Genomic DNA, 72,089 nt, shown 5'->3' with positions numbered 1-72,089 from the left:
AATGAAATATGTGAGCGCATACTCCTAGATTTGAGTTATTTCTTCTCAATATATACTTGTTATTAGTTGGATAGTATGCTTCCTACTCTTGTTATACTTAATTGTGACCAAGTTTATTGTAAGCTCAAGTCTTGTATAAGAAGGGACTAAACAATGTTATATTTAAGCAACATTCTCTAAAAGTAAGAAGAATATTATTAGGTCATTGAAAAATTAGTCATAACTCTTATTAACTTGACAAGACACGTGATAACATATTCTAAGAGTTTTTCCATGGTACTAAATAACCTCTATCCAATTAAGTAAACATTATAAAAATTGGAGCTCCAAAAGGACTATATCTTAGTCATTGGAGTTTGAGCAACAATTTGAGATTTATGATACAATGAAAACATAACTTTTAACCAACTTCCTTATCGAGTCAACCCTATTCAAGGACAAACAAGCACTTTAAATTGGATGATTTATCAAACAAGAAAAAAAAAATGAGCTATTTAGAAGAGTTGATGAAAGACTAAATTCCTAGCTTTGAACTACCACTAAAAAAATTCTTATAAAAACCAATTTTTAAAAAACAAAAAATAATGACTAATCATTTTTTTGTCTCTAAATTAGATTTCTTTTAAAAAATTTCTTGTAATATATAAACTCCAAGAAAATAAACTTTAAATGACATTGTCTCACCATCAAACAAAAATGTACTTGTAAAATACTTTTTAACAATCAATTAGTAAACAAAAACAAATAATAATGACCACCGATAAAAAAATTTTAAAGGTACAATAAGAAAATTCATCACTAATTATGAAATAGCATCACATCCTCTACAATTCAAAATATTAATGATTTATTACTTTTTTTCTTATATATAACACCACTTTCTTATTTATATTTAATATAAACCTTTTAACCCATAATTCAATTGGTAATGTTATCTATTTTTTTTTTATTCTTTACTAAAAGTATAATTTTTTATTTTCCACCGGAAGAACGGGTAAATTATATTCATAAGAGGAGTTTGTTTACAACTTCTATTATACCTTCAATTCTTTTATTTTAATTAAATTATAATTTAAGAAATATTGAAAATACGTAAAATCAATAAAATGTATATTTTTAGATAACGATCACAAGAATACAAAATCAAAATTTTAAAGCAATATAAGAATGCATGTTGTTGGCGCTTCCCATGTACAATGTTGGGCTGCATGGGATCGAGCCATTAGATGCCAGAAAATAGGGCCGGAATTATAAAGATGGATCCATTTAACGTTTTATATGATTGTTATTTGGGTGTTTCACTTGCACCAAACTTTTCTGAAATATATGTAATATCCTCTATTAAAATATGATTAACTTTTAATAAAAACAAAAAGAATCTTTTGACTAGATTCTTTGCCCCAAATTCTCAGTTAAAATATCTTGTTTTGTTTTTATAATTTTAAGATATATAATTATTTTTTAATGAAATATTAGGATTTTATAAATATATAAATATTTGAATTAATTAAATTAATTATAAATTAGATAATTTTGTTTGTAAATATTTAATATTTATTTTAAATTATTTTAATGAATTAATAATACTTAACACACTACCTAAAAAATATTTTAAAATTTTCACATATTTTTAAATATTTTTTTTCATAAATTAAATTAATTTATAAAATCACTTAATCAAACATTTAGAAATAATATAATAAAACATTTTAAAACAATCTAATAAATATTTATAAATAATATAATTAAAAAACTATAAAAAACACGATATATAAATATCTAAAAGGAAAAACATCGGATCTCCAAATCCGATTGACATCCGATGTTTCTTCTTTGAGATTTTCATATCATATATAGTGAACATTAAACATACCTTTATTAGTTTTATTTGTTATTAAAATTTTTAATTTTCCATTACAGATCAAAATAATAAACACAATATAAATGCTAACTTTAATATATGATAATAAGATGATAAATGAGTAATAATAATAATTAATAATATAATTATTGTGATAATATTTACCAAACTTTATTAATTAAAGGATAAATTTGAAATTTGAAAGTACAATATGAAATTCTTGGAGGTGAAGCATGCTTGTTAATTTAATTAGAAATTTTAGTGATGTTATAATAGAAATTTGTGATTAGATGAATTCAAAGTATTTTATATTGTTGAAGTATAGTCTATTTTATATTGATTACCATCTATCCATTAAAAATAAACATATTGAACTTAAGTAAACTTATATTTTATGAGATGTAATTTCAAATAAGTTGTATTGCACTCAATGTAAATTTATAAAAACATTTAAAACAAATAATTTTAGATTTATAAATATTAATTTATAAAATTAAAATTTTAAATGATATTTTATTTATTTTTTGAATTGAAGTTGTGTTATCAAGATGTATTATATAAATGAAAAAAAAAATGAAATTAAGAAATTAATTTCATTCTTGTTCCTCAAAGAAAGCTGGGTCTAAGTTGTTGTTCAATTAACTTCCATAAACAATCTAAACTCTAAACTAGTGTGATGATAATAATGTTTCGATTTCCATAATTATTTTTATCACTTTAATCCTAAAATACAGAATCATATTGGTTATCTACATATTAAAACATGTACTACAATGATTTTCTTAATTATCAATGAAAATTTTCATCAATAAAAAAATCCAGACATAACAATCATCCGTGATAATAAATCAAGAAGAATTTAATTTGAAGAATGATATTTACGTCACATCTAAGAATCAAGAAAAATAAGAAAGTGACTGATAAATCATGAAAAAATAATTACAAATTACTTTGATAAAATTAAAATTAGGATTTTTAAAATTCATAACTCCACATAACTTACAAAGAAAAAACTCAAATGCTTACAAATAAAAACTCAATCTTCTAATAGAATTTATATGTATAATTATATTATAAAAGTGCATCCTTTTCATGATGAATTAGATAAAGCCCTCCAAATTTCACATCATTTTTTAATAAATAATCTTTAATATCTATAAATATTGTATATAATTCCTATAATATGAATAATTTATTTCCTATATTTAATTAAAAAATAAAAATTATAAAGAAAATTCAAAAACTCTGAAGATAATATCATTTTATCCTTTTTCATATATATTTGTTCTTAAATGTCATGAATACACTTCTTTTAAGAGAAAGATAATATCGAGATCAAAAGTTTCTTTTATTGATTTTTCATTTCAGAATTAGAAATCTTGCAAAAATAATGTGTCGTTGTTGAGATATCTTATATAAAAAAACTCTTTTTCCACGTTGTTCAATGGACAAAATAACAATATTTACACAATTATAAAAAACATTATCTTTATCATCATTTTTTTCTCTCCTTTTTGTGGGTCACTTTTTTCTTCTTTTATCTTTTCTTTTATATTTTTCCTTGCAATATTTTTTTCACACACATTAAATTTTTTAATACCAGGGATATTTTCGTTGATAAGTAAGTGGTAATGTTTATCCATAATTTATCATTAACTATTTAAACAATATTCTTAAAAATAACTAAAATGAATAAAATTAAAAAATAACCAAATTGAATAAAAATCTGATTCACTTAATTGGTCCTCGTAATTTTAGCGCCATGATAAAAAGAAGTTAGTAACTAATTTGGAAGATATTTAGTGAACAAATTTATTGTGAAAGTGGTCGCTATTTCAATTAATATTGAAATAACGACTGAATTTAATTTAGTAACGGAAACATTCAGTTTTTAAATAAATATTATTTATTTAGTAACACTCAATAAAAAAGTTTGGTGATTTGGTTAAAGAACGTAATTAAACCAGCTATTTATAAGAATTTCATTATGTTTGTGTGATAATGAATTCTTACAATTCTTAAATATTCCTCTCCACAATCCAATGTTATATATTTTATTCCCTATTTGATATTTTATAGTTTATACGGCTAATTAAAAATTGTAATATGTACATACCGAACATTTTGAGTGTGACACCCGGACACTGACGAGGGCGGAAAGTAATTGTCAGTGCAAGAGGCATGGTGCAAGGAGCACTGATAAGGAACACTGACAAGGAGCGGCTTCTCACAGACTTTTCGTGGAAGGGACACAGGGACGAATCGAACATATACCGGAATGAGAGAAATCTAGAGACTGTGTAGGTATGTGATTATACAGTTGAAGAATAGTTTAAAAAAGATTAATTTGGTTAGTCATATTAGCAAATGCATTTGCTTTTATTAGAACTCCGAAGTCACTGAGAAATTACATGTCAAAACATTTTGAAGGTCTAACTGCAACCGCTTCCAGTTTTCCTTGACCAAAACTACAATGTGTTTGTTTTCAACGGCTCAGCACATTCTTTTATAGGAAAAAACATGTACACGGTCGTGTTCTCTAAATCATCACGTTCTTCAAATCCTCTAACTCGATGACAACTCAACCGTCTGTCTAAGCTGGCATCACAATAACCACGTGTGGTTTCAACTATTGAGTTCTTTAATTTTGTCTTAATAAGTATAGTAAATGTTTTCATTCCTTATTAATCTTTTTTTTTTTATGGAAATCACGACTTTTGTAAAGTGTTATTTACAATTCTTAAGTGTTTTAGTAAACATCTGACATTTTGCGATCTAATTAACATTCAACGTAATAGTTTTAGGATAGTTTCCATTAAGATTCATCTTAAAAAATCATTTTAATAACTAAATTTTACATTGTATTTGCCATAATAACAATTTATCACAAATTTTGTTGAGAATACACTACAAGGAAACTAATTTATTTTAGAAAAAAAAAATTGCAAATTGTGAAAATTGCAAATATTTTAATACCATTTTTTTTATCAAAAATTACAAACATTTAAATACAATTATTCTTTTACGAAAATTGCAAATTTCTGGTACAATTTTTTTAACAAAATTGTAAACATTTCAATAACACATAATTATGTTTCCCATACATCCAAGAGATCTATTGATTTTGGTGAGCACCTCAAACTACTCCCCTTTCTCTCTAAATAAGAACCTAAGTTATGATATTAGAAATCATGACATAAGAAAATGATTTCTTTAAAATAAAAATAGACACAAAAATAACAACTGATCTGACACCTTAATGCCTACATATCAATTTGCAATTTTTTTTGCAAAAATGGTAATTTTTCATACAATTTTTCTAACATAATTATAAACTTTCTTGTAAAAATTTTCTGATGAAAATTACAAACCTTCTAACATAATTTTCTAAGAAAAAATTGCAAATTTTTAATATAATTTTTCTTAACAAAATTAAAAATATTTGAATTACGCATAACTATCCAAATCTTTATATACGTAAAAGACGTACTGAATTGTGATGACCATTTTAAAATCAATTATTCATTTTCATAACAACTCTTTTTTCTCTCTTTTCCTATTAATTAGAATTGTCAACTTGATCATGGTCTACGGGTTATTCTTAACTACTCTTGAAAAATTATTTCTTTAGGAAATGAATCAAACAACATAAAGAATAATTGAAATACATGTGATTAAAAAATTACAAAAGTAAAAAAATGAGAAACTAAAAAATCATATGCATTTTCAATAATTGAATTAATAAGTATTCATCGTAATAGTAATAAATTTAGTGAATAGTAAAAAATCACTAGTAAAAAAAACGTATTTTAACTCGCACATGATTCTTCGGTTTCAGAAAAATTGAAGTGTATCAAAACGCGGTGGCAATATTGTAATTTTAACCATCTTATATGTCTCGGTTATTGATGAACCAATGCCTACAGACAATAATGTTTGGATTGTTTGAGTGACCGAGACATATAACCCTTTTTGGGAGGACCGAACAACCTCACTTATTTGCAGAACCGAGGCAGTAGTTGAGTAAATGGTTTTAGCTGAGCACCTAACCGAGGCATTTAGTCCTGTACAGACTGTACATACCGGACGACCTCGCTTGTTTGCAGAACCGAGGCAGTAGTTGACCGAACGGCCTCGGTTGAGCGCCTAACCGAGGCCTTTAATCCTGTCATCCCTGCAAATCCCTTTGTTTCCACTATAATGTACAGACTGAAGAGACCGAACGACCTCTCTACTACTAACATATAGACTGAACAAACCGAACGACCTCGCTTGTTTGCAGAACCGAGACAGCAGTTGATCGAACGACCTCGGTTGGGCGCCTAACCGAGGCATTTAGTCCTGTCATCCCTGCAAATCCCTCTGCTGCCACTATAATGTACAGACTGAAGAGACCGAACGACCTCTCTACCACTAACGTACAGACTGAACAGACCGAACGACCTCGCTTGTTTGCAGAACCGAGACAGTAGTTTACCGAACGACTTCGATTGAGTGCCTAACTGAGGCGTATATGTTTAAATTATTTTTAAAAATGCCATTCACTGAAACTATTACGCATCGGTTGACCGAACGACCGAGGTAGTAGAGTATTTTTGCACTACACCTCCACTTTCGGGAACAGTTATCTTCATGCAATCTTTCTTTTTCCTCTAAGCAAAACACTATTCTCCAGCACTGCCCATTGCTCACGCCTCCCCCTCCGCGTTCGTCGCGCCTCCCTCGTTGTTCTCGTCCCGCCTCCGTGGCCGTTGTCGAACCGCCTCCTTCGCTCCTCCCTCGCGAGGACTCGCTTATATCTCACGGTTCTTGTAACCTTGTACCTTTGTCGCTCCGTTGTCGTGGGTCGTCGCCACCGGCGTTCATTGCTGCAACCTCCGTTGTTGTCGTGTCATTGGTGTCGTCGTTGCTGCCTTCGCCGGTGCTTCCATCTCGCTACTGAATTTCGTGAACGAAGCATCCACCTTCATTTCTTTTTAGGTTGCCTGCATTGCTCTCTAGGCTGCACCACTACTGCCTTCGCCAGTGCCAAGTGTACCACTGCCGTGGTTGGGATCGTTCTTCATTCGCCATTGGTGCTACTATTCTTGTTGGCCCGGTATTGTTGCGATATTGGGGTTAAAGTTCAGATTGAGAAGCTTAGGGTTTTGAGTTTGGGGAATTTCTTTTTGAGGATCCGTTCACGTTGTTCTGGTCCATGAGGGTTGTTGATGGTTGCGCCAGTTGGAGAAGAAGACTTTGAGTGGTGGCCTGTGGTGGTCCGGTAAAGGTGGCAAGGTTGTTGGGTGGTGGTCCGATGTGAGAATGGAGTGTTGAAGATTGGTGGGCACTTGTTATCAAGCTTCTCGATAGTGCAAGCGAAAAAGCAACCTAGACTATGGACGCAAGTCACTACCGATCGGTCTCGCGAGAGGCGGAAAAGGTGGACGCAGGTCACAACCAATCGGTCTCATGAGAAGCGAAAAAGCTGGCGAAACCGAATGTTAAAAAAATACTCTACTGCCTCAATTAAGGTCCCAACCGAGGCAGTAGAGTCTAAGATACTGCCTCGGTTCAGAAGGAACCAAGGCGAAAACCTACCCCTTTTTTACTCGATTCAGAACCGAGGCAAAAAGCTTATCCCTTTTTACCTCGCATGTATATACCTCGATTGCAGAACCGGTGCCTATAAGCGAAAATAACCGGTGTCATTTCCCTTAACTGCACTAGTGAATGATACATCATAAATCACTTAATGTTGTAAATAATTTATTATTAATTTTGGTAAAAATTCATTAGAAGGTAAGAAATTACTTAATAAATATGCTTATAGGAGAAGTAATATATATATATATATATATATATATATATATATATATATAATATATATATATATATATATATATATATGAGAAATATACATAAAGTTTTTTACAATAAAATCAAGTCAGTCAAAAAATTAAATATGTTTGGTTATAGTCAAGAATTTCAACATATTATCTTGTTGAATAATTTTCGTATATAAGCAAGCAATCAAGCTTATTAATATTTTTACAAAGTTTATTTAATCTAATTAAAATGTTTGTATATAGTCATTTGATGAATTAAAAACATCTAGATTTGCAACAAATTAAGAATTAATTATATTTTTTGTTGAATTTAAAATAATTTTTTTTTCTAAAAAAAACGACTCATGGATTGGCCCTAGTCCATAGGCTTTTGTAGATATTTTGAGGTTGTTTCACCCTCAACCTCTAATCATTTCATCCTACACCTCCAATTGTTTTTAACTGCAAAATTGTCCTTGCAATTCAAAAACCCCTACACTCCAATTTTTGTGCTTCATCGGATATCAAAATATGATGAAGGATTTTTCTTCATCATATTTTAAAATCCGATGAAATATTTTTTATTTTCTTAATTGGTTTTTGGAATCTGATGAATGATTTTTCATTTTCTTCATCAGATTTCGAAATCCGATAAAAAAATGTAAGGTTATATTTTAGAAATTGGAGGTGCAAGATGAAATCACTCGAGGTGTAGGGTGAAATAACCATATTTTGGTTATGTGAACTTTTTCTACGAGAAGGACATTTCATCACTTTTAAAGGGTTTAGTCAGCACCTTCAATTTTTTTTTTAATTTCTATTATATCCTACAATTAAAATGTTAATAAATTTTTAAAAATTGAAAAGAATCTGGTAAAAGATTCTTTCTTAATATTAAAACAACTTTCTTGTTTTCCCTACATGCTCATTTCTCATTTCTCTCTCCCCTTTCATTTTTCTTTTGTTTTCTCCATGTATAGTTCTTTCATTTCTTCTCACACAAATCTTATTCTAATTAATTAATTATATTTTGATTAAATTTTTTTGTTTTGAATTTATTAATGTTTTATTTGTTTTATAGTTTTTTAATTTTTTATAATTTAAAAATATTTAGTTATTCTTTTGGGTTAAATATGTTTTTCGTCCCTCAACTATCAAGCGTTTTTGGGTTTCGTCCCTCTTTCAAACTTTGCTTTACTTTGATCCTTCTCCTCAAGAAAACTATAATTTTTAGTCCTTCATTATCAACGACGTTAATTTTTGTCTTAAGTGGCTAACGGTGTGCCAGATCATTTTTGCTTTTTTCTATAACGAGTCAATCCTTCCATGCATCTTCATGCCCAACTTCTCTCCCTTCCTCTCCCTCCCTATCCTCTGTCTCTGGAGGTGACCGCCTCGTACGCCGGTGAGAACCCCACCACACCCATCAAGATCAGTCATTTCTGCGGGACAAACCCTTACCACCTGAGTAAAATGCTGACCTTGAAACCAAACTCGAACAGAATCACCCCTTTCTATTAATTAAAAGATATTTATGAAAATTAGGGGTGAATGATGAAATGGTTGGAAGTGCAGGATGAAACACTTCTAGAGAGACTTTTTGGTTCTGTAAATTTTTTTGACTTCAATTTACATGAGTTAGGACTAAACCATACAAGGAGATATAAAATTGATGGATCTAGTATTAATCTATGTGACTTTGGTAAACACATAAAAAAGAACCCAACAAACTTCTAATAACAATTTTAAAGGTACGTGATGAGAAGGGAGAAGAAAATATTACATATTCTGAATATTCTTAATATATGTGAAAAAAAAGAAACCCGAAAAAGATTTCATCCAGTATAATTAATGACTAAATAAAATATGAAAAATAAGAATTTTTGTAAAAATTAAATTATATTTGAAAAGATTTATGGTTAAGTATGTTTAAACTACAAAGTAACACCTAAATGTTATGTAAATGTCATGTCACACGACATGTTGGAATCTATGTAAACTTACTAAATCCTAAATCAGGTGTTATTATATGTGTGTGTGTGTGTATATATATATATATATATATATATATATATATATATATATATATATATATATATATATATATATATATATATATATATATATATATATATATATAGAGAGAGAGAGAGAGAGAGAGAGAGAGAGAGAGAGAGATTTAATATTAGAATAGTGAATGAATACCTGCATACAGCCGAATGAGAATTTGGGAAAAGGAAATGAAGATGTGACGTTAAGGTCTTGATGAAATTAAAAACTAGCTGAGGCTATCCAGTGTTTGGTGCGCATCAGCTACACCATTTCTCTTCTATAAACACCACAAAAAATCACATTTCCTGTTAGTGAGTTGTCAAGTGAAGTTGTCTCCGCTTGTCGTAATCAATCTCAGTTTACTCAATAATATTTAATTTCCACTATCTTTTCTCCAAAACCTTAACCAATGGAGCCCAGCTATGAGACACCCTTTTAACGTACCAACAAAACTAAATCAGCACTACTCACTCAGTTAGTCCGCGAAATTCCCACGGTTTCACTTTTGCTTACTACAATGTCTCGACCTTACTCCACAATCCCATCTTCCTTTCTCCATGTATTTAAACAAAGCTAGAGGAGAAACAAGGTAGCCATGCATGCATCTTAAAACACATAATACCACCAACCTGTCTTATTATATGGATATCATTCTATATATAAATACCACACTCATAGTTGACCCTATAAATTTCTCTAACAAATATACCTACCCCCGCTTCTTTTGCCTAGTCCTCTCATTACCCCACGTGCCAAAACCCTTCCTTTCTTTCCAAATAACACCTCCCGATATGGCTTCATCCTCATCTTCATCAAAGAGACATCCCTTGTACCACGGAATCCGTTGCCGCGGAGGAAAGTGGGTCACTGAAATCCGTGAGCCACGTAAGACCAACCGCATATGGTTGGGTACGTTCCTCACTCCGGAGATGGCCGCCGCCGCCTACGACGTGGCGGCGTTAGCCCTCAAAGGCGGCGAAGCGGTTCTCAACTTCCCGGACTCAGTTGGCAGGTATCCAGTTCCCGCGTCCAAATCCCCTGAGGACATCCGTTCCGCAGCCATTGCTGCAGCAGAACTCATGAAGCCCGAAGCCAGCCACAACAACGTTAATGCAGTAGCCCAGTCTGATAACACAGAGGGTTATGGTTACGGTTACCATAATGTTGTTGGTCCTTCGTATGAAACTGAGTTTCTTGACGAGGAAGCCATATTCTCTATGCCGAGTTGTTGGTCGACATGGCCGAGGGAATGTTGCTAACCCCTCCCAGAATGAGCTCGCCCTCTGATTACAGGACCGAAAATTATGCTGGAGAAAATCTGTGGAACTTTTGATCCATCTATATATATTAAGTAATTAATTAAAATAATATACAATGGAATATAACTCGGAAAGTTGATGTAAATTAATTAAGTAGGGCTACTTTGTTGTGAGACCATGTGTCTCCGTGTGTTTTAGCAGGTCTACCATAATATGTGTGTGTTTGCTTCCATGGTTGTGACGTGTGAGAATTCGTCCTCATTGGCCATGAAGCATTTGGTTTTGATGTGAGGCATTTCTGTGAAACTTTTTCTGTTCTCTTTTTGCCTCTTCTTTCAATAGTACAGGCATGGTTTTTGCTTCCGTTGTTGAAGAGTACTAAAACTGGAAAAAGGAGTGGGACATAAAGTAGTAGTAGGTTGAGACATGAATGAGAAGATCCTAAAGTTTGAAAGCGCGTTGTTGATGCGCTGTCGCGAGGACAATGTGCAGCGGGAAACGCCGACTCCGTACTCAGCCAAAATTTTATTTTATTTTATTCTCACTGTATCATTTTCAGCGCTCTTCTTTTTTATAATAAAGACAGACAGTATTATTATTTATCTACTTTAAAATTAGAATAAGATGTACGGTGTTGAAAGAAGAAAGGTACAGGAAGATAAAGAAATAGATAACAAAAAAAACGAGTATTAAACATGATGTGTAATGTGATCAAAAAAGATATTAAACGAAAAAAAAAAGTATCAAACATATTTTTGTGTTCTCTGCTTTAAGTTGGTCAAAGTTCTGGATCACCAATAGTAGAATCCATGAAAATGCTCTCTTTCTTTACGTATGATCTTTTTTGTTACTAATTTTGAAAAATCTGTCCAATTTGTTTCTATTTTTTGTGAAATGTCCCTTTTCTTAAATACATTCGAAAAGAAATTGTTTAGTGATATATTGGCGTTAGTTTTTTTTTATTATTCAAAAAGATGTTATTATAAGGTTTTGTTTATGTGAATGAAAAAATTAAAAGATGTTTTTGAGTTGAACTCTGAAAAGGTCAAAATAAAAAAGATGTCCAAACGAAGAAGTGTTTGTAAAAGTAATAAAGAAAGAAATATAATACAAGATGGAAGAAATTATATTTTATTAAGAAAAGTGTGAATGAACTTTGAGATTATAGTAAGAGTAAAAGACAGGTGGTCCCGTTAAGAGATATTGTGATGATATTGGTTATTGATTAAACATTTGCACTGCTTAGTTATCTGAAATCATGGTGACTTCCTCTTCATTTTGTTTTCAAATAACTGTACTACATAAGCGGTACCTGAAATTTATAAAATATCCATCACATCAAAACCATGTACGTGTGTGACGTTTTTCACATTTTCAAAAGAAAAAAAGAATGTTTACTTTTATCTTCTTCTTTTTTTATTTCTTTTTTATTTAACATGTATAAAAACGTGAGAATACATCCGTGTTCGTACTATATAATAATAAAAAAATAATGATATTTTTATAAAATTTAATTTATATATCTGTTTGTTCTATTTGTAAACTGTGCAGGTTATTGGAGGGATTGAAGAAAAGTAATTACATTTGTTTTTGCATAGTTAAACTGTCATGCAAATATACACCCATGAGATGTGGGATGAAGTGATGGATGTTAGGGATCCTGAGGTGAATTATGCGAACTTTGCAGTTTTATAAGAAAAAGTATAGATTGAGTTTTTTATTTTATTGATCCGTTTTAATCTCTTCAGCATAACTCGTAGTTCATATAGGTTAACAACATGATGAGACGAGTTTACCCGTATAATACACATACATTTAAATTTATATATATATATATATATATATATATATATATATATATATATATATATATATATATATATATATATATATATACACGCCTGTTTTTCAGTTGGTACATTTTTAGCAATGTGTACCGGGTTTTAGCAGACAAAAATATCCCTATATATATCATGGATTCTAAGTTTTAAGGTTAAGGGTATTTTAATAATTTTCATTCTCAAAACTAAAAAAAAAAAAGAAACTCCCAAACCCTTACTCACCTCCCTCATTCCTTTCAACCCTTTCTTTTTCCTCTTTCTCACTTCAATCTTTTCTCTGCCATCGCTACTGTAGTCCCAATTGAAAAAATCAGAAACACACTTGCCGTTAAACAATCTTACGTTTTCATCTTATAATTTTTGTTTTATCTAATTTTATCCAATTTTCATAAACATAAAGGAATTGATAATTGACCTATAAAAAAATCAGAAATACTCGCGGTTAAACAATTTCTTACAAAAAATGATTTTATAATGAGTTTTTATTTTATAATTTTTGTCTTATCTAATTTTATGTAATTTTCACAAGCATAATGACATCAAAGGAATTGGTAATTGGCCTGAAAAAAAAATCAGAAACACTCGTTGTTAAACAATTTCTTAAAAAAATGACTTTATAATGAGTTTTCATTTTATAATTTTTGTCCTATATAATTTTATCTAATTTTCACAAGCATAGTGACATCCGAAAGAATTGGTAATTGGCCTGAAAGGTTTTTTTAGAGATGATGATTCAACCTATGCAGATAAAATTAGAGAGATTAGTGAAGATGGTAAAATTGAAGAGATCTTGAATGAACCTTTGCCTGAAGGTGAATATGTCAATGACTCAACTCTTTACACTAGGGATGACAGAGAAAAGGTTGGAGTGAGAGAGATGAAAGAGAAAGGATTGAGAGGAATGAGAGAGGTGAGTAAGGGTTTGGGGGGTTCTTTATTTTTTTTTTTTAGTTATTTTTTAAGTTTTGAGAATGAAAATTATTAAAATACCCTTAACCTTAGAACTTAGAATCGATGATATATAAGGGTATTTTTGTCTACTAAAATCCGGTACACATTGCTAAAATGTACCAACTGAAAAACAGGCGTACACACGTTAACAAACCCAAATATATATATATATATATATATATATATATATATATATATTATATATATATATATATATATATATATTTATAATATTAAATGAAAAAATAAATCCTCAATATGATGCAACAAGAATGATTAATAATCTCCATAATTTCAATAAAAAAACCTTAATAGTAATAAATGAAAAAATAAAAATTCAAAAAGTATAATTATTATTTTGTTTTGGACAAACTTTTATTTATTACATTTAAATTATGTTTCTTTTTATTTGGACACAATGCATCAAATGTTTGTTAGTTTAAAATAACTAAATTAAAAAATAAACAATCCTTGTGGGCTAGCCCGCAGGTTATGTGGCAGGTGTTATATTGGCATTCCTTATGGAGGTCAAGTGCAAGGTCAAAATAGGATGAGTACTTTAGCGTTGCTACTCGTATTAAATCTTATATCAAAATTTACAAGTAGTTGTAAACTTTATCTTGAAAATTGATCATGTAAGGTTGAATTAAATTTAAAATTTATTTATGCCATAATCATTCAAAATTTGTTTTATCATTTACTATCCATTATTATTAAATCACCTATTAATATTTAGTTTTATAATCAATTATAGATAAGAAAAAATTATATTATATAAGTTAGTGTAAATCTCATAAATCTCATAAATCTCACCTTCCAAATCAATTTTATATGATTAAGTTAGATTGAAAATTCACTTTTGAATCATCTCAAACCTATATTAATGAAACCTATATTAATGGAATTTGTTATTTATTGAACCTATTGTATTATTTATTATCATGCGGCTATCCAACTATCTATTGTTATCTAATTTTAAATTCAATATAATATATATATATATATATATATATATATATATATATATATATATATATATATATATATATATATATATATTCCTTAGTTGCACGTATAAAAATAAGACAAATTTACAACAATGAGATTACATATCTACGTACTCTTCCTTTTTTCAATTGTATTTTCCAAAGCACATGATAGAAATGTCATTTAAAATAATAACAATAACTAACTTATTTCTATTTATTTAAAAATCGTAGCAACTTACAAGTACCTTTTTTTTTAAAAAAAAAAAACTCCTTTTTATTGAATTTAAATAATCTTACTTTTATTTTTTGTATTTTATTTTATATTTATTCATGCAAAGAAAATGTAAGATTTTGTTTAAATTAAAAAATAAAAAGTAGTGGAACCGTAAAAAAGTAAAATAAAAATAAAGATGTTTAGATTATAAGAAAGAAAATAAAAAGAATTGATTGAAATATTTTGATTGATTGATTTGTTAAAATAAAAATATTTGTTATTAAGAATATGATTGGAGACATATTGTACAAATCTGTCATCGATAGTCAAACTATCAATGTTTTTAACATTGCATTCCTCCTACAACTCTGGTCCGATCATAACAAAGTTATATATTAGCATAGTTAATCTCTTCAAGGATCTCTGAACAAAAAGGCTTTTGACCATGATATTTAAGATTAGTCATGATTTATCAATCTTCCGGTTGACTTTAATATTGGTTTTGTAAACTTTAGTATCATGTAATCAAAATCAACGACTTTGATGTTGGAGTTAAAACACAAGTACATTGGTACGGGGAATTTTCCTAAATAAAATGTCGTTTGCATGTTTAGCCATCTAATTTTGCTTGCTATGCTGAGCATAATTTATAATATGTTTCATTAAAAGGATGTTCCATTAATGATTCAAGGTCATTCTTATAAAGAACATTAAGATACAAAAATTAGTTATATATACATACATAATTATGTACAATTTTCAAGCATAAATGATTATGCTCCATAACATTATAGATTATAGATTTTGCCTTTTTTTTTTATCTCTGGTCATGCATGTTTAACCAAGTGATGAGTTTTGGTTTCAAGAAAATACAGGACTACCACCATACACTTCACACTGGCAACTACAGTCCATTTAAAAAAAGAAAATCACCATTAACGTGTTTCAGAAACTTACCTCTATAGTGGTCAGAGACAGTGGATTCAAAAGCATGTGTGAAACTCTAGCAACCTCAAAGTCAAACGACAACCTATACGACAGAAAGAGGAAGCAAGGTTCAACAGTGAAACAAACACAAAATACCAGTTTGACCTTCTTTAACCTTATGCAATAGTCAAGTCTTAACACTATTGGAGCAAACCAACCCATTAATTCTTTTCCAAAAGGTAGCTACACTCATGAAGTTTTACATTAACCATGAAAAATGTTTTCACCTACATGGTTAAATATAAGCTCAGGCAAAATTGTCAACTGTCCAATGCAAAATTGTATGTTTTAGCTTTTTCACGAATTTGACATGGCTTTCTTCACAAAACAGTTAAAACAAACTTCTTCCTCCCAAATAATAAACACGAGGAAACATAAAAGCTAAGTAAAAAACTTTTGTCCATAAAATAGAAACATTTAAACCTTTCTTTTTTTTTCTCACCTTAAAAATAATAACATTTAAATCTTTTAAGTACATCTCTTATTCTTTAAACTCTATCCATGAAATAAGTTAGACTATAATTTGAATTCAGTTAAAGCCTCTTTTAATGTTATTATAATTATGTCTACTTTACTCTTAGATGCATTGTGCTCATAAGACGGTTATTGTCCAAATCTTTTTCTTTTTTATGAAAATTTTTCTTATTGATTAGTTACATATATAATATGTAATACACAATTTAAATTGGGTATGAGAAGCCGATGTCTATATACATATCCCTTTTATTCTTGTTGCTATATTTATTCCAATACTCATCTTGATCTGTTTCTCTATTCTTATTTAAATTACTTAAGTATGGTAGTTTATTATCTTAATATTTAATTTTATAACTCTTCTTTATTTTGTTTGTTACACATTTTTTTATTCTCTCTTCTAATTTTTGTTTGACACTTCTATATTTACAAAAATTAATCAGATCTTCAAGTTACTTTTTCTTTTATGATAACCTTAATTATATATTTTTATCTTTTGTGCAGTTATTTTGAAATGATACTTTATTAATTGTATTGATTTAAATAATTATCAAGTTTTGTATTAATTATTTTTACTCCTTTTTAATATTTCTTTTACATAAGAATATTTAACTATCAATTTCAAGTATATAAGAATATTTAACTATCAAATTCAAGTATACAATGGCACTGATCTTTCATTCAATCACTTTTTATCTTTAATTTTTGTTTCAATTGAATCACTTTTGTTTCATTAAAATAACTTTCATCCTCATTCAACATATCAATCAGTTTGATATTTTCAGAGTTTTTTTCAAGGTACTCTTAGTCTTATCATATCAAAATTAATTATTCATTTTTCTTGTATAATTTCATTTAATAATGTATCAAATCGTTTTTAAAACTTACATTTGTTATTTTTATAAAAAATAACTAATACAATAAGAAAGACTATAGGTATACTGTTTTCTGGTGGATATGGAAATTAGAATGTGAAAAAAAAACCTTATACGTATTGAATATAGAAATAAATATCAGATAATTTTTACTCCAAAAATAAAATGTGATAATGAGAATGGTTCGCACTTATTAGCATTAGTTCCTAAAAGTCAGAATATTATAAAGTTTTCAAATATCTTGGACTTATAATATTCATTATGGGTATGAAACAATTAACCAGATATAATTAAAAAAAAAGGTAATAAGCCAGAACTAAATAGAGAAATATGCCTGATAATGTATTAATTAAGTAACAATACTGAAATTTTCTAACTGATAAGAAGTATAGCTCCCTAGAAAAATCTCCTTAGACAAGTATTAGTTTAACTAAATCTTTTAATTATAATTAAAATAATTCCAAAATATCAACATTCTTAAAATTTGGGCTAGAAAGTTTTACATATCATTATTATATATAGTAAGAAAAAATAATTAGGTAAAATAATATGAATATACAAAAAATTATCTCACCAACTTTCGCTCTCCCATTAAATGATTATCAAGGATCAGAACAAAAATTGACTAGTATGCTACTTATAATCGCTGTCGTTTTATTTTGTAATACAATTTATTTATATATAGTAACCTTGGAAATAAGAAAAAAAAATCTTTCTTTCAGTTTCTGAACCGGTGTTCTTTTAGTTAGGTATCATTTCCTATCATTCATATATATAGCTGATAAAAAAAAGTTCTTTCAGTTTCTGTTCTTAGACACAAAGGGGATGGGGACAGGGCTAATCATTCTCCAACAAAAAATCTCAAAAAATTCATAAAGCATTTATATAACATACATATTGGTCCTACAATTTCTTACATAGGGGAATAAAAAGAGGAAAAAGGACTTTAAACAGTATGTTGTTTTTATTTATTACTATCCGAGATAAATGTAATTGTTGATAACAGTATGGAAAATGGAAATATTCTTTTAACATATTTTTTTATAACAATGTAATAATTTGTGATTAATTCATTTCAAATATATAAACTAATAAAATAATGACAAATAATTTATTATCAAAATATTATTAAAAAAATTTGTTAATTAACATATCATAATCCTAACTGTATCCCTCTTTCTTACATAATAACAATATCTCCTTTCATATTCTTCTACCAATTAAGTTGGCCAAGGATATAATATTACTGTATAATTAAGAATGCCCTGAATTTAGGCACACTGAGTTAATAAAGTACATTCTATTATGTTGAAACCAGCTAAATGTTTGCATTCTATTATAAAACACACTATTAATTGTTAGTTATAACATTTAGCACTCTTAAAATAATTAGTGTGCTGTTATTTATTAATTAACTTCGGGACTGAGTTTTGCTTATTAAGTTTATAAAAGAAACTTAGCATCTATCAGCTAGGAACTTGAGGTAATACATTCGAGTCTCATTCAAGAGTGACTCATATTTAAGTTGGAAAATAATGGAATGTTTATGTATTTGTGTTATATCTAAATTTAGCACGTAATAAAAAGGAACGAAGTAAAAAACTTGACGAAGATTGAAATAGAACCATCTTGTGAATAAGACATTATAATAAAAGTTCTAAATATAATTATCTTCCTATTTAGTTACAATTATATATAGTTATATATAGAATCGTCATACATATTAGACATCATTCTCTCCACTCTCTCTTTATATGTGGTTTAATTTTCTTCTATTGTCTTTCATGTACAGTACTGTAGTGTTGTTCTTTCTAGTCTTTGGCGAATTAATAATCTATTAACACATGAGTTTGGTTTTTTTTATCATCAGAAAAAAAAATTATAAATGTGAATATGTTCTTGGAGTACATCAATCTATATACAAGAAAGTTTAGTGCACAATTGCACTATAAAGAAACTGCACATTAAAAAAAAAGACAAAGATGGTATTCCATTCAAAATATTCCTACAAATGTCTATCCAAAGTAATTTAAGAGAAGATTATTAAAAAGACATAATCTGGGGAAATTTTGAGACAAGAAATTGAACATCGTCTTTGTCTCTTTTGTTGTTCTTTATTGGTCCTGTGTAACTTCCTATTTTCTTGTATGTTGTCCCAAATATGAGTGTGAGCCCGATTTCTATACTGAACATCAAAATTAAAACACAAATTAAAACACCAACAACAATCAATACTCTTTTTCTATACATTATGTATATTAAAAGCAAATCAAAAGAATTCAAAATTTGTTCCTGATACATCTACTCTATTATTTCATACGTAGCCATGTAACTAATTTTATAATTTGAGAAATGGACAATAGCATAGGAATGTATATGGAATGTCATACAAAAATAGTAGGATCATCTCCCACCCATATAGTTTTATATTGCTTCTGCCTAAGCATTTGGCAAGAAACACATTAACCCTTCACTTTTGTATGCTTATAATGCATGTCACCAGTAAGAAAATGAGAATTCGCATATTTATATTTGTTTCTAATCCATGCTCAAGCTTTCAATTGAGCGATTCCGAATGTTTTCTCCTCATCAACTCTGACACTCCTAAACAACACATTATTTCTATGATGTCATATATATGCATTTCATTATTGTCATCGATATAATTTTCTAGAGAATGTTTCCATTATTATTTATCTGGCACATGTAAAACTAATGGAATGTTATATTATATAATTATATTGAATTGTGTTAAGACCTATCAACCTATTACATAGGTTCCAAACTGTGTTAGACACCTTATAATTTTAAAACAAATGTCTCCATATGAAGGTTTAACCCTAGTTGCAATTCTATTGTGACCCATTCTCCATATGTTTTACATTAAGGATTACATTTGTTCTCTATAATTGAAAAAATTCATGTTTTCTCCCTTTGTTATTTTGTAATATTTTGTATTTAGATTTGATTGTATATCAATTTGTCTTCTCTCTTCCATATCCAATTGCCTAGATTCTGTGTTTTTGCACTATAAAAAACAAGTATTATTGACAGTTAAATCTGTCGAAAATGTCAAGAATCCGTTGATAATGACTTTTTTTAACAAGCCAAAATTTGTTGCTGATAGTGCAGTCGTTAACATTTATCGACGAAATTTTATATTTGTCAGTAATTACCAAAAGAAGAATTATTGGTAATTTATAGGAAAAATTCGTTGATAATAATTGGAAAAAAATCCTTCGGTAAATACCGAGATTTGCTTCATCTTCTTCCTCTCTCTCCTACTTCTTCTTTTAGCTTTCCCAATCCAAAAAAACCAACACATTTCATCCAACAGAGAAGAGAAAACCCACGAGAAACATGAAAACCAGATTGAAGATTTTAATTAGAATACATCGGCACGACAACAGTGGAGGCTTCTTATTTCCAGGAAGCGGAACTCTTGCAATAATGGTGACCTCGTCGCAGTGGCTAGCCAATCCAGAGCTCGTGTTGTTGGTCTCTTAATCATACGATCTGGTTCATCATCTGTGGTGGAGCGAGTGACTCTTCATCGCAGTAAGATGTCTCTTCTGGAGTCGCGGTAGGTCTGGCTCGTGGTGTGTCTCTTTAACAATAATGATTTTGAAAGTGACAATAACTTCAACTGTGTCTCGTTGAAGGTTCATAATTCTACAACGCACTTGTGGTTTGGTGATTCATGATGGGAGCACATGTAGTTCGCGAACTAAAGTTTTCCATAGGAAAGTGAGATAATTAATGGGGTGGCTCACATAGGAAAAGATAGTGACACTAGTACACAAACAGGAAATGGCACCGGTTGCTTTGGTTTATAGGCACCGGTTCTATAACCGAGGCATATTCAGACGAGGTAAAAAGGGGTACGTTTTATGCCTCGGTTTTAAACCGGTTCAATAAAAATGGGATTATGCCTCGGTTTTTTACTTAACCGAGGTAGTAACGTATTTTTTTTTTCAACAATTCTGATTCACATGGAACGATCCCCAAACTGGTAAACATCCATCCTCATCTCCTTAACATTCTTTGTTGACCACTGCTACCTTCAAGCTTTCCTTCCTAATTACCACGCTGTTCAGTTCTAATCACCACGCTGTTCAGTTCTCCGGTCAGAAATACCTTCAAGCTTTCCTTCCTAATCACCACGCTGTTCAGTTCTCCGGTCAGAAAGAAAAGTAGCACTTTTCCCTTCTTCCTTGGACGGTCGTGCCCGTGCACTTCACCCTCAAACCCAAACCCTCAAACACCCAAATCCCAACCTCAAAGAACCGCTGGATCCCCCTCCCTGCCCTCGACGGGAACCGTAAGAAGGCACGCCCTCAAGAACCGCAAGAGCCTCTCAAGAACCGAACCGCCTCTCATGAACCAGTAGCAAAACTCTGAAAAGGCCAATTAAAATTCTAATCCAGCAAAACAATCATTCATACACAGATTCATACACAGTCCAAGTAAAAAAAAAATTAACAGGGAGAGACGAGAATGAGGAAGCGGAGCGAGATCGCGTCCGGTGGCGGAGTGAGATCGCGTCCGGAGGCGGAGTGAGATCGCGTCCGGTGGCGGTTCCGACTGCTCTTGGGTTTGATGGATCGAGGCAGAAAGAGAGAAAAAAGAAGATGGAGTTTGAACCCTTTCAGAAACGTCACTGCTGCAGAAACGCCATCGCAGCAGGACGCCTTCGCCGCCACAACGTCGCCACCCCGCACTCGACTGTGGGCTTCGTCGCTCCCCAATGGATGAAGCTGGTGACGAGAGGCTCGCCCGGATGAACCACGCCGCCAATAACCAGAGGGAGCTCGACAGATCTGGATGCAGCGAGGAGGAAGCAGCAGCTTGGATGCAGCGAGAGAGAAGAAAAGTCGAGAACTTTTTTGGATCTGGATGCAGCGAGAGAGAAGATGCAACGGAGAGAAGAAAGTGGAGACTTTAACCGTGCAGCAGAGGGAAGAAAGTGGAGACCTTTAACCGTGCAACAGAGAGAAGAAAGTCGAGACCTTTAATCTTTTTTGGAGCTTGGATGCAGTAGAGAGAAGAAAATTAGTACGCAGGTAACTGAAATTGACTATAAGGCACCGGTTGCTGGCCACCCGAGGCAGTAAAGCCTTCTAATTGACTATATGGCACCGGTTGCTGGCCACCCGAGGCAGTAAAGCCTTCTAATTGACTATATGACACCGGTTGCTGGTCACCCGAGGCAGTAAAGCCTTCTAAAAAAGCTGTCACTCTGAATTGCAATGTTCGAAGCAAGAGTATACGCTTCGGTTTTTGTGTGACCCGAGGCAGTATCACCCTTCCACCACGGGTTACAATTTAACAGACGCGTATAATTTTTTAAGCTTCGGTTCTAACATAACCGAAGCATATACGGCGCTTTCGTAACTGCTTTTTTTACTAGTGTGAGTGAAAAATTTGTTGCTCGTTTTTTCGACAGAAAATCCATCATAAATAAAATATGTTTTGCTGACATATTTTATTGATGAAATAGATTTGTTGATAGAGTTCGTCGATAATTAAAATTTCAAAAATTTGTATTTTTATAGTGTTGGTGAATACCTTATCAAGTCATTTCTCAATTATTCAACCTGAGGCAACTACTAATCAAACCATTCCTTCTTCCACTTTTATTATAACCGAAACCAAAATTCCACTCTTTTTTATTTTAGCATTATAGTACAATCAAAATCTAATGTTTGAAACAACAGCTATTAATTCAATCTTAATAAAAACAATCCAATTTATGTAATGCAAAAACAATCCAATTTATGTAATACAAAAACAATCCACTTATTAACTATTTCATTTACGGACAGTTCATAAAAGTAATATTTTTGAAATAGTTATTATTATTTTCAAAATATTTTAAAATTAATAATTCACAAATTATATAAATAATTAGAGTTTGAGTGTCTCATTTAAGGTTGAGACAAAGATGTCGTGATGATATAGGTAGAGCCAACAATGTCTTGATCGAAAATTAAGACAATAATGTTTTACAGACAAAGGCAACGATATTGTAATGGAGAAAAAGTAATCACGGACTTAAGTTCATGATGTCGTGACCAAAATTTAATTGTTAGTTTTAATCCATTAAATTAGTATTGTCAAAATAGATTGGAACTTGTGACCTAATTCAACTCATCACAGATTTGGGTCAAGTTAAGTTAAAAAATGAAATTTTAATATGGGTTAAATTTGAGTTCGATCCACTAAGAACTTGACTCATTTTGTTAAATTCATGATAAATTAGGTTTGCTCGTCAATCCACCTGATTTTGTTTTTGTGCTTACTTTTAAATTATATTTAGAGTTTAAGGTGATTTTGGATTATATTATATATTTTTTTATTTTTGAATTGCTTTAGAATTTAACATAATTTTGGATTAAAATTTATTTAAATTTGAATTAGAAAAAAATTGTTTTTGGAATTGAAAGAAAAAAACTTATAATTAAGTAAGATAGTAAGCCAATTCATTTAACTCACTAATTCATGGTGTGTTGAGTTTGATTTTTTTTCACTAGTTAATAAATGGGTTTGGTTGAATTGATTCATTAAGTAGTTAAATGTGATTATGAGATCGAATGTAGTTGGGTGGTCTATTTTGACAACACTACAATAAATATTTTTAAAAGGACCGGTGAATTTTTAAAATTAGGGAACGAGTCATTAAATACTAGTAAACTGCATAAATGAATTTCATCCGTAAATCTTTTTGTTTTTCTATAATAGATAGTTTGCTGAATTCAGTTTCGAATGATTAGATAAATGAATGGATTTTGTATATCTGAATATAAGATTATGTACATGCTACACGGAAATACCAGATGATTATGGACCGTGTAATACTAAGTGTCAAATACTCCGGTGAAAGCTTCTGATAGGTTTAGCATAGCAGAGATATAAAGAGTGTTTCATCATACACCAGCATGATTGCAACAATTTCCATGTCTACAGTATCAAACATTTAATTAAATGAAAACATCCAACCAATATAAATGTGCACGCACTGGTCCAGTAGGGTTTATGAGTCAACAGTCATGAAATATGCCGGACGAAGAACGAAAAGATTGAACAAGTCGGTCGTGAAAAACACCGTGAGGTTTATACAGACAAACATAATCTTCAATGTCGTGTGCTGTTGTTTACGTGGAGTGAATCTATTGATCGAAAAGGGAATACTGACATTGATTTTTTTGTCTGTGAGGAAATACATTTTTGAGTGATGTGCAGAAATTTCAGCAGCAAACTTTGAAAATAAGAAGCAAAAGATTTTGACTACAGTAGCCACATAAATGGCCGACATCTTTGTTAGAGACCCCACGTCTCTTTCCCTTCATTACTCCAACTCTATTTATATCTATGGAGTTTATGTGTGTCATATATATATATATATATATATATACATGTTTAATATCTCCGTCAAGCCACAGATTTTGTCAAAAAGATAAACTGAAAGACATGAAGGGATTCAGCTGGGCCATTGTCAAGCCAGTTGATGCATGTCAGAAGGTGGATTTGAATATTGAAATTTGAAACACGATCCTTACGCGACCGTTTCTACCACCTTTTGTTTCTTCCTTTTCGTACTCTCAGTTTTCAACATTTGATATTGCGGCATGGCACATAATATTTTTTGTCATATTTTTACCTTTTTATTCAATATAAGCATTTCAGGATCTCAAAAATTTGCTGGTATGGTGGGGATTATCTTTTATTTATATGTTTTCGGGTTTTCTAATATATGTGAGTTTAGTGTTATTACTTATATCATCTTAAAATATAATTCATATTCCAATATATAAATTGATATTATTTTTAATTTATGTTGGATTTTGAATTTTGCAACATCTCTTCATTTCTTTATGAATTGTCTTAGAAAAATATGTTTTTTGCACGTGACATCTAGATTTTCTTTTTAACAGTACGAACATATAAATACTGTTATATATATTGTAGATGAAACAAAATAAAATTTAATAACGAACAAAGTAGTTATAGTGCGCGTAAGTTGAGTGTTCAGTTCCTAAATGTTTTTTAAAAGGGGCATCCTGCGAGACATAATCATATTATTCCCTTTGACCAGATTTAATTGGTTAACTGTATGTGCTCAATTCACTTCCTCCTTCAACTTCAAAATAAGTTATCATTTCTTGCTTCTTTTCTTTTTTACTGTTGCTGCATCTAATCATCTTATGATTTTGGTTTTGAAAAGTAAAAGAGAAGAAAAAAACATCAAAAGAATGACAATAAGAGAGAAAATTGGTGCAAAACAAAATGTTTTTTAAGGTAATTATAGTAAGAACAAAAATATTCTTTTTTACCTAATCGTGTAGAAAGTAGAAGGAAAAAACTTGTATATATTACATTTTACCCTTGTCCAGAAACCAATTATTAAATAAGTGTTATAAAATTACTATATATTTTTCGTTTTGCCGAGCAAAACAATAATTGAAAACTTTTCTTTTTGTGACAATAAAGAGTGTCACATAGTCATCTCAAAAGCAACTCAAGTTATATCAAATACTTCAATAACTGTATTAAAGGTGTTGGTCCACACTTTTTCACAAATCCTTAAAATAAAGTTTGCTAAAAGATTTAAGTCGACTAATTTGAATCTCATGACCGAAAGAAAAAAAACGTCATATATATAGTTAAAATCTTGATGTCAAGTCCCGTCAAAAACTTAAAAGAAAAATGTAAAATGATTGAATAATATGTATAAAGTTTTACATCCTAAGTTCAACTTACATGGATTTCCATTGGAGGTCACAACAAAACTTAAAAAACATTAAAATCATATAAGGAGTGTTTCGGGATGGGTCTAGATCAACTGTCCAAATTTGATGTTTAAAATTAGTTTGAAGTCTAAATTTTTTTCATAACTGTTTATCCAAACTTTTTGAAAATATTAATTAATATAGTAAATATAGATCACTTATCTATTTATTTTAAATATATATTTATAAATTTTAAAGTGAATTTTTTATTAATATCAGTTTAATTACAATTTAATTATAAATAATATACTTTATTTCTAAATTAATAACATTAAAATTAATTGATCTGACTCTTAATCCATCATTTTATTTCCGTAACTATTTAATTTAAAAGATGACTCACATAAGTCTAAATAAAGACTGATTATCCAATATGTGTGACTCACTATATACTGTATGATTAATACTGTACAAAGAAAATAAAGATTTCATATATCTAAAAATACCACAAAGAAAACATTCTATATTTTATGTTGTGTGTAATGTGATTCTTCTGCAATACAAATTTAATGACGTTTGTACAAATCATGGGAATTTGTGTAGGGCTACATAATGCTAAATCTTGTGCAGTGTGATTTAAAAAAACATATATATATATATATATATATTAACTAATTTCTTTCATAAATATTTTAAAAGAAGAAAAATATAAAAAATTGTATTAATTAAATTAACTTATTTAGAAGTTAACTACTCGGTTCTACTAATTTCTTTAAATATTTTATTAATTAATTGACATCTTTTATTGGATCCAAATTATCATTATTGGTAAATTATTTTATTATAGTTAATAATTAAAACTTGTTTTTGTAAGAATTAATGGTCTTATATTTAATCCATTACGTGTTGTATTATTATTGACAATCTAAATAGATCAATATTACTCGTTTATTACTTATGTTGTATATGTTGACAGTGTTATCAAATCGAATTAAAATTCATGGGTTAATTTGATTTTTACAGATTTGAGTCAGATAAAATTTAAAAATAATTACAAATTTTAATATAGACTAAAACGGAACCCGACTCGTTAAGTTTTGATGAGTTTTAAATTTTTAATAGTTTTAAATTTTTAGGGAGAATTGCATAAATAAGAAAATTAAGAAGTAAATTTAACCAATAATTGAAGAAATAAAAAGGATAAATAATTGGTCCAGAAAAAACATTAATTTTTTTCAAACTTAAAATCCGTGGACTCTATGGACATGTGATCATATTAAAACAGTGTTTTGATCGCTCTTCCGGTTTGTAGAAGGCCTTCTCAATAGGAGAAGAAAATCTATATGCAAAGACTTTATGACACTTAAATTAACAAAAGAATAAAGAGAATGAGTTTATGAACGAAGTATTCTTCAAAAAAAAATACTAGTTGTACTTATATCATTATATGATTAACCTGTATCATGAATTTATATTTCTATCAAAATAATATTTATTTAAAAATATAATAACAATATAATAAATAGTAATAAAATGATAAATAATAACCGTATTAAATTATCGAGATTTAATTATACATAAGTTAAAAAAAATCATATTGAGTCGAACTTTTTAATATGCATAGACGAACGGGTTCTAATGTTAATATTTTTTAACAAACACATGTAGCAATAATTAAACACTAAACACATCTCAATTATATTAATAATTAATAAGATTCAAATAAAACTGAAGTTATTATATTAAAATGATAATTTTTCCTATTTACTAAAAATGGAATATATTACTTTTTTTGGACGGATTAATTATTTAAAAAAAAAAACTAACCTGTATACTTTAATATTAAATATTTTAAGATGAGACCAAATCTAAAAAACATTTAAGAAAAAATAAATTAGATTTTAAAATTGGTTCGTTTTAAAAGTTTAGCAAAGTGGGCCTAAAATGGACCACCACATTTCTACACTCTCGGCCTCGGGCTTGGTGTCGATGCATAATAACGAATTGGACCCTAAAAATGGGTTAGGAAACCCAAGAAGTTGACCCACAAAATTATCCTAAAATTCAACATATTATTTAGTGAGTTCTTTCAATTGTTTTAATTCCTGTGTAAGAATTCTGGATTGAAGGTGCAAAAATGTTTCAAAATAAAAATTCACAAAATTCTATCATTTGCTTCATTCTGTCAAAAATAGATTGTGCGCATTATATTTTGCCAAAAGTTATTTTGACATCCTTTTTAAGAATATATATGTTTGATACACCTTTTCAATAATAATAATAATAATAATATATATTATAATTTTAAATTAAAAATAATATAAATATAATTAAAATATTATTAATTTTGATTGTTAAATGAGTGTATCTTGTTGTTTTAGTTGTCAAAGTATAACCACTCTTATATCATGTAACACGGAAGAAAAAAAGCCCCACAACAATTTGCGAAATGGTTTGGAAATTTGAGAATTTTAGTACCCCTCTATGTAATGTGAATGAAGCTATTTTATAATGGTCCAAAGAAATAAACGTGCTCTCTCCAAATTTCCTTCAATGATCCTAATCATGTAAACTTCCATTTCTTTTCTTAAGAATCACATAATATTATTTTATTAAATATATAACTTCTAAATTCTAAAAGTCTTGAAAAGTTAATCTTTTCATTTTTTTAATGAATAAAAATGAAAAACCTTTTAAATATATATTAATTTTTTATTATAAATACTTTTTATTTTCAATAATATTTTTTATTTGTTTTACGAGACCAAATATTTTTTAAAAGTTGTAATTTTAAATTTGTATAGTCAGTTGGACAAAACTAAATATACTAAAATATGGTTAAAAAAACTAAATTATTAGAATAATAATTAAACTATACTCTCTCAGAGATCAGTTTTAAAAACCTGAACTTGTATGAATTAATTGCTAATTGAAGTGTTCCTCTTATTTCTTTTTTAATTGTTCCCTTTGTCTTTTACATTCTACTGTCACTTTTTTATTTTATCTATATAAAAATAAAAAATTTATATAATTAAAAATTAAAATTTTTAAAAATTTAAATATAACTTAAAATTTTTAAATATCTTTCAATTGCTTAATTGAAGAGTACAAATAATTTATATATTATAGAATTTTATAATCAAATTCTTTTTTTTTAATGCCTTACCTTCGATCTCAAGCAATTAATTTACCAATTTTTTCATAGTTGTATTTCTCTAACCAAATCACAACAATGATGAGTTATTTTTGTTTTTAAATTATACAATTTAAAATTTATTCTTTTACTTTCTAAAATATATAATTTTAGATTATATAATCAGAAAGTAAAAAATAACTTTTTAAATTTGTGTATTTTATTTTTAAATTACATAAAATGACAAAGTAATAATTTTATACTTATAAAAATGTAGACTTTATGAACATGAAAACTATAGATATTTAACAAACAAATAAGGTAAGTGGTTGAAAATAAAAAGACTCAGTCTCATATTTTAAACTTTTTTTACTCAAGAAGTTAAGAGCATTACTTATATCAATAAAATGAAACTGTTAAAACTTTAAGTGACGTAATGGGAGGAGTTAGTCATTCTCGTATTTAGTGTAGTATAAGAGTGTGAATTAACGTAATTAGTAGTTATCGTAGTTGTCTAAGGTATAAAACAGTGGAATTACTTGTTTGCATACAAGAATGATGGTTGAAAGGAATATATTTTTCTATATTTTTTTTATGAAAATTCTAAACAACTTGATATATTTGAGCAATATGAGTTTATATGAAAAATTTATACATTTTTTAATTTATAGTTTAAGTTTTCAAAAATTATGAAATATTTTATTTTATTTTTGTAAATATAACATCTCATGATGAAATTGGACCTTCAAATGTTATTAGTTTGGATGATTAAAGATTTGTTGATAATTAATATTTTATAATACAAGCTATATTTGAAGATGTATTAATTTTTTGAATCTTTTTGTTTGCGGAGAGGACCTATACTCTCGAGCAACAATAAATATTTTCTATCTACTTAGTTTTATGTATTTTATTTTTGTTTATGCAGAACTCATAGTATGAATGAAGTGAATAAATACTGTCTCTTTTAATTTTTCAATTCAAAAATATTGCAGGTTCAAAATTAGTGTAATTTGATTCAAAATTAGTATAATTATGTTCAAAATTAGTGTAACTCAGTTCAAAAAATAATATAATTGGCTTCAAAAATAGTATAATTCAGTTCAAAAATAATTAAAATACATAATAATTCAGTTATTTCAGTGCAATTTAATATAGTGTAATTTAATAGAAAAAAAAAGTTTAATTTAATTTGTATAAACCAATATTTAATTCACATCAATCAAATTATTTTTAGCTTATTGTAGGTTTTAACAGTTTAGTTAATTTTATTCATATGATGAACAATTTTCTAATCGATGGCATAACATTTAAATTCATTGCTTAAGTTAGCATATAATTGTTTATACAACATGGGTATATATATGTTTACCATCTTGACATGACGTAATTCTAATTGAACTTAAGTTTAACATGATTTTGTTCATATTAAGTCAGAACTTAGATTGATTAAATAGTTTTCAAATTTAGATTTTTTTTGTTGAATTTAGTAGGTGTTGTATTTTCAAAATATATTTATGAACACTGGTCAAATATGTTTTAAAATATATTCAAATGATTTTTAAAATATTAACATAAGTGTATATTGTTAATGATTAGTAGAAGACAGAGAAAAAAATATTAAAATAATTTTCATGTATGCAGATACTATTTTAAATAATTTTTAAATTTTCATTTTTTAAATAGATTTTTCGTTTTATAAGTACATAATTCTTCTTTTGTTGGTATTTTGATTCGATGAAACTTTGTATATTGTAAACTTTTTTAACCTCATGGGTGTTTTTAACTCTGACCCATGTAAATGAGCCATAAGAACTATGTCAAATTGAGAGGTATACAAAATATCATGTTTTATTGTTTTACTGTGTGAAAACGGGTACTGTAAGTGTAAAATTGGAAACACGTATTGTACTCTGGTTCGCCAAACAGCCAAACGGTTCAAACAATTGGCGTTGATCGTATTATCTGAATCTGGTCATTGGTCACTGCAACTTTTAAGATGGTACAACCGGTCAAAGTGTTAACTTTCGCAGGTAGCAACAGATAATGACAATGTTGCGAACGTTACCAAGCGGAAAGAGCAACTGGCAAAAAAAACCCGTGTCCGTGTCTACATCGTAGCCACGTGCGTCAATTTCCTGACTTCCCAACCTCAAAAAGTTACTTATATTATATTCAACACCACTGCTAACATATAACATCCTCTGATTTATCAGTCAGTCAATTTCACAACTCAACCACCACTAAACCCAACCAATCCATTGCAAACATTTTTCCACAAATGAACGTTAATTCCACACAATCATTACCCCACTCCAACAACGGTTACTACTTTTGCTCCTCCCCGGAAACAAGCTCCTCTCCCAACGCCCTTCACTCCGACGATGAACTACATGCATTAGCGTCGGCGCGCCCCAAGAGACGTGCGGGGCGCCGAATCTTTAAGGAGACACGGCACCCCGTGTACCGGGGGGTGCGACAGAGGAAGAACAACAAGTGGGTCTGCGAAGTGCGTGTCCCCAATGACAAATCCACAAGGATTTGGCTCGGAACGTACCCAACCCCTGAGATGGCCGCACGCGCGCACGACGTTGCCGCGCTCGCCCTCCGAGGAAAGTCCGCTTGTCTCAACTTCGCCGACTCGGCGTGGCGGCTGCCCTTGCCGGCGTCTACAAATGCGAAGGAGATACGGCGAGTGGCGGCGGAGGCTGTTGTGGCGATTGCTGCGGAAGACAGTTGCGTCGAGCAATTAGAAAACGAGAATGTGAATCCCGTGGTTGACTGCGAAGTTAGCAGCTGTGGTGCCTGCACTGATGAAGATGGCAATAGTAGCAAAGTGCTGCGGGAGTTTGGTGATTTGGATGAGATAACAGTACCAGTTACATTAGGATTTGAAGACATGCATGAGTGGCTTCAGAACTTGGCGGATGAGCCTCTGAGATCTCCTTCTTTTTTAACGTATGTTAGGGACTGGACATCTCTTGAGGATGATGTTGAAATTTCTTTGTGGAGCTTCTCCTTCTGATGCGCATGCAATTATGCGTTTTGCTGTATGTAGTGTGTAGTTTTGTTTGTTTTCCTTTCGTTTTTAGTTCTTGTACATGATGACCAAGTTCTAGCAGGAACTAGACGATGCAGGCAGCTACCGGGAATGATCAAGTGTAAAACTCTGACTTTTTATCGCCTAGAATATTCAGTTTAAGTGTATCGTTTCCTTGTATAAATTCTTGTTTATAATTGATTCTTTTTATTGATTTTAGTTGAAATTATGGTATTTGTATTGCTGTTCAAATTATACTATTTGTATTTCTGAATTTTCTACATAGTTTTATAGTAATTTCATTGATCACTGTATTCATTTTCAGCCTCTAAAATATGACTCATACTATCAAAATGATACGTTTCGATCGTTAATTAATATTCAATGGTAAATGATGTATGACGAGTCACTTCAGTGACGGAAGACAAATAGGTCCAACTCACTCATGAGATAGCACGTTTTTTTAGATACCTAACGAGAACGATACCAAATATGCACAAGCATCACTAACGTAGAAATTCTCAAACCATGACCTTCTAAAAATCCTTCCATGCAATGTTAATCTTGTACGGAATTTGAACTATTAACATATAATTCCAACCTGGAAATCTAGATACAGACTTGAGAGAAATAATAAATTACAAATATAAAAAATAAAACTAAGAAAAGGCAAGATATTAACAATTAATAATGATTTAGAGGTTTTGACTATAATTAATATTTGGTGTGTAAGGGTCTTGTGAAACACTTTGCACCTTACCTTCTTATTTACCAGCAAACTCATCATTAACACAGCGGAGGAGGAAATAAGTTGCAACGGTACCATATTGAGACAAAAAGTTATGTGATTCTATATTATTTTTTTTATATTTGCTATTTAATCATATATTAAAGAGAAGACATGGATTGACACGATGTGTCATGTTTTCTATATATTTTAATATAATCTTTTATATGTTTAATTCATAGTTGTTAGTAGTTAAATTTGAAATAACTTTTTAATGCACGTAAATATTCATAATATTTTATGCTACTAAAAAAGAAATAAAGAACACAATTTTTTTTTCACGTTAAATATTTGACATTCAGGATATAATGTCATTTAGTTTAAAGAGATCAACTTCGTATATCGCGTTTGTAGCATAAAAATATATAATATTATTCTCTTTGATAATATGTGTGAAAAAAATATTCAACATACTAAATTTTATCATCATTTACTATTCAAATTCAAATCATGTATAATTCATTAACTGTTTTTGTTTTTTATGATAGATTAGAGAAGTGAGTGAATTTGATAAAACAATGTAAAATTGAACTTGTTTGATTAATGCTTTGTTTATTTCACGGAATAAAAATGCATTTATTATTGTTTACGAAGCACACAACAAAATAAAATAGCTACACAAATTGAAAAAAAATATTTATTTAACTTTCTCTTCAACATTGAAGAGATTTGTAAGAAAAGTGTGATGATTTTATTTTTAAATAAAGTTATTTTTTAATATAAATAATAATAATAAATAATAATATGATATAATGATAATATAAATAATAATAATTTTTTTCTTTTTATCAATTAAAATATTTTTCTAATCTATTAAATTCATCACATCACTCACCATTTTCATAAATTTACATCTTAAATATCTTCATTTTTCACAATCTTTTCCTTGAGACAAAAAAATCACTACCACAAAACAAGTTTTAAGTTTGTTATTTCAGACCTTTTAAGTTTGTTTTATGATTGACTTAGATTCTATAACGAATTTAAGTCTCTTTGTGACCATAAAAGTCTTAAATTTACTTGTTTTTTTTTAAATTTTATTTATTTAATCATGAAACAAAACCTAAAATACAACAAAATTTTAAGAACAAAAATATATATTTCCAATGGTTAAATTCAAGTACATAATAAAAAAATATAAAATCAAAATAAATAATAAGATGTCTAACTTAAAATTTATAGTCCAAACAAAGTTTTATTTAAAATTTTAAGTTTAAAAATAACCTAAAAAAACTTAAACAACACCTAATCAAAATCTAATCTCCAATTTGGAGGAGATAACTTGCTTCTTGATGTGTTATTTCGACAATGGCCTCCTTTATTATTGGTGATGAATCATCGAACACCTAGAACCAATAATGTTATTATGTAGTGGTGTGCCTAAACATATCCTTCAACAATTCCAACAATTTTGTAAAATTTTTATCAGTTTATCCATTTTTTGCTTTCAAACGAACAATTTCAAAGTTGGAGACAATCGTGTACAAATAATGCATCTTGTATATAATTTTTCCTCTGAAACAAACTTCAAAGAATCATACACGAGTTCTTCCAAAAAAATTTCACCAGGTACCATATCCTCTAAATGATCATTCATCCACTGTTCAACATATTCAATTGTTTGTGACAAGTAGGATTGTCTAATACTTTTTCATGCTAAGTCCAAATTGTATAACTCTTAACTATAGCATAGATGAATAGATGATTACTATTTCGCTCAAATTTTGTTGTATCTGGTTCAAACAACAAACACAAGGACAATATCATATTGCAAGAAATAAGCAATCCCATTTTCATAGTCTTCATTGAGATGACGTGTATTCATCTAACTTCGATCTATAACTATATTGATAACAAACTCCATCATTTTCACATTTTAATTTCTCACAAGGTGAGCTATCCATTTGGAAAATCATTTGCACTAAATCTTAAATAAAAACTAAGATTCATTCAAATGACTACATCTAAATATAATTTAAAGTATAATATAAATTACCAAAACATTCTGCATGCAAAAATAATTTAAATAACTAACAAAACATATAATAAATAAATAAATTATAAAGTAATCATGACAATAGAGTCAAACAAGGTGAAGATAGATTCCAATTCAATACCCATGCAGGCAGAAATTTAACCCTCACTTTTAGCTTAATATATATGTTTTTCTCTTGTTTCTCTTATTTTATTACATGGTCACTATTTCTATTCTTTTTTTCTTCCTTCCTATCTCTCGTATCCCCCATTCCAATTATCTCCATTTAGTTTGAAGTGTTAATTCCAAAAAAAAAATTAAAAAGCAAATTCCTAATATACACCATATCATCAAGACGAAAAAAAACCAAATTATCAAAAAAATATTATATAAAAAATCACTCAAACTATAAATTGAAGTTAAAATAAAAAAAAATAAACATATCAAAAGTGTGAGTAATGTATCTTTTTATAGTAAATACATTTAAGAATCAATTTTAATTATTAATACAAATTTATATGAGTAAATACTTTTAAAAATATTCAAATTTACATAATAAAAAATCAATAATAAGTAATAGTAAAAAAGTTCAATTGCATAGAAAAAAGGATTATATATATATGGGTTAAATATGTTTTTAGTCCCTAAACTATTGGTCGTTTCTGGTTTTCGTCCCTCTTTCAAAGTAAGGTACAATTTGGTCCTCATTCTTTTCAAAACGTTTGTTTTAGTCCTCGAAAACTAACACCGTTTAAAAATTTGGTCCTCATTTAGTCAACAAAATGAGGACTAAAACCAAAGTTTTGAGGACTAAAACGAACGTTTCGAAAAGAATGAGGACCAAATTGTACCTTACTTTGAAAGAGGGACGAAAACCAGAAACGACCAATAGTTTAGGGACTAAAAACATATTTAACCCTATATATATATATATATATATATATATATATATATATATATATATATATATATATATATATATATATATATATATATATATATATATATATATATATAAACTAATTATAATCTTAAAATAACTAAATAATTATAAATTAAGATTTGAACCATACCAAAATGTGACAAATATATATTTTAATTATAAAACATTCAGTCAATCATTTAAAAGAATCTCAGTCAAATATTTGATGGTGGGATATGTGCAATTAATTGTTAAGGATATTTTAAGTTTGATTTGGTTGTATAGTAAATGATATGTACAACTCAGTGCACAGTACAATCTTTTCAATGATCTTGTAGAAGTACAAAAACTTCTAGAGAAAAATTATAGACACCAAATTTAAAATGTGCAACTTCCAACTGTACGCATTCTTTCTAATCTAATTGTATTTAATAATCAAATTCATCTAATATTAATTCACTTTAACCCATAGATAATTCTAACTATAAAATAATTTATTTTAGGTTTAATAGCTTATTTTATCCCCAGTTTTGGTGAGTTGTGTCAATTAAATACCTCCTTTTAAAAAAGTGTCAATTGTATCCTCACTTACTAAAATTTGTCTCAATCAAGTCTTTTCCCTTAAGTACAAAGAAACGTGTTAACTTTTTTTCTCTCCCCTCTGCTCCTCTGTGCAAACAGCATTTGTCAGGCCTATATTCAGGTCTTTTTCTTTTGTCTTTGAATTATGTTCAGAAACATGATGAGGACTTTTTTAACTATATAATTTCATATTTATGACTTAAAAAATTGAATAAATATATTTAAAAAGTGATTTCTTTTTTATACAGCATACAAAGGGTTGTAGGGGTAGTTCCTAATCTCATGGTAGTGTCTTTTTTTCCTCAAAATAAGCTTAAGGTTGGAAGAAAAAGTGATTGTACTGGAAAGACTACATATATAGTTGTGTATTTTTAATTATGTTTTTAAAATTTAAATATAATTTTATTTTAATTTCTTTTAAGTTACTTAAATTTGATTATGGTAATTATAGTTTTTTTTAGATAAATAATCAATTTAGTACCATCAACATTAATATATTTTATTTTTAATGTAATAAATAATTATAATTAAAGTTTTAGTAGAAAATTTTATTTTTATTAATTTTGTTTGAATTCTATTGATCTAATTGAATTGTTACATATATTATTAAAACCAAAAAATATATATTTATTAAAGGTAAAATTAGTATTAATATATAATTAATTTTTAAAATATATTTTTTATTTTATAAATTTAAAATAATTAGTGATTGTTTCAAAATTAACTAATTATTAATATGCTAATAATGATTATTTTTGAATAAACTCACTTACTAAATGCATGCTTAATTATATTGATCATAAAATTTAAACAAAAACAATAAAATTATTAAAAAAAATATATTTTTAATTTTTAATTTTAGAGTAATTAAGAAATAAATAGGATATGGTCACATAACTCCAAATAGCACAACCACTAAACTTTTTTCTATATTGTTTGTGTTGGTGGGGTTTGGATTTATAGACATATTGCTGAGTGGGATGGTTAGCTATGTGCTTGATTTGCAGGAGAATCATATGTTGACGGCACTGAAGGGGAGGAGGGGTGAAAAGAATTTTAGAATGGTTAGTAGCTTTTAGTGGGACCCGCGGGTTAATGAAAAAGAAATTTAAGAAGAAAGAAGGAGAATGGGAGAGGGGTGCAGGGGCGTATGTTTATTATTTATTATAGAATGCTTTACTTGTTTATTCAGATGCTAAATGATGAAGAAAAAATAACTCTTTTACGTAAATGAATTGATACTTTTCAAAGTAATGAAATAATACACCAACCTATATTGTATAATATTTTGTATCACTTTATTCAGATGTGCAGAGGAAAAAGTACTAACAAACATCTTTGCACAAAAAAGTAGAAGAGAGAAAAAAAAAATTTAACACTGTTTGTAAGTATTTAACGGGAGGGACTTGATGAGTGATTCTCCCTACACCTCATTGCCTTCGTCCTGTACCTCCAAAATATATTTTAATTCTAAAGTATACTGTAAGATCCTTGAAAATATTTGTAAGTTAGATACTAGATAAAAAAAAAAATAGTGAATAGTAAATTGTGAATAGTAAATAGTAAAAAGTGAATAGTAAAAAAAAAAATAAATAAAATAAAATTATTTTTGGAAAGAATAAGTGTTACACGTAGCTTTGAGATCAGAATTCACCAATTTGCAAATAAAAAATTATTTTTGTAATAGTAAAATGAATAAAAAAATGAATAGTACAAATGAATAGTAAAAATGAATAGTACAAATGAATAGTAAAATTTTTTACTATAAATAGCCAAGGGGGGAGGCTGAAAATTTACACCAAAGAACTTAGAAAAATGTTGAGAGAAGAGAGTTGGAAGAATTTCTAACTGCAAAGGGGATATTCTGGAAGTTTTCAGAGAGCGAGGAGATTAAGTCTGTAATAGAGGTAAGGGAAGCCACTCTTATACTTTGCTTTTCTCTAATCCTAAATCTTGAATATGTAGTATTTTGTTGCTGTATGGTCTTGAATTTTGAATGAGAACATTTATTTGTTTCTTTTGTATTTTTGGAAGGACGAGAAGTTGTCTAACCGGCTCTGCCAGATTCAACTTCTTGTTTCCCCAAAACTTTGGTTGTTTCTTATATCTTTATATTGTATTTTTGGAAGGACGAGAAGTTGTCTAACCGGCTCTGCCAGATTCAACTTCTTGTTTCCCCAAAGCTTTTGTTGTTTTTTTTTATATCTTTATATTGTATTTTTGGAAGGATGTGAAGTTGTCTAACCGGCTCTGCCAGATTCAACTTCTTGTTTCCCCAGAAATTTTATTGTTTTATCTATTCTTTTTATTTCATCTTTGTGGAAGGATGAGAAGTTGTCTAACCGGCTCTGCCAGATTCAACTTCTTGTTTCCCCTGAATTTTTATATTAATATTATTTTGATGGTAAGGGCAACTAATTATTTTTGTATGAATTTATAAATATACGAATGTTGAACTGGTGTTCTCTTGCGAAACTGTTTTATGACTTTTATTATATTGGGTGTTATAACTGAAATTGTTAAATTGTACATGTTCTGATGTGATGAATTTATTGAATGAGTTTGTTGGCTGAAATTGATCTTGTTAGAAGGTCTGGAGTAAGGGTTCTGTAATAGCTTATATATGAGTATTAAATAGATATACAGACACTGTTTGAGGTTGTTGTGAGAGGAAGTAAAAATATTAAAATTAGGCATTTTAGATTTAGAGCATAAGACAACAAGGTAGATAAATTAAATAAATAAATTGATTAATTATTGAGGGCCTCCCTTTGTTGGTAGGATAGAGGAACCTTAAAAACCTGAGTTGGCACATCCCTGATCATAGAGCAGCCCTGGCCTGGTCCAGTCAGTTGTGACTAGTCATATGTGCTAGCGTCGAAGGTGAGTTTGATGCGTTCAGACATCTGGGTCCTCTCCGGTGACCAATTGGGGTAAAGAAAAATCTCTACTAGGATGAAAATAAAATAAAACAAGTTGATTGTAGATGCATAATATTATCATGGTAAAAATTTCATATATATTTTATTTATCATTACATTGAGCCCAGACTTTATTATGTAGTTCCTACGATATGTTGCTATATTTTGGTTGATCCATGATCTTTGTTTGGTGAAAATATGTTGAGTTATACTCGTTATGGGCAAAATGAGTTTATAATATGAAGCATGATATATGGCAATATGTTTAATTTATTGATACCAAAACGGGTTATTATGAATTCATGATTAAAGAATGAACATGATTGAGTTAGGTGGATAAGAGGGTATGAATTGTTGGTTTTATGAAATGTTGGAGTGGATATGAGAAATCATTACTTATGAAATGATGTTTACTACCGGGAGTAGTATGTTCGAGTTATACCATGAGAGCTTGGTATGAGCAATGTAACACCTGAGGTTTATGAAAGCAGGCAGAAAGTGGTCTGACCATAAGGCTTTGACATAAACATATGATTCGTAAGTTATATAGAAGCAGGCAGAGAGGGGTCTGACCATAAGGCTTCAGAAAGTAAGACATAGTATATAAGTGAGGCTTAAGGAAGCAGGCAGAGAGCGGTCTGACCATAAGGCTTCATGAGTAAGCATGGTACACTTGTAAGATTTATGGAAATGGAAAAGATGATTTTGATAATGATGAATTAATGACATCGGAATAATGATATTTTATCAATTGCAGAAATACATGATTATAATATTTTTATTACAAGTTTAATGATTTTATGATATGGTTGGCTTACCCTTATTTGTTTGTACTATGATCATATAACTCATGTTATATGTGATTAGATAATGTTGCAGATGCGGTTGAAAAAGCTTAGAGATGAGAGAGATGCGGGGAAAAACTTTCAGGGATTTTTGTAAAAAGAATAAATTTGTATTGGGAAGATTATGTTGTGTAAAACTTATAAGTTGAAATTTCAATGGTGAAGACTATATTGTTTAAAGTTTGTAAGTTTGGTACTGTACTTTGGAGTTTTATGAAATAAAGTTTGATTGTTTATATGAGATATCAAATTAATTTAGTCTCTACTATTAGTAATACCCTTTAAAATATTAGGGTGTTACATTTTGGTATCAGAGCAATGGTTTTCGAAAATATTTTGGGACTCTGGGGAGTGAAATTATTATTCTTAGTAAAATATCAATTGAGTTGATTCTTGTTTTATTGGAAACTAGACTCAAAGAGCTTCAATTTGACTACTCATACGCATATTTTGGACTTCGGGAAGGAGTCTAACTGAGCTGGGGAAAACGTGACAGTTTTACTGTCCAGGGGCTAGCGTCCAACCTTAATTTTAGGTATATTTTTACAAGTTGCAACTTTTTGGAGTGAGTAGGTTGTGTTCTGCACTGGGAGAACATTTTGAGATCCTTTGGAGACTTTCCTTCCATGTTTTAGGGCTGGAAAATGGTTTAGGATGGTCCATTGGTTGTTTATTATTGTTAAGTGCCAAGTGCATGGGTCCTTAGTTGTCTAAGGCATCTTCTTTTAATTCCAAATCAGATTTGGAGTTTTGGAGGAGAGTAGAGAGGTCCTTGGTGGGAGGTGAACGAAATCCTAAGTGTCCTAAGTGTGGAGGCTGACTTGGTCTAGCAAGGAGGAGAGGAGTTGCTCTTTTTGAAGAAGAGTTTAAGGTGTTTTAGTCTTCATGAGGTAAGGGGAGCTAACTCAACTTAATTTCTAGAATTTTGTAGTTAGAAATATGGTTCCAATTGCTTGACTTTGATGAAGGGGAGCTAATCCTTTCTTGTTATGATCATGAATAAGAATATGAATATGTTAAAAATTTGGTAATGGTAGTTATCTATTGATTTGTGTAAAATTTGGTTTTCATGATTATAATTTCTTATTTTCGAGTTATTGTGGTGATAAATTTCTATTAATTGTTTTCACCGTTGGATTTAGCTAAAATTTTAATATGTGAATCCTAAGACATATTACTAAACTTTGACTGTTCGGATTTGAAAATAGAAGTCTGTACTTGGAGAAATAAATCCTATAAGTTTGAGTAAATTAGTTACCCCTGTAATTTCTAAGTTGTCTCAGTAAAATATAGAATTCTGACCTATTTGACCGTTAGATCAACCTCAAAATTTGATATAGAATCCCTAAGACATATTAATACACTGTGACCGATCGGATTTGAAATTGAAGGTCTATGCTTAGAGAAAGAAATTTCGAAAGTTTGAAATATTTGATGAACAATGTGATTCTGTTCTTAAGTTATAATGGTAACAATTTCATATATATTCCATTTACCGTTAGATTGAGCCCAAACTTTAGTATGGAGTTCATAAGACATATTAGGTGATCTTGACCATTCAGATTTGGAATTAGATGTCTGTGCTTAGAGGGATTCATTCCGTATTTTGAGTTTAACCGAGAATCACTTAAATTTCTGTCTCTGAGTTACCTCGGTAAAACCTTCATATCTACTTAGTTAACCGTTAGATTAACCTGAAACTTTAGTATGAGGTTTCTAACAGATAGGAACATACTTCGACCGTTCGGATTTTAGATCGGAGGTACCGATTTAGAGATATTAATTTTGTAACTTCTCAGGGATCTCAATATTGCTTAATTTATGTTTTTGGATCATTTATAAAAAAAATTGATGATTTCCGCCTCATTAACTGTTGGATTGGACTGAAAAGCTTACCATATGATCTAAACATGTTGTTGATTAGTTTGATTGGTTCAGATCGTCGATAAATAATATGTTGAAAAAGGTAATTTGGTTAATTTGTGCTACTTTGGTAAGTAGGCAGAATTGAAACTGAGATATGTTGATTGGTTATTATGTGCTTGTTGAGCATGATTGGTTTGGTATTAGTGGTTGAGATGACATGTGATTGGTTATGAATGATATGTTAGGAAAATGTAATTTTGTTAATTTATGCTACATTGGTAAGTAGACAGAAGGGAATTGAGAAAAGTTCACCGGTTCTCTTATGTTTGTTGAATATGATTAGTTTTGGATGGGTTGTGGTTGATTATGAATAATTTGTTGAAATAATGTAAATGATGTTGGTTTGCGCTACCTTGGTAAGTAGGCGAGTCGATGTTGGGTCTGCGTTACTTTGGTAAGTAAGCAGGGTGATTTGCGCTACTTTGATAAGTAAGCAGGATGAGATGATGAATGAAGAGATAAAGAGAATGATATAAATCGGGCTACTTTGATAAGTAGGCAGATTAACTATGTGAGTATTGTCTTGCTGCGCTACTTTGGTAAGTAGGCAGAAGATCTTGTTTTATGCTACTTTGGTAAGTAGGCGAATTAATTATACCGTACTGCTTTGGTAAGTAGACAATAATGTCTTGCTGTGCTGCTTTGATAAGTAGACAATATTGTCTTGCGGTGCTACTTTGATAAGTAGAGAGAATAACTTGGTTTGTACTACTTTGGTAAGTAGGTCGGATGAGGTGAAGTTGTAACACTTTGATAAGTGGAATAGTAAAATTGTTGAGCAATGATATTGTGATAATATGTTGAGTGGGTGTGCTTAACTGTATTGAATACTGTGGATGTATTATTAACGGATTGTGAATGGATTGTATGCTTGTTTCAGTTAGCTCACCCTATTGTTTGTGTTTGTGTATGTGAATGCAATGATCGTATAATGTGTCATATTATACGGGAGCATAAACTATTTCAGATGAATTAGCATATGGTTCTAGACTTGCTTAGAAGATGAGAGATCTGTGAAAAAAAAAAAAAAAAAAAAAAAGAGACATGGGGGATTTCTAAATAAATATATTTTGAAATTTCAAACTGTGTGGAATTTTAAATTTAAGAAGTTTATGAACTGTGTGAAATTTTATTTTAGAAGACTTGTGTTGTAATACAACACTTAATATTTTGTTGGTGTTGAAAATTGTTAAAGAAAAGTAATATATGCATTTTTGTGGAAAAATAAATTGTAACGCCTAAATCGGGGTGTTACACTATTGGGTATCAGAGCAATGGTTTTCGAAAATTCATATCTCTTTTGTAAGTAATCTTTTGTTAAATAGTCTTTGTTTAAATAAATAATTTTCGAGGACGAAAATAATTGTTGTTGGGGAGATTGTAAGATCCTTGAAAATATTTGTAAGTTAGATACTAGATAAAAAAAAAAATAGTGAATAGTAAATTGTGAATAGTAAATAGTAAAAAGTGAATAGTAAAAAAAAAAAATAAAATAAAATAAAATTATTTTTGGAAAGGATAAGTGTTACACGTAGCTTTGAGATCAGAATTCACCAATTTGCAAATAAAAAATTATTTTTGTAATAGTAAAATGAATAAAAAAATGAATAGTACAAATGAATAGTAAAAATGAATAGTACAAATGAATAGTAAAATTTTTTACTATAAATAGCCAAGGGGGGAGGCTGAAAATTTACACCAAAGAACTTAGAAAAATGTTGAGAGAAGAGAGTTGGAAGAATTTCTAACTGCAAAGGGGATATTCTGGAAGTTTTCAGAGAGCGAGGAGATTAAGTCTGTAATAGAGGTAAGGGAAGCCACTCTTATACTTTGCTTTTCTCTAATCCTAAATCTTGAATATGTAGTATTTTGTTGCTGTATGGTCTTGAATTTTGAATGAGAACATTTATTTGTTTCTTTTGTATTTTTGGAAGGACGAGAAGTTGTCTAACCGGCTCTGCCAGATTCAACTTCTTGTTTCCCCAAAACTTTGGTTGTTTCTTATATCTTTATATTGTATTTTTGGAAGGACGAGAAGTTGTCTAACCGGCTCTGCCAGATTCAACTTCTTGTTTCCCCAAAGCTTTTGTTGTTTTTTTTTTATATCTTTATATTGTATTTTTGGAAGGATGTGAAGTTGTCTAACCGGCTCTGCCAGATTCAACTTCTTGTTTCCCCAGAAATTTTATTGTTTTATCTATTCTTTTTATTTCATCTTTGTGGAAGGATGAGAAGGTGTCTAACCGGCTCTGCCAGATTCAACTTCTTGTTTCCCCTGAATTTTTATATTAATATTATTTTGATGGTAAGGGCAACTAATTATTTTTGTATGAATTTATAAATATACGAATGTTGAACTGGTGTTCTCTTGCGAAACTGTTTTATGACTTTTATTATATTGGGTGTTATAACTGAAATTGTTAAATTGTACATGTTCTGATGTGATGAATTTATTGAATGAGTTTGTTGGCTGAAATTGATCTTGTTAGAAGGTCTGGAGTAAGGGTTCTGTAATAGCTTATATATGAGTATTAAATAGATATACAGACACTGTTTGAGGTTGTTGTGAGAGGAAGTAAAAATATTAAAATTAGGCATTTTAGATTTAGAGCATAAGACAACAAGGTAGATAAATTAAATAAATAAATTGATTAATTATTGAGGGCCTCCCTTTGTTGGTAGGATAGAGGAACCTTAAAAACCTGAGTTGGCACATCCCTGATCATAGAGCAGCCCTGGCCTGGTCCAGTCAGTTGTGACTAGTCATATGTGCTAGCGTCGAAGGTGAGTTTGATGCGTTCAGACATCTGGGTCCTCTCCGGTGACCAATTGGGGTAAAGAAAAATCTCTACTAGGATGAAAATAAAATAAAACAAGTTGATTGTAGATGCATAATATTATCATGGTAAAAATTTCATATATATTTTATTTATCATTACATTGAGCCCAGACTTTATTATGTAGTTCCTACGATATGTTGCTATATTTTGGTTGATCCATGATCTTTGTTTGGTGAAAATATGTTGAGTTATACTCGTTATGGGCAAAATGAGTTTATAATATGAAGCATGATATATGGCAATATGTTTAATTTATTGATACCAAAACGGGTTATTATGAATTCATGATTAAAGAATGAACATGATTGAGTTAGGTGGATAAGAGGGTATGAATTGTTGGTTTTATGAAATGTTGGAGTGGATATGAGAAATCATTACTTATGAAATGATGTTTACTACCGGGAGTAGTATGTTCGAGTTATACCATGAGAGTTTGGTATGAGCAATGTAACACCTGAGGTTTATGAAAGCAGGCAGAAAGTGGTCTGACCATAAGGCTTTGACATAAACATATGATTCGTAAGTTATATAGAAGCAGGCAGAGAGGGGTCTGACCATAAGGCTTCAGAAAGTAAGACATAGTATATAAGTGAGGCTTAAGGAAGCAGGCAGAGAGCGGTCTGACCATAAGGCTTCATGAGTAAGCATGGTACACTTGTAAGATTTATGGAAATGGAAAAGATGATTTTGATAATGATGAATTAATGACATCGGAATAATGATATTTTATCAATTGCAGAAATACATGATTATAATATTTTTATTACAAGTTTAATGATTTTATGATATGGTTGGCTTACCCTTATTTGTTTGTACTATGATCATATAACTCATGTTATATGTGATTAGATAATGTTGCAGATGCGGTTGAAAAAGCTTAGAGATGAGAGAGATGCGGGGAAAAACTTTCAGGGATTTTTGTAAAAAGAATAAATTTGTATTGGGAAGATTATGTTGTGTAAAACTTATAAGTTGAAATTTCAATGGTGAAGACTATATTGTTTAAAGTTTGTAAGTTTGGTACTGTACTTTGGAGTTTTATGAAATAAAGTTTGATTGTTTATATGAGATATCAAATTAATTTAGTCTCTACTATTAGTAATACCCTTTAAAATATTAGGGTGTTACATATACCCCTCAGCACAGTGAACAAGAATATTTTAAATTTTTAAAAGGCTGACTAATTTTGAAACTTGAACTCTGCCGCATTTCACCCTCAAACCCTACACCCCCTTCTAAATCACTCCTCCCTCCTCCGCCCTCCCTCCTCTCCCATTGTTCTCTTCGGTCTCCTCTGCCCCTCTTTTCTCCTCCCTTTTGCCAAGCTGTTTGCGTTTCTCCTTCGTGCTTGATATCTCACAAATCTCAGGTGCTTTCTGGCGTCCAGGTTAGTATATTGATAAAATGTAGGTATTTGAGTTCGCTGGGTGTTGGTGTTGGTCGCCGGAGAGCAGCTGCTTAAACGCCAGTGGTAGCAGACTTCCGCAGTTGGAAGTGCGGAAAGTAGGGAAACCGTATATCAATATGCGGAGGTTTCCCAGGCGACTCATACTAAACGCACATCCATGTGCGTTAGTTGTCGCCGCATTACGAACTCCAGCGAAATATTAGGTTAATTTAATTTATTAGATTAAATTATATATGTAAATAGTTGCGAGCACATCGAAATTAATTTTAGGTTGAGATATTTAATTTTTTTTATTAGGTTATACTAACCGCATAACCATATGCGAAGGTTTTTAATTTTTTTTATTAGGTTAGTATATATTTATTTTATTAGGTTAATATTTTATTAGGTTAGTATATATTTATTTTATTAGGTTTATTTTTTATTAGGTTAGTATAATAAATTTAATTTTTTTTGTTAGGTGATAAATAAAATGTTTTCTTAATATATTTTTATTTATTTTATTTGTTTGTTAAATTTTGTTGAATTTGTTACTTTTTAACATATTATTATTTTCGTAATATATTATTTATTATGTATTTAATTTTATTTAATTTTTTATGAAATTGAAATAATTATTAAATTTTTTATTGAATTAAATAATAATTATCATATGTAAATTTTGTTAAATATTATTTTAGATTTATTTATAATTATTTAATTATTATATGTAAGAAACGCACTTCAAAGTGCGAAAGATATAAAACGCACTTCGAAGTGCGATATGTAGGAAACGCACTTCGAAGTGCGACCACTAGAAAACGTATTTCAGAATGCGGTTAGGAAACATTAATTAATTAATTACATTTTGACTTTTTATAAATGAAGGATAAAAAAGTAAAATTGGAGGTGTAGGATGAAGAGAGTGAGGTGTAGGAAGAATCACTCGGACTTATTGAGGCAAATTTTACCAAATGAAGATACAATTGACACTTTTTTAAAAGAAGGAACTTAATTGACACAACTCACCATAACTGGAGACAAAATAAGCTATTAAGCCTTTATTTTAACATGAACTTAAAACTTTAACTTAGTAAAAAAGAAGAATAAATGAATCTTAATTGACATAGATAAAAAATAATTTTATTAATATTAATTGAAAAACTATAATTAACATAAATTAAGAAATTACTATAATATAAGTTTTTATTCTGTATAAGAAAACCTTACATGAACTAAAACGTATAAGAGTATATGTGGACGTTGCTTGAAAAAATTGTAGTTGACAGACACCATTTAATAAATATTGTTAATATTGACCAAAAGAAAATCTAGATAATATTGATTGATATGATCTTTAAGAAATTATTTCTTATGATGATAATAAAAGAGAAAAATAATTTCACTAACATAAAACTAACAATGTTTAACCATCTTCATCTTTATTCGTGATTTTGGTAATATAAAAGGATAATAATTTTTTTTTTTAATTTTTACTAAAACAAATATGAAATTAACTAGCTATAAATAATATGAATGTTAGATTTTTTTAAATATCTTATCATACAGTCCCTCCAAAATGAACAAAGTCTTTGATAGAAGGATGACAGAACAATAGAAAGAGAAAAAACAAAAAAAAAATGGAAAACAAGTTCATTAACCATATGGGATTGTCCAAATCCATAGCAACATCATCATCACTGCTTAGGTAGCCATTTCCATTCTCTTTCTGATATCTCATTTTCTTTTTTTCTCACTAAACATTGCTATTATTCACATCTCACACAACCATTTTCCATTTCCTATTGTACCAAACTCTAATCGTTTATCACATTTCTCATGAATTTAATTATAGTGCAAAATATCTTCTGTTTTATTGCCCATCATTAATATGCATAACTTAAATAATTTGTCATTTCTTCTTATCAGTTCAATTTTTAGGTGTCTATTCCAACCACTCATCATTTCACTTCTCTAAAAAGACCTATTATTTAAAGGATAATGTTACTTTTTGACAACATTTTAACTTTACCTACATGTTATTCTGTGATTGGTCTATATTGATGTTTATATTATTGATTGTAAAGTAATTTTGAATCAATCACAGAATGACACGTAAATAATGTTAAAATATTATTAAAAAGATGTTGTCAAAGTATCATTATTCTTATTTAAAGCAGAGTACACACATCCTTCGTATATAAAAAAATTTTAGTTCATTATAACTGTAAGTTGGTGGAACAATTTGTTATCGTTGGACAAACGTTATTACAACTATCATTAGTTAAGGTTAATAGCTATTGTGTAAAGGTTGAAAAGTGAAATTTTTTTTTGAAAAGTTAAAAGTGGAAATGTGAATGCACTTGACTTAAAAATATTTAAGTCTATTAGAAAATTAATAGACGTAAAACTATATTTATTTACTTTTATTAGTCAACTATATACTTTAATAATAAACTTTTATTTACTATTTTATTTTCTTCTAAGCAAACTTAAAATCTAATATTTAATAAATCTATTTTGTATAAATGAATCCCACTTTCTCCTTAAATTTACTTAAATTCACTTATCTAAATTTATCTTAAAAAAACAAACACACCAACTTTCAATATATATATATATATATATATATATATATATATATATATATATATATATATATATATATATATATATATATATATATATATATATATATATGTATAAAGTCATTTAAGCCATCAACCTGATATAAGGTTTACAATTTTCTTTCACAATCTTAACCAAAGTTACAATAGCCAACATATTGTGTTTTTAACATCAAATACTTGCGTGTAAATACTAGAAAAAAAATTTACAGCTCGTGCATATCAAAATTATCTAACTTAAAAGAGTCATTTGTCTTAGAGAATATTAGTGTATCATGAGTAGTCTTCTAAAAAGGATACGACAATAGTAATATTTGTAAATTATGTATGAAAATAAATAGAAGTCACTTACGCAATAAATCATAAGAGAAATTTCTATTGTTAGTATTAGGATATTTGCTCTATCTTGCCAACTTATACACCAGTACCATACCTTATACATTGCATTTGAAAACTATTCTAAGACGTTATGTTCATAAGTTCTTTTAATTTGTTATTGTCTTCAAGTATTCACTTATCATTCCTCTCCATTGAAAAGTAAACATATAAAAACATGGTGATGATGAAAATCATATACCAACACGTTAGGAAAAGTAGCTTTATAATGCAAATCCTTGAAACCATATTTTAGTCGCATGAGGACTCTTAGTTTCACTTTTCTCTGATTTCCAAATTACTTTCAAAATTTTCTTTTATTACCCTTAAAATTTCATGTATCTATGTGTTGAAAATGAAAAAAAAAAAACTTGAAAAGCTATGACTTTAACGTAAACAAAACAAGTGAGACAATACTAAAAATGTTTTCAATTCTTGCATGTTTTATATGTTGAAGCATAGTGTTTCAATGTAATAGGTTGGGGAGTTGTGGGTGGTATAAATATTGAATGATGTCTAGAATTTTAATTTTGAATGGGGCCGGGGGCTGTCCAAAAGCAAGTGTGGATTGGCTGGTACTACAAACTAATCGTTCAATTAGTCATAATATAAATATCTAGAAATTACCATTTAATAATTTAATATACCCACATAAGATTTGTTCCATAAATTTCTTCATAAAAACTTAGATTAAAAAGATTCAAACCAACTGAAAATAAAATAAAATTATAATATATAAAAGATCACAAATATTTGTATTCTAGTATCTTAATTATATATTTATTATATCAAATGAAGATTAATCACTAGGACTTCCCACATGGACTTTGTGGATACTGGTGAGAAAGCATACATAATGGCACTGATTTGGAATAGAGTCATCATGAAATAGTTTTCAGGGCAGATTTTAGTGTAGAATTAACTCCTCCGATTTATTCATATATAATGGACAAAAAGTATTTAACAATATTTTCAGTCAGTGTGTTAAAGAATTATTTTCAAATTAAATTTAAAAGTTAAAAGAAGTTAATATTTTTTTTTGTTATATTCAAGGGAGTACTGTCTTTTGTTACTTTTGTCATCAAAACAGCAAAGTAAAGAAAACACACAGGGAAATACAATAATATCAACAATACTTTTATATATGTTCGTGACTTCAATGCCTTTTTCGAAAATACTTGTTATGTTAGTTATATATAAAACTCATTAAACAGAGGATAAAACCATACAATTTTACGAAGATAACTATAGTTTTAAATAATAATAAAAAAGGTGGTTTAGAAATTAAGAAAATTGATACTTAATAGAATTTATGAAATATGTATTAGAAGATTCTATGGAACTGAAAATGTATCATAATAGTGTTAAAGAATTTAAAATAAGTATTTCATGTTGAAAATACCTTATTAAAATTTTTAGAAATAGGTGTCTTAATTTAAAAATGACAAAAAGAGTCAAATTCGATAAGCCAGTTCACTAATCAAAGTTAAAAATGGTGGACTAGGACAGTCAACTTGGCTCGACAATCTATTATTCACCTTTTTGTAAAAAATAAAAAAAATTAATCTATTTTAGGTAATATTAAATTTTTGATGAAAAAAAAAGGGTTAACCACCCGACTTTTTTTTATGGATAAGAGTTGGTTAAACATTTGCCAACTTTTGAAATGTGGAAAATGCTTTTATACATAAAAATGGAGTTGAAAGCAAATAGTAAGAAAAGGATGAGGAGATTAGTGTCGGAAGCGGTAAGTCAACAGGAGGATCACAAACACGTGGCACGTGCCTAAGCGCGTGGAGAGAAATTCATAAATAGTCAACTACAGGTCTATTTACAGTCCAAAGTATGCAGTGTGTATTTGTTTATCTAAAATAACTCATTACACAACAAACTTCAAATTGAGGCAATATTAATAAAGTATTCCCTCTTGAGATTCAAATTTTAGTTAAGAAGCATCCAAGCTTCTTCTTTCTTGTATCTCCACTTAAACTTCATTGTCTTATAGTTTCATCGCACGCTTCATACTTCAATACATCTCAAAATTTGTCTCCTTCCCACACACTCTTATTTTATTCATCTCACAGACTGTTAAGTTTTGAGATCTTCACCGCCGAACCTTCTCTTGTCTTTCCCCACTCACAACTTCTTTAACAATATATATATATATATATATATATATATATATATATATATATATATATATATATATATATATATATATATATATATATACTCCCTAAACTCTCTCTATATTTCTCCACCCTACCTTCTTTTTCTTCAACTACGATCACATGGCTTTCGCTGCTGCCAAACCTTTCTCTAATAATTCTCTAATGCACACTACCAAGCATCCCCCAAAACGTCCCCTTTTGCTCAAGGACTACCTCAGGGACGACCTCGGTTCCTGTTCATCCAACGGTTTTAAATCGTTGCCGCGCCGACGATGCTGCACCACCGTGGGATTCTTCGTTGAGAAAGATCTCCGACTCCAACGCAAAACAAGGAACACACTACCTCGACGTCGACGATCATCCGTGTCGGCTCTGCAGAGGGCTTCCGTGGCCGTAATCAACGCGATAAAATCGCTTCCGACGTCACAAAAGGGTGGTAGAGCGAAGAGAGGTGGCGTTCTCTGTAGAAGCCTCTCGAGGAAGCTGTTGAGTAGAAGCTTCTGGAAAAAAGCAGCAGTGGTGAGGGAAGAGGGAAGCCAACAGGGCGTGCCGCGGAGGAGGACATCTTTCCGGGAACTCATTATGCTGGATCAGGAACATCATAAAGCGACGTCGTTCGTTGAGTATACTGCATTAGCTGCCCCGAGTTTCACCACTTCTTCTGGTTGTGGCAGTAACAGTTGGGGAGAGAGTGAATTCACGTTTGCATCTACCGCTGCTTCCTCTGAGAGCTCCAACGAAAACTACCTCCTGCTTGAGACAACCAAAGAGTATACACCACGACGTCACAAGGTAGAAGAAGAAGTGGTAACCAAGGTAAGTACTACTCTAATTTCCAACTTTCGATTCTTTCACTATCCTTTTCTTTAACTTTTATATATATATATATATATATATATATATATATATATATATATATATATATTGTTTAGAAAACTAAAAATGTTCAAACTTCAAACTAGTCAGATCCGGGAAGAAAAATACATATCAGCTTTTAATTAATTTGAGTTTATAATGTTCATGTGCATGTGTTCTATATTACTATGATCTTTGATTACTAGTTTTTAATAAATAAGTATAAGTAATATATATTTTTGTCTAAACTGTAATGGAGAATCCGATTCCCTGTACTAAACACAGCTTGTAGCAGTGATTTGCACGTGTAGAGTGGGGATAATTAAACGTTTAATTATTCACGAGAAGATGTGAGGTCTGCGTAAGCGCCTTCCGCGGCGCTGAAACTCACTACGATTTTTTTATTAAAAATTGTGATTAAATGAAATAATAGTATGGAGTAGTTTATTAAATAAAATATTGTTTGAAAGTCCTTAACCGTTGGTTTATTCAGTCCAAATAGGTGATAGTTTGGGAAGTTGGGTTTCACCTAATCTTGTCATTTTCAGGACGGCGGCTAAGGATACACTGCTTTGCTTTTTTAAATTATAAATTTCAGTGCGTTGCGGCACGAGAACTAGTAGGGTTGGGTCTATGCCCTAAGTTTACTCCATTTTGACTTCCTCCTTCCAATAATTCACAACCATTTAATACTACTATATATACATATATTTCATTATTAAACATTTTAAGTATTTTAAAGTTTAATGATTTTTTTAAAGTAAGAACACTGGTTAACAAGGGTAGCTCATATTCACCATCCAAATATTTTTTGTAACCAAATATTTTGTAAGACTTAAAAACTAAAAGTAAATTAACAATTCTTTTATTTCAAAACTAAAAATGAATAAATATAAATCTTAGAGGGGTAACCTGAGAACAACTTAGTCTCGATCTTAATGGAATTAAGGTATTTGAAAAATAAAACGAACACAACAGCAATTAAATATAAGCTAATTAAAGTATTGTAGTTTATATAGATATCCTTAAAATAAAGCGTTTGTATTTGAAGCATTGTTGAAACTTCTGTCCGCATCTCTAAATAATAAATTGATAAAGCATTTGAAGAAAAGTTGAACGTTTTGGGTAAAGTTTGAGTATTTTGATACCACTTCATAAATTTGGTAATAATACTCTATTAAAGTTAAACTCTTGAATGAATCCAACTAAATTATAGTACAGAATTGATTATGTGCCCATCCACTCCTATTGTCAGAATTCCAGCATTAATAAAACTGTCAGTTGTATCTAAAAAAGCTTTGATAATGAAAACGAGACTGATTAGCGAAATGGATCTTGTGAAACAGGAATACTGGGCAAATGAGAAAGAACAGTTTAGTCCTGTATCGATACTAGATTGTCCATTTGTAGATGAAGAAGAGATTTACAAGCGTCGTTTCAGATCCACTTCCTCTGTTGTTTCCATCACGGAAGGTAATGTCTTTCTTTCGACAAAAAAAAATGTCATAAACTTCGATGCCATTCTTCCACTGTTTTTGTTTTTTCTTTTCTGACAAGTGAACAAAATACAGGAAGGAAACACAAGCATATGCACGAAAGATGCCATTTAGAAAGTGTGGCTTCACCGGAGCCGGTGGTTTTAGAGAAAAGGTTCGCGCGGTTAGAGGCGGGGGATGAAACACTCAAGCATTCTACAAAACAACGTTCCCGCGTAGTAGTGCCAGCAGCGCGTACTCGAAATAACTTGCGTCCTGCAAGCAATCACGACATTGAGGAGAACGCTCGAAATCTTCTCAACTTCGTTAAAGGATCAAATCCACAGAACACTTTGATACTTAAGGCAGAGAACCTGCTGTTTGATTACTTCAAGAAGAGTGTTGGAGAATGTAAAGAAATTGATCTGTCAAAAAAGCTTCACCTTTGCAAGGTAGCAGAGGATTGGATAAACGGGCGACCCCAAGAACTGTATTTGGATTGGGAAGAACAAGGACGAAGGTCTGTGTATGTTAGGGAGATGGACAGATGTGAAGGGTGGAAAAACTATGATCAAGAAATACAACAATTGGGTGGGGACCTGGCAAACGAAGTCTTGACAATTCTGGTTAATGAGTCAGTGCTTGATCTTATGATACGTGCCAGCCACTGAGATAACATGCTGCCGATTACCTTTTTCCATTGTTTCTTTTTCCTTTTACATCGATTGTATTCGTCTCTTCTCCCTGTCTCGGGGATACGAGACTCTAAATTTTGGAACAATTAGGGAAAATTTTTGCTTTTACTTACCATGTTTTTCTTCCCCAATATCCTGCCTATATCGCTTTGGCTTCTAGTATTTATTAGGACTTGGGAAAAAAAATTAAATTCATCTTCTCCGAACACATGAGCTCTTATAAACTTAATTACCTATCAACATTTTGAGGACTTGTATTTTTACACAATTCTGAAAAAAAAAAACTTTAAAATACAAAATGTTGTATAGATTACTTATATGAAACCCATTAATCAACAACGCATTAAGATAAAAGAAAATAGTATTAAGTAAATGTAAAATATTTCGTGTTTTGAGTATGAGATTAACGTTAATGATTTAATTAAATTGTGTGTTTAAAGTCTGAATGTTGTCAAAAATTTTAAGTAATGCAGAATAGTGTTGCAGAAGATGTTAAAGTCAACTCAACTTTAACCGTTAGTAATTAATGTAATAGCAAATGTGAGTTACTTATCTATTTATTTAACTAGTCACTAGTTCAATGGTAAATAATGACATTTCACCTTTAAGTTGATTAACATTAATGTTAATATGCTAATTCATGACTAAGCAGTTTGATTGATGTTGACGGAATTTATTGGTAGTTTGCTAAAGGAATCAAACTATGACTGACCATCCAATCTATGGTTGATAGAATAATGTACATTTTGTATTAAGAATAATAAATTAAAATAATATTCATTACATTTTAATATTTTAGGATACTAATTGTAAAGTTTATATTCTGATTATTGATAAATATATTTTTATTTATATTTATTAGAATATTTTAATTAACTTCATCACATTAAATGTTTTTGACTTGAAAAGTTAAGTAGGTAGAAAATTGTTACAGATTCAAATAAAAGAGTAGAAACCGTATTATAAAATTAGTTATGGACAGGTTATATTGATTTCACACATTCGTACAGTTTTAGTCAGTTACTACATACCATTTCTTACTCTTAGTTTTGAGATTTTATAAATATTTTCAATACAGAAGAAACTCAAATGATAACAGAACAAGTCAAGTTGGAATGAAAATTTATCTTATCAGGTAAGGCTTGATACGGAAAATAGGCCAACTCAAACTAAAGGGCCTCCAGATATGTCTAAGCCCATAAATCAACTAAAGGTCAGTATGAATGATGGGCTCAGGACAATACTTAAAAATATGTTTTCCTTCAAGAATGTATTTTCTACTTTCTTGAACACATACTTAATACAAACAAAGTCATATTTATTTTGTATTTTTTACTTTATTTAGGTTAAAATGAGTCTAAGTTTTACATTAAAAAAATAAAAAATAAAAATAAAAATTCATTATCACCTTAAGATTTTGAGTAGTAGGCAATGTCAATTCTTTATATGGTTAAACTGAGATTTCATTGATATTGCATCATATAAAGATTAAGATCTATTAATCCATTATCTTAACATTATAAATAAGTTTCATTGATATTGTATTTTCCTAATGCATCTCTCCTTGATAAACGTGCACTTTAGTTTTGTTCAAAGATCTAAATGAGTTTTAGGAAGTAAGTTCATACTTCAAGCATTATGGCAATTCATCAATATAATTAATTTATTCGGTAACTAAATATCACTTATTCATAATTTACTCAGCTGTGGTGTCTTATAACGAGTAATATGTTCCAGAAGTTCGTTTTTCAAAAATGGTATGGTCTGATATCTAGTACTGTTGTGTTGGTGTGCATAGTTATCTACGACAACAATTACAAATGTTTTGGTCAGGTCTATCGGTTTTGAAGTCATGTTCCCGATTCATTTTGGATGCGTAATCATTTTCAATCGTAATGTGCAACGAGGAAAAAAAAAGTTTGGCATTTTGGAGATCCATAAATTATTAAAAGAATTATCATGGTGAATAAGATACTTGATAATTTAGTTATTGACTAATCCTAATAGTATGGTGTTGTTATTATTCTTGTCATTGTCTTACAGCCAGAGATCTTGCTATTATCAGTGCGTCCATGCAAGAACAAGACAAAGAATCATGTTACTGCTTGACATTCAACAGTGGTACTAAGTCATTTGATTATGTTATAGAGCCAAAAGGCATTGGCCATGTATACATGGGGAGATTTAGCAATGCTGCCAATTGGCTCAAACTAAATGCAAAGGAAGACAAGTTCCCTGTTGCTCTTTTTTTTTTCATTATTAAAGCATTAAAAAGTTTGTTGTGTACTAGAACACTAAATTATTTTCAGAACTTTTCTTGATTAAAGCGCCAAAAATTGTGTTACACTAACTGTATGTTCACTTGAATGGATTTGGAGGAGAGTGATTTAATGGATTTGAGAGGATTCAAAGGTAAATTTTTTGTTGTTTATTTGAGTGGATTTTTGAGGTAAATGAGTGTGAATTTGAAAGTAAAGTTTGTGAAAATTAGTGTAGAATTTGATTGATATGATAGATTAAAAAAATTTACTTCCAAATTCACTCTTACTTACCTCCAAAATCCACTTATAAAGAATAAAAAATTTATCTTCAAATTCTCTCAAATTCGTTCAATCACTCTCCCTAAATCCATTCAAGTAACAAAGTGTAAAAGTTGTGTTCCAATTTACATCTAAGAATTTGTTTAGCTAAATTACTAATTATCTCTAATCGAAATTCTTATTAAAGTAAATTATTAAATTATACCTTATTGGATTGAAATTCTTGACACGTAAAGTGAGCATAAGAAGATTGAAACATAATAATAATTGTTCTTAAATAACGTGTTCATAGATGAGTAAAGCTACTCCTCCACCAACTCCAAATCTAATACATATTTGTTTATATTTTGGATATGCAAAACGAATTCCAATAAACATCAACTCTACCAAATTACCTAAGTGAGTAAAAACATGTCTTCATCAAATGTTGTAAGTGAATCCCACCTGTTTCAAAATGAATTTTTTATCATGTGATTTTCCAAACCAAACTCAACAAAAACAGGTTTTAACCTTACAAGTACATGAGTCATTTTATAAAGGGCATTGAATCGCCGCAAAAATAAGATATGGTATTATTGTGCAATTAATTTCAGTAGCCCTTGCTGGCATCTCCAACCGTATTCATTTGTGTCCATTAAAGAATTTATTGTTTCTTTGAATAGAAATTATGTGAAAGCTCCTTTATTGAAGAAACTGAAAATTGAATCTCGTGAATACCATGAGTTCATCCCCACAGAAGGAATTGGTGAGATGTGTGGACCAAGTATTTCCATAAAAGCTGTCCTCAATTTATGTTTTGCTACGCCTCCAAATCCTCTTATAAAATATTATTTTATTCATTTTTATCTATAAATATATTTTAATCATTTGCTATTTATCATTGAATTTTTAAAAAATAAAGCAGTTTAATTTAATAACAAGACTTTTATCTTAATTTACGATCAATGTTAGAAAATTGGGTTTGCGAATAATCGAGTATCGTTGTTTCAATTGATTCAAAAGAAAGAATTGTTACTTTAAATATAATGTCTGCATTACGTACTTTCCAATGCTTTAAAATATTTACATACATCACTAATTCCCTGTTATTTTGTCATTATAACGTAATAAAAGTCGTTAAATGAAGTCTTGCTGTAATGACCGTAACCAACATTAAATTAAACTTGGGATCTACTAAATAATGATTCGAATTTAAGTTTTATAGAAAATACATTCAATATATATATATATATATATATATATATATATATATATATATATATATATATATATATATATATAAGTTAGTCTAATCAATTAAATTTTTTTAATGAAAGCTAATCATCAATAAAGTCAACTCTTTTAGTGTGTTGAATAATTTTTTTTAATGGATGATTTCGAATTAATCGTTCTCAAATTCAAATCCTATTTGTCAATATCGATCAGTGATATATGTTAAAAAACTTCTGATATTAAGGTTAACTTGGTTCAAATTATAAGGATACATAATGTGTAATTTATCTTCTTTTCTCGAATTACTATTTATGGACTTTATAATGAATATTTTATTAAGATGGATCTAATTATTATTTAAACATAACTAATTGTGATTTAGCCTTTAAATAAGATAATATTAGAATTTGTTTATTTTGCTTAATTGTTTTGTGTTTGTAACGTTTCAATCGTTTAGTTTGATTCACATCTAATGGTCTTTCAGTTAATAATTAACCTTGTATATTGCACATCAACAAATATTTTATATTTATAATATATTAATAATAAAAAAGTACAATTGTGATATATTTATAATTAAAATGAATTAGAAACTTAAATACACTACCTGTATTAGTAAAATATTCAATTTTATTTTTATTACTAGGATTTCATCATGGTAGATGAAATATCATCTGGATAGGACACATATCATGTATGTATTGTAATAATATGATATTTTATGTATTACATCGTCATTTAAAGAGAAAAAAAAAACTGTAATTATAAGAGTTATATGAAAACATATTTAATATTTTTTTGTCAGTTAAATGTTTTAATAAATTTTGGTTTAAAAGATAGCTTTAACTAGTGTTAATATAAAAGTATTGGCACACTATCCAGCACACTTTTTACCTTGTTTTATTTAATTTTCTTTGTGCACCTTTTTTTTTGTATTTCGTACAACAAAAAAAGTGTGGAAACTAAAAGAAAGTGATAAGCATGAAAGAAGAAGAAGATGAAGGGACAGTGGCAGTTATTAGGTGCAATAAAAAAGGCCAACTGTCTTCCCATAAATCGTGTGTTTGCTGTAGAGTTTTGGATTGGTGGCAACCACTACTATATATTTGCAAGCCGGGGACATGGGAAGCTAATTTTGAATGATGCCTCTTCAAATTCTCTGCATTTTCTTCACTATTTATTTATCACGTCCCCACACATATGACTAATTCGAATTAATCTCAGTTTTCCGCGACCAAAACAGCTAGTAATCTTTATATTGCTCAAATATGGCCGTCATGATCGTTGAGATTATTCCACTTTCAACTCTATAAATACCATTTAATAACCTCACTTCATTACTTCATTACTTCATTACTTCATCACTTCACTTCAACTTCTTCTGCCTCACAACTCTGCAATGGCTCTTTGCTGCTCCACCTTCTTTTTTGCTGTTCTTTCTTCGATTCTTTTCTCAGCTCCACTCTGTGCTTCCCAAAAAGGTCATTCTTCTTTTTCTTGTCTTATTCAAATGTATTATCATATACTTGTGTAGATCGGTCAAATTTTGCAGGGTTTTACTCCAAATGAACTGCATCTGTGCTGATAAAACACTCATCTTCATGCTTGAGAGTTAATGGTTTAACATCTATGTTAGCTTTTTAGGTTGAGTATCAAGACAATTTAAAAGTATAATTTTTTTTTTGTTTGAAAGTATGATTAATAGATTTCACTGTGATTTCTAATGCATTACGCACATGATTTTTAGGACACATGTGTTGGAAGTAATTACAGACAATATTAAAACATGATTTTGGTTCCTTATAACCATTAGCTAAACCTTTTGATAGGCAAAGCTATATAATATCTGTGGCGTTGTGCGGAGTGTGGGACACTTTCTGTTAATTGGGTAGCTTCTGATGAAAACCGAACCAAACAAAACAAGAAAGCGATTCACTCAAACTGGACCGAACTAGAAAATGGTTCGAAAGTTTGAACTATTGGGTTGAGTTTGGTTTGTAAAATTACGGTTGGTTGAATGAGGAAGATTAATCAAACTAGAAAATATTTCTTTCCAAACTGAAGCTTGTTTAACAGGGTAATCTGGTAAGAATGGATAGGGTAGAATTTGGTTTGTGACTCAGTTTTGATACATTTTGTCATTAATTAATACGAAAGTATAGAGCCAGAATAGAATTTCACCACATCAGTGGTGTGTCCTTGCTAACCTGTTAAGGAAGTGTAATAATTGCAAGAAGGAGAAAATAAAGGTAAATTCTCTCAACTAACCACCACATGTCTACTCATTAGCTAAGTAGGACCATCAAACATAGGTAAACCAAACACTCTTCTCTCAACTAACAAAACTCAACTCAGTTTGCAGTTCTTTCAATCTCTTGAATAACGAACTAGATGCTCATTCATTTTGGTCCACTCAAATAAATGAGACACAAGAAAATGGAACACAATGCTCCATTTTCTTCTGTTTCATCTCCTAATGGAAAAGTCTTGAGCCATTCTTCTTAGATATTATCAGTCTTGGGTAGGAGATTCCCTTAATTTTGGTAAAACAAATACTTTTTTTAACCAACTATTTCAACATTTCAAGAGAATTAATTTCCGATTACTAACTGTCAAATACTTTTAATATGTAAAGAAAGTATGCATTCATAGTTAACTTTTAACTACTGTTTAAGCATTAATTATGCGAGTTATAAACGAGTATATTAAAATTACCAATCAACAACAGAATATGTAAAATGTCTATGCATCTTTTATTTGGGGAAGGGGGTATGACAAACTTTAAAGAAAAGTTATCTATTCGTGTGAAAGATGTCCTAATTAAATAGGGCAGTTGAAGAATGCCCTTGAGCTTTGGGGTACTCAGCCTCTGAGATTGATTTTGATTTTCAAATGCCAGCAATACTGTGACCCATGTTTTTCTTTATCTGTTGTCCTTTTAATGCGGTGACAGAAAATGACGAGAAAAAACAGGGGAAACATTTTGCATTGTCACAGCTCGATGAGAACGAAAGTGATGAAAAGGAAACTTCAACTAAGTTTTTCCTTCACATTAAATAATCATCAATTTGGTCCACACATTGGAACTCTCTAACTCTAATTACATTTATAATATTACGGTAATTAAGTCAGGGAGGTGATACTTTAAAAAAAAAAACATTCACTTGATGATTGTTATATTCATTTTTTTTTTATTTTTTTATTTATTATTTGAAAATACTAATATGTATTATCATGTTATTAAAATGAGTGGTAAAGTAGTTGCTTTATCTTTTTAGGTTTTGAAATTATCATTTTTGTTAAGTTAATTCGCCTTCTTTATTACGAATAAAAAATCCATGATGGCATACTCCTGTCATTACTTTAAAGCTAAATATAATTGATCTTTGAACTTGTAATTAGAATGTATTTCTAATAATAAATTTCACATTAAAATTGTGTGTTCTAATTGGTTTTATAGTTCATTTGATTGATTTATAACACACACATACATATATATATATATATATATATATATATATATATATATATATATATATATATATATATATATATATATAATATGTAAGTATACTAAGATTAGATTTTAAATAATATATATTTATTAGGTATTAACAAATTCTGAACATGCATTATTTCAAAATATTATAAATTATTTATTTCAATTCTTGACATTTAATATGAAATCTTAACAAAATGGATTGATCGGGGAAAATTTTCTGTTTGACACTTCTTATCTTAATGTAAAAACTATCCAAATTTAATCAAGTTACATATAATTCAATATTATTTAATGTTATTATTTAAATGGGAGTTGTATCCTTCATAATATTATTTAAGAATAGTTTAGAAAAAAATGATATAAAATAAAAATTAAATTAACTTAATTAATATTATTTATTATATTTTGTTTATATTTAGCTATGCAACTAATTAATCGTGTGACAATGCTTATATATACCAAATTCGGTAACATTTATCTACACCATCCATTTACTTCACTTAGACAAACCTTAAGCACTTTCCCGAGTGCACAGTACTAGCTAGCTAAGAAAGGGAAAACACTGTTAGTGAGAGTTAAATTGTTTGGTTCTTTTCATCATTCATCATTCTTTCCATTTTCAAAACCTTAGAAAGGGAAAACACTGCTAGTGCGATTCAGATTTCTTGGGAAATCTAACGAAGAGGTGTTGGTGATACGAATTTACAGTTCCCAACTACACATTTATGCGCAATGCAACGGCGGCACCAGACATCTCATACTACGACTACATCGTAATTGGCGGCGGCACAGCAGGTTGTCCTCTTGCTGCGACACTGTCCCAGAATTACAGCGTGTTGCTCCTTGAACGCGGTGGCTCGCCCTACGGGAACCCCAACATCACCAACTTAGCAGCCTTCGGTGCTGCCCTCTCCGACACCTCCCCCACCTCTCCCGCTCAGCGTTTCATCTCCGAAGACGGCGTCATCAACTCAAGAGCCCGCGTCCTCGGCGGCGGAAGCTGCTTGAACGCTGGCTTTTACACTCGCGCCAGCCCTCAATATGCAAGGTAGAGGCAATACGCAACCTCATTGTTTTGTTATCGTTGATATTATATATGATAAGGATTATCGATTGTTTGTTTATGGGTAGGGAAGCGGGGTGGGATGGAAGGGCTGTGAATGAGTCGTACGAATGGGTGGAGAAGGTAGTTGCGTTTGAGCCAGAAGTGAAGCAGTGGCAGTCAGCTGTTCGGGAAGGGCTACTTGAGATAGGTGTTGTGCCTAATAATGGCTTCAGTTATGATCACATTGGTGGGACTAAGGTAGGAGGCACCATCTTTGACCACCAAGGCTTCAGACACACCGCTGCTGATCTTTTGCAGTATGCCAACCCCTCTGCAATTACCCTCCTTCTCCATGCCACCGTCCACAGGATCCTCTTTAGAGTCAAAGGTCCCTTCCACGTCTTCATTTCCTTTTTCTCCACCCATTAATACTCACCAATTTAACTCATTGCAGATGGATCTAAACCAATGGCGCATGGAGTTGTGTTCAGAGATTCATTGGGTCGTAAACACAAGGCGTACCTGAATCGTCATCCCAAGAGCGAGATCATTGTTTCGGCCGGTGCGCTTGGAAGCCCACAACTTCTTATGTTGAGTGGAGTTGGGCCCAGACAACACCTTCGGGCCCATAACATCAGTGTAACATTGGACCAGCCTTTGGTGGGTCAGGGAATGTCAGATAACCCCATGAACGCCATCTTCGTCCCATCCCCTCAACCGGTGGAGATATCTCTCATTGAGGTGGTGGGCATTACAAGTTTTGGCAGTTACATTGAAGCTGCCAGTGGTGAAAACTTCGCCGGTGGTTCCCCTAGGGACTACGGAATGTTCTCCCCTAAGGTACTCCCATTATATACTTCTTAGTATAACCACGAATAACTTACATTAAACAACTATATTATATGAAAATTAATCAGAATAACCCGATGATATTAAATTATAGGGTGAAATTTGTAATAATTATTAAATTACGTATAAAATAATTGATGGAGTGGATGATGCAGTTGACATATTGAAGTTAAAGTCAAATTTAATAATGAAATAGATTTTTTGAGAAGATAAAAAGGATAAGTTGGTTGACGCAGATTGGTCAACTGTCGAGGGTGCCGCCAAAAGAAAGGACCCCAGAGGCCATTGCTAAGGCAACAGAAGCGATGCAGGGTCTGGACCAAGCAGCCTTCAGAGGAGGGTTCATCCTGGAGAAGATAATGGGTCCGATTTCAAGCGGGCATTTGGAGCTCCGAACCCGCGATCCAAATGAAAACCCGTCGGTGACCTTCAACTACTTCCAGGATCCCCTGGACTTGGAGAGATGCGTGCAGGGCCTTAGCACGGTGGAGAAGATAATCGAATCCAAGGCATTCGCTCCCTTCAGATACCCCAACATGCCACTCGCCATGCTTTTGAACATGACTGCAAATTCCCCCGTTAACTTGCTGCCCAAACACACCAACTCCTCCCTCTCTCTCCAACAGTTCTGCAGAGACACGGTGATGACCATTTGGCACTACCACGGAGGCTGCCAAGTAGGAAAAGTCGTCGACAGGGACTACAAGGTTCTTGGTGTCGATGCACTTCGCGTTATCGACGGTTCCACCTTTAACTACTCTCCTGGGACTAATCCTCAGGCCACTGTTATGATGCTTGGCAGGTACATGGGAGTTAAAATACTCACTCAGAGACTTCGTGCCACTGCTGCGGATCAAACACAACAATAAATTGTATAGTTTGTTCTTTGATTTCATCTTTTCATCAACGTTGCTTCTGAGGCAGCCCAGCAATGAGAAAAATAAGAAATCATCATTATTCTTGTAGTTGATGAACACATAGAAGTTAATTAAGCTAGGCAGGGAGAACATTTCTTCTCGTATATTTTTATTACACGATGGATGTTATATCTTGCAACATCTTCAGTATTTTTTCTTTTACGTTTTCAATTAAAATAATCATAATTTTATCTCAATTCAGCACTCATTTTTATAATACCATTAGCTTTATATATTTTATCAAGTGAATCTTTAATTTTAATTTAAGAAAAATATAAAACACGTAAGTTGTTAGTTCAATTTGTCTTTTCCTTTTTTTTTACAATTCCAAACAATACTAATTCCAAAAGGGAAGGTTCGACAGATTGGCGTGGTATTAATGGACGGGCTATTGAGGAACTCAAGATTTTAGCAATATATCACCAATAATTTAACTAGTAAAAGAACAATTGATATATATTCTCAAAGAATTCAAAGATTAAAAAAGGCTGCACATTCTATGGTACATAAGGAAGTGGAATGAGCTTTTAGTATTTAAAAATATCAGTAAAATCTGTATAGTGAAATTTACTAAATAAAATAGGATCCTGATACGTGAAAATCTTTATACAAATTATATACATTTATATTTTTTAATCTGAATATAATATTTTATTATTAGAAGTGGTCGTTGGATAAAATATAAGAGATATAATAGTGTACGCCTCTGCAATACTCTCGAGACACTACAAACGTAAACCTTTGAAACTGCTATCGTAGGTTTGAAGAATGAGTCACTTGAAATTGAAAGCACTGAAAAAAAAAAGAAGGAAAATAATGAGAAGAATATAACATGGGATATTCCATATAAGGGAAGAGATATTAATATTGTTGCCAGTTTTTTATACGTTAAAGTAAGAAAGCATCTACCAATTGACAACACCTCCAACAGTGAACCCTTTCCACGTTATTCCTAAAATCCTTCTCCAGAGGCAAACATGGCTGGAAGGATAGAGAATTCTGGAAAAAGAAAGCGATCTAATAAGAATCTGTAAACATTGGAGAAAGAATTTGAGGTTGTTTTTGAGAGACAAGATTTCCATGCTTTGCATGGAATGCGTAGAAAGCAGGCAGTGGCATATGCTTCAGCATATGCTTCTTCTTCAGGTCACTATAAATAAGCCTCAAGAGCTGTCTCACTTAGTATAAAAAAAATACACAAACAAGACAAGAGAAGAGAAATTCTTATTCATTCGGGACGTAAAGTTTGAGATAAGCGAAGCAGTTACAGGGCATCTCTTCTTTGGCACATACTCGAGTCTCCCAACAACAACCTAATCAGTTTGTGTGTGCGGTTTCTGTTCTCGACGCGCCAAAGGAGAGTTGCCCTGCAACTCATTCTTGCTTAACACAACATCGCAGCAGCACCATCTTCTTCGTGTCATCAAAGGGTATTGCCATTCCTCTTAAACCATAAATATATATAACCTTGTTTCAATTTCAACTTCTCCATTAATTATGAGAAAGAAAAAGACATTAGTTTGAACGAGTGTGGCAGTTCAGATTTCAGAGACTAGAAAGTAAAACCGTGCTGCACTCGCTGTTTATGAAATACCCCATCTGGAACAAACTCTATGTGCTGATAGTTCTTGAAAAAGTAACTGAAATAATTGATTAATATCCTTATTATATCTGATTTATGCTATCAGTTACCATTTCAACCTGGTTAATTTCTGTTTACTAGTTATTGATCTCTACAAATTCAATGATCGGAAAATCACACACCTCATGCTGATATTTTTTCATAAATACCCAACAAATAATAGGTAAATAATCATACAGATCTTTTCGGATGGAGTAGATAGCGGGTAATAGTACTCCAGTTATCATCCCTAAAAACAACAAACCTTTTATACAAACATAATTTCTCAAGTACTTCTCTCTTTGGTAAATTTGTTAAGATATTTTCATAAAGAATCCAATGCTTAAGTAAAATAAAAATCATTCTTAAGCTAAAACATAATTTAATCGCGATCAGGTTTTCACATTTTTTTATGTGGAAAAGTTCTGATTTACATTTGATCTAAATGAGTGAAAGACATACAAGGAATTCCAATAAGAATGAGCAAAAGAGATGTTACTGGATTTAAAAGAAAAAGAGGATACCTTGCTTGATTCACAAAAGAAAAATAAATAAATTTACTAAAATACTAAGAAGAATAAAATATTAAAGATATAGTTGTTAGAAAGGGACTTTAAGACTAACTCAATTTCACAAAATCGGCTTGTAGAGTGAGGTTTGCACCACTTATAAATTATGAATTGGCCTTATTTCTAGTCGATGTGGGACTTTCAACATACACCCCTCACGCCGAGGTATATACATCTCGAGCTTGGGATTAGACATTTTTAACGGTGATCCGATAGCGACTCGATAGTGGGTGGAACAATATGTCTAGCAAATAACAAATATCACTAGCATAAGCTCTAACTATGGTTCTAATACCATGTTAGAAGTGGACTTTAAGCCTAACTCAACCTCACAAAACCGGTTTGTAAGTTTGCACCCACTTATAAACTATTAATTGTTCAAGCATTATTGTATTCAATTATTGGAAGAAGCTATATTTATTAAGCTTTATTTCACAATTTAATCAAATTAATTTGTGACGATACTTTGGATATATATATATATATATATATATATATATATATATATATATAAAGTATTTTCATCTAATATTTTTATGAGTAATTAGCGAATAAAAGAATGAAAAGATAATGAACTGAACGAGAAATACAAAAGATTAACAATAAAAACACACTAAAAAAATGACCCGTGAGTAAAAAATTAATCTTTTATAAGATCATTTTTCTTTTCTTTTCTTCAAACCATGCACCTTTATCTATTTTGTTTTACTCTCTTTCAACTTTATTCAATTCAACCGAAAATTTCGTTTACTCTATTTCATTTCATTTTTTAATTCACTTCTCTCCTCGTATTATACTTCTCTCAACCAAAAACTTAGTTTATTTATTTAGTAAAGAAAGATTTCAAGATTTCTCAGCCAACTAATTTTGGAAGTAACTCAAAACTGAATGGAAATAGATTTTAAAATGCTGCGTTCTTTCCTTCAAAAATTTGAATTACGCAAAAAATATATAAATATCTTTCCTCTCTTCTCTTTACTCATTCCCAATTTCTTATTATGTTAGAATTTTAATAGTACAAAAGTTGTAATATGTTATTACCAGAGTGTGAACTTCATACATTGTGTTAGAATGTATTGGATTAGATAATCTTAACGTATCTTCTTGAATGTTGAAATGTATGTCAGTAAGAAAGTTGGATAACAAGTATGAATTTCACAATATCTTTACTAATGAAATACATGATGACTTTCGAACTCTATCTCATTTGTGTGATTAAATAAACAATATCACCACATGTCATCCATTAATGATTATTAAAAGCTATAATAAAACTACCAAAATTTAGTTATGATCCTTGTTGGCCATGTCACTTAACATATTTGGACTTGATATATATATATATATATATATATATATATATATATAAGTTTTATAGTATCATAAGTTTGATTTAATATAATGAACGCTAGTGATTGTTCTTGTGGTGAGGCTCTACCAACTTGCAAAGTTTACATGATGATTGGCTATTCAATTAAGCTCATATATCATTTGACCATTAAGTCGAGCTTGCAGGTGGATTTGTCATTCGGTTAAGCTCATACGTTGTTTGGTCATTCAATCAAACTTGCATGTAAATTAGTCATTTGGCCGAGTTTACTTGGAAATGAGCCATTTGGTCGAGCTCATATATCGTTTGACCATTCAATCGAGCTTGCATATAAATTGGTCATCCGGCCAAGCTTACCTGTAAATGGGCCATTCGACCGAGCTCGTGTGTCGTTTGGCCATTCTGTCGAGCTTGCTTGTAAATAGGTCACTCAACCAAGTTCATTTGAAAGCCACTATGCAAGAATAATTATTCTGTCTTATTTTGTAGACTTTAAGAAGGCTTTACGCTAGGCTCTCGACCTGGGTAGACTCAATTAGGTGTTGCCGACTTTAGGCGAATTTTATTGGGTGTTATCGGTTTTGGTAGATCTTGTTGCTTACTTTTGGCTAAACTGATGATGACTTTTAACTTGCTTTTATACTATATTTTTATATCATTACTTCACTTCAAGCACTCGCTTCAAGTATTTATGACATCATTCTTAATCTTTTTCGCATGTGTCCTCACTTTTATTATCCTCTCTTGAAATCACCTAAGTAGAAAGAAATGAAAGTGGCCAAGGTGAAGATCAAGGTGGTCGGTCGAGCTGGCTTGTGTTTAAGGTCGACTAGAAGCTGACGAGTGAAAATCTGGAGGTGTCACAACTAAAAGGAACCGAGGAAAAATTCAAGAATATTTAAGTGAAGGCAACTAAGGTGACGATCGAGATGGATGGTCTGGTTGGCTTGTGTACGGAGGTCGGCCAAAAAGTTGATGAACAAAAACTAGGGTTGGCATAAAGCTCCATCTGTTTTGGTAAGCTAACTTCCGAATTCTACAAAACAAAGGACGAAGGTAGGCTTTGATGTCCAAAAGACCAACAAGTGTTGGGCTCTTCAAGAGGAGGTGATCTATTTGAATGAAAAGGTTATTGACTTTGAGGTCAATGTTGTTCCAGATTAAGAGAATATCAATTTTATAACTCTTGTACTTAGATATTGTAATGTCGAGAGTTGCTCTTGCTTTTGTACTTGGATATTGGAATTCCAAGTTTCTCTTGTACTTGGTCTCATGCTTTATTTCAAATGGAATAACTCGATGTTTCTTTTGCTATTTTGTTTTATTAACTTGATGACTTGTCTCACTTGGAAAGCTTTATGTTGGGCGAGCTTCTCAACCAAGCATATTCTCTGCTCGAGCTTTAAATCACTTCTTTAGTATGTAAGATATTGTACTATGGTGTTCGCATTTAATTGTTAATCTTATCCTGTTGTCATTCTCTAGCAAGATGCCACTTAGAGAGAAAGACAAATAAAAAATAGGTTATGAGCCTTGTTATGTTAATCATAAAAGAAGAATGAAAGAATAAAAATGTGAATATTAGTTGTAAAGATGTTTATATATTATTAAGACTCGAGCGTGGAGTCGTTGAGTTCATTATATTGCCACTTAGATGCATGATGTATAAGTCATGCACGAGTGTGCTTTGATAGTAAATGATTTCCTCTATGTTGAAAATACTTTTTTCATAACTATCCTTGAGATTTTAAGTCTCAATTTTGGTTGGTTGTCTTCACTTGTCATCGCTACCTTGAGCTAGTAAAGCTTGGTGAAAACTTTACCTTTGGACCATGAAGGTGGTTGTTAGGGACACAATGTTTTCTCTCATGAGGGAAATGGGCTTCCTTGGTCATGGTAGATCTGAAACATTTGGAAGATCCCATACAACAGTCTAGTCTTGACCAGCAGTCTAGTCTTGACCAGCAGGTGTCAAGAAATTTTTTAAATGATTCAATTTTTTTTGAAAATTTTTTTCTTAGTTGAACTTCTTTCCAACTAATAAGTTTCTCAAACTCGTTTTTTTTATTACGCTGTATATTGTTAGGACCAATAAATCACTTATCCTTCAAAATTCTTTCTGAGTAAAGTTTCTTCTAAGCAAACAAAACTGTTTTTGGTTGGTTTATCAATTTGATATTTTGAAACGAGATATATAACTTTTTGGTATATTTTGTTAAAAGGTGGTATTAGAGAGTTTTCAATTACTTATATTTTTTATATAATTGTGAGATAACCTAGTCAGTGTGTTACAATGTAACATCCAAACTACAATACAAAAAATAACTAAATCAATTGCATCATTTGTAATTTACATCTTTCTTCACACTTATACTAACATTATAAGTTGTCGTATCAACAATTTTTACTACATTATAAGTTTAAAAATATCTTTTAAATTAAAAGAAAACGTATTATTATATTAACCAGTAGTGAATTTTACAATTATAAAGTTATGTTTTTTAATATTTTGAAAAATAATGTCTTTCCATTTTTAAAATATAATTAAATTTGCAGATAAATTTTGTTGGACAAATTTTTTAAAGGCAAATGAGTTTTATTTATGGAAAATGAATAAAAATAAATTAATTATAATACATGCAGTCAAAGTGGCGGGTCCAAGCACAAAATGGTACATTCATAAAAGGAAAATGATACTTGAACAACCATTTTTGACAACATTTAGACACGCGCACACGTGTCAAAATCTGAGTGGTCCAGTTGGAAAAATTAAATGAAAATGGACCACTCAGATTTTGACACGTGTGCGCGTGTCTAAATGTTGTAAAAAATGGTTGTTCAAGTGTCATTTTCCTTCATAAAAAGAACGACGTCGGTGCTCATCCATTGATTCTACTTGTTGACTGCCACAAAAAAGGGGCAAGATAATCCACTGCTTCACATGGTCTTGTGGAAAAGATAATCTACTGTGCCACGTGATAGCATTCTCTTTTTTTACCAATATTTATCAAATTATCCTTTTTGATAATATTTTTTTATAATAACAATTACGTGTCATTATACTTGTTTATATTAATATTTATGATTATTATTATTATATGATTAGTTTATTTGATATTTATGATTATTATTATTTATTGTAAAATAATTTTAGATCAATAACAAGATGACATGATATTAAAATATTATCAATAAAATATTGTCAATATATTATTATTTTTTATTAATAAATTTAAAATTATGGATGTAAGTTTTTTTTTTTAAATTAGATGCAAAGATAAGTTATGACAAATTGGTACAGGTGTGTAAAAGTCATTATTTTATCAGACGATTTTTGACATTTGAAAAATAAAATTATGGAATCACATAACCATTTTTGTGTAAATTGAAGTTATGTCAATCAATCATAATTTTAATTAATATTAATTACACTTAATTAAAATTGTAGAACCAGTATATATAATTTTACTAAAAAATTTTCAAAAATAAAGATATACCAGTCGTGCAGTAGAAAAACCAATTTATATATTTTCATTGAAATAAAGTCATCTTGTAATGACTTTGGTTTAATTTTTTAAAAAAATATATGCTCTGAAATGGTGCAAGTGCTTAACTACTTTTATGCAGAAATCATGTCCTTAAATTTTTTATTTAACGTTTTTCTATTTTGTAGACTTTAAATTTCTTTTAACGTTCTTCTATTTGTATAGAAGTAGTATTTTGCGTATACGAGTTTTCCTTTTTCAATTTTAATGCACTTTTTACTTTTTCTTCCCTCAAATTTTACGGCATCTTTTTCATTTTTAAGAGCATGACTTCTCTTTTATTAAAATTTTCAATTCTTTCATTCTATCACTTCTTTTTATTTTTATTTTTTATTTTTGTTTTTTTAATTTGTATATAAACATA

General features: G+C 30.1%; 2 protein-coding genes and 2 pseudogenes across 2 annotated transcripts; all 4 read left to right on the top strand.

Annotated features, from left to right (window-relative positions):
* The first annotated feature begins 10,477 nt into the window (after nt 1–10,477).
* Nucleotides 10,478–11,579, top strand: LOC124838288 (ethylene-responsive transcription factor ERF027 pseudogene; annotated as a pseudogene).
* Nucleotides 11,580–31,377: 19,798 nt separating this feature from the next.
* LOC124838363 (dehydration-responsive element-binding protein 1B pseudogene) lies at nt 31,378–32,526 on the top strand (annotated as a pseudogene).
* A 19,145-nt stretch (nt 32,527–51,671) lies between these two features.
* LOC124828956 (uncharacterized) lies at nt 51,672–54,707 on the top strand. The gene is made up of 3 exons (XM_088115115.1): nt 51,672–52,386; nt 53,772–53,898; nt 53,997–54,707. Exons 1-3 carry the CDS (start codon nt 51,691–51,693, stop codon nt 54,569–54,571), a joined length of 1,398 nt encoding a protein of 465 aa, XP_087971241.1. The 5' UTR covers nt 51,672–51,690; the 3' UTR covers nt 54,572–54,707.
* Nucleotides 54,708–59,512: 4,805 nt separating this feature from the next.
* On the top strand, nt 59,513–64,794 carry LOC124828911 (protein HOTHEAD-like). The gene is made up of 5 exons (XM_047302304.2): nt 59,513–59,828; nt 62,558–62,897; nt 62,981–63,282; nt 63,349–63,734; nt 63,980–64,794. Exons 1-5 carry the CDS (start codon nt 59,747–59,749, stop codon nt 64,610–64,612), a joined length of 1,743 nt encoding a protein of 580 aa, XP_047158260.1. The 5' UTR covers nt 59,513–59,746; the 3' UTR covers nt 64,613–64,794.
* The last annotated feature ends 7,295 nt before the right edge of the window (nt 64,795–72,089 follow it).

This window comes from Vigna umbellata, chromosome 1, assembly GCF_029865625.1.
Source record: "Vigna umbellata cultivar VRB3 chromosome 1, Vumbellata_1.0, whole genome shotgun sequence".
In the NCBI taxonomy this organism is placed as follows: domain Eukaryota; kingdom Viridiplantae; phylum Streptophyta; class Magnoliopsida; order Fabales; family Fabaceae; genus Vigna; species Vigna umbellata.
This window is presented reverse-complemented; position numbering and strand designations above follow the sequence as displayed.

Excerpts from the sequence above, each read along its gene's own strand:
- LOC124828956 (XM_088115115.1), top strand. The coding sequence starts at position 51,691 with ATGGCTTTCGCTGCTGCCAAACCTTTCTCTAATAATTCTCTAATGCAC. Across the intron at positions 52,387-53,771 it reads AAGAAGAAGTGGTAACCAAG|GAATACTGGGCAAATGAGAA; the intron begins GTAAGTACTACT and ends CTTGTGAAACAG. Across the intron at positions 53,899-53,996 it reads TGTTGTTTCCATCACGGAAG|GAAGGAAACACAAGCATATG; the intron begins GTAATGTCTTTC and ends AACAAAATACAG.
- LOC124828911 (XM_047302304.2), top strand. The coding sequence starts at position 59,747 with ATGGCTCTTTGCTGCTCCACCTTCTTTTTTGCTGTTCTTTCTTCGATT. Across the intron at positions 62,898-62,980 it reads GCCAGCCCTCAATATGCAAG|GGAAGCGGGGTGGGATGGAA; the intron begins GTAGAGGCAATA and ends GTTTATGGGTAG. Across the intron at positions 63,735-63,979 it reads ACGGAATGTTCTCCCCTAAG|ATTGGTCAACTGTCGAGGGT; the intron begins GTACTCCCATTA and ends TGGTTGACGCAG.